The following is a 57,689-nucleotide window of genomic DNA, read 5'->3' as shown; positions in this document are numbered from 1 at the left end:
TGGGGCGCCTGCCTGCTGAGGGAGGACTGGGTTGCTTCCATGTAAACTGCCAGACAAGCCCGTGCGATAAAAATGTAAGTGCAGGCAGATCCCGCTGTCAGATGAGTTAGGATGAACAAGAAATCACATGAACACACCACATGGGGAGGGCTGGCCAGGGCAGCAGTGCTCTTGGTGTTGGGTCTCAGACTCCTGAAGACAACAGCAGAGCTGTGTTTGGGGCGAGAGGGTAGCCTCAACCGTATCTACTTACTCCAGTTCAGAAGCTCATGCTCTGCTACAGTAACCCACTTTCGCCCCCAGAGCTCCAGTTCTGCAAGCGATGCTAACAGCTGCGGTTTTTGGAGACAGTGGTAATGAAAACAGTATTTTAGGGTTAATTTTCAGTCTGTGGTGTGTCAGAACACTCACACCTCCACTCAGCTGGAATGTTCAGCACTGCCTTGCCTGGGACCCACATGCTACAGCCCCAAGTACTCTGTATCCCTCCACACCCACTGTCTGACTCTGATGGAAACCCCTGGGCCGAGTGAGTAGGTAAACACTCGTTTCTCATCCCAAGCTGTAGAGCCGTAGACTCTGCCATCTGGAAAGGGTGGACAGAGATCAGGTTGGCCCTGTGCCTCCCACACAGCATAAAAACTTAAGCTCCAACCCCCAGCATTTTATATGTAAAAATGCTGGGCAACAGTGGTGTGTGCGTATAACCCTAGTGCTGGGAAGCAGTATAAGCAGAATCCCAGAAGCCCACTGGCCAGCATTCCAGGTGAACCCATAAGAATCACCAGACCTCATCTCTAGAAATAATACGGTACATACACACAGTGGAATACTATTCAGCTGTAAATAATGAAATCATTAAATCTGCAGGTAAGGAATGGAACTAGAAAATATTATGCCGAGTGGGGTAACCCAGGCCCAGAAAAGTAACATCACCTTTTCCTCGTATTTGTGGATACTAGTTCTGAACCATTAGACACAAATATTCCTGGAAGATCACATACCAGGAAAGAGACAGTAAAACACAGTTGTTAAGAAGAGGAGAATGGGTAGAGACCTACCTGGAGGGGGAGAAGGGATAAATAACACTTCAGGATATCAAAAAAGCTGTAGAGATTATTTTATGATTACTCAAAACTACACGTGGAGCCAGGCATGGTAGCAGACATCTTATATTCCAGCGCTCAAGAGGCAGAGGCAGGTGTATCTCTGAGTTTGAGGCCAGCCTGGTCTGCACACTGAGTCTAGGACAGCCAAGGCTATAGAGCTAGTCACAAAACCACATACACACAAGTTCATATGTATTATATAAAGGAAGTTTTGCTATTTAAAGTGACAACACTTCCCCCAAAATACACAGAATGCCTAACAAAAACCCCAGTGCCAGGCATGAAGAACCTCCTTTTGAGATGTCGGTCAAGGAGTCCAAGAGATCCCCAAACAATACAGGCCTTGCTGTTGCCCTTGGCATCTCCCGCCTCACTGAGAACTAGCTCTTGATGGTTTGGGATGGAGACAGCAAGCTGCCAACAGGAAAGCTATCAACAGTCCCATCTAGCTAACACACCAATGAACCACAATAGTGACCACATGATAAAGTATTCCACAAGGTACAATAGTGCCACTTCCATCCTATGGGTAACCAACAGTTGCCTAGCTGGACTTGAGGCCCACCTAACAGAAAGTTCATGCCTAGCACTGCCAACTTAGCCAACTACCTATGCTTGGTGAGAACATGGACAGGGGGGAACCTACGATGGCCACTCTCCTAACCAGAGTCATTCTAAATACTATCCCTCCTACCTACAGACCATCAAAGGTGCTTCTCTTTGCTGTAGCTTACCGACAACCACAACTGGTCAAAATGCAGAGACCAACTGACTGTGGTGTTGGTTCCAATCAACACAACAACCTCCATTCCTAAGGCTCAGGGGCATCCTGGAGGGAAGTGCAAAGAGATTCTAAGAACCAGAGGGCCACGACATCTGCTATTACGATAGTTCTTCTTAAACCAAAACAGGACACAGAAAGAGGAGGGGTGAGTACAATCAAGGTATACATGACATCTCCCAAGGATAAAAGACTACTTTTGTGTTTTGAGATAAGGTCTCCCGCTGAACCCAGAGCTCACTGACTTGCCTAGACAACCAAACTTGGGGGTGGTCCTGTTCACACCTGTGCAGAGGTAGAATTACAGGTTCTCCCCAGCACTCCTGGCTGCTGATGTGGACACTAGGGTCTCCATGCTGCACATCAAACACTACTGACAGACTAAGCTACCTCCCCAACCCACACGCAGCTTTTCACGTGGGTCTTGAGGACTGAACTTAAGCACTGTACAAGCACTGTACCCTCCATGCTGTCTCTGGCCCACTGGAAACACCATTTCGCAGAGTCACATCTGCAGTGAAAAGCTGCCACTATGGAAGTTGTAGGTCCCTGCTTGGGAGTTGCTCTACATCTTCACCCCTCTTATGGGGTGTCTGGAACCTTCTGTAAACCAAGCCACCTACATAAATTCTGTAGTATAGTTTAACTATACAAAATAGAGAGTCCAGATATTTGTCATGCTTTAAATAATAGATTTTTGTTTTTTCAAGACAGAGTTTCTCTGTGTAACAGCTCTGGCTGTCTAGGAACTTGCTCTGTAGACCAGGCTGGCCTTGAACTCCCAAAGTGCTGAGAATTAAAGACATGCTCCGCCCCTGCCCATCCCTAGCACACGCTGACTGTCCCACGTCCTGATTTCACAGTTAAAATGCGAGCCTCTGTAACGCCAACAACCAGGACCAATATGGGCCTGGACCTGACCTGGAAGGCAAAGCTTGCTTTCCCACAGTGCCAGGAAACAGAGTTCAGGAGCTGCAGACTGGCTCTGTGGGCAAACAGTCGGTTGGCAGCAGGCATGGGTGAGAGCAAGGACGGAGACCAGGAGCGAACTACATGGTCTGCATAGTGAGGAACACAAGGTGAATGACTGTCTTGCCACGCCCACCTGAAACGCCTCTCTGCCTGTGCCAGCTGCTGGCACGCAATTATTTCAAAGAAGAAAATGTACAAGAAAAAGCTTTTTTTCTCAAATGGCTGTTGAATTTATTTCCTTGATCAGTAACAATCCTGGCAAAAGTTAGTTAACCAACATTGAGACATTTGTAATGAAATACTAATTTTAAAAACCCATGATACCTTGATAGAAATTAGAGTTTACACAAACAAAAAGAAGTCTTCAATATTGCCAGCAAATATAAAATGAATGTAGTATGTCTGGCAGGACACAGCAAGGCGTTTATACGTTTATATTTGACACTTGACCGTATTTCCAGTCACCATAATATCTTCTCTCCAGATTTAAAAAAATAGTATGCTGATTTCTATAACAAAGCTTTTTTTCCGTACAAAAATCAAATAATGGCCAACAAGTCACATCAGTGCAATAGGAAGAGGCTAAAAGAAAAAGAATCGCATCAGACAGGTGCTGAAATAAATACTAACTAGAAGGGGGAGAGACTAGAGCCCTCTCACTTCAGGTTGTGGGGTTTGTCTTCAGAGCCACAGGGGCCTTCCCCGGGCCACTCATCAGACAGCACAACCCAATCTGGCCAGCTGCCTCAGAGCCAGGCCTCCCTGTCACCTTGGAGCAGTCACCTGATCTAGGAGCAAAACCAGGCGGGATGGGCTGCAGCTGTCACTTTCCGGCTGCGCAGTTTTGTCAGAGGGAGCCCTTCGGCAGCTGCTGGAGATGAGCAGGGAGAGCATCTACATGGCTTATCCTGGCGGAGGTGTGCACACCCTAGCCCAAGCAAACAACTGAGACCATGGAGTTTTCCTGGAAGTTCAGTTGTGGAAAAGGTTCCTGGTTTGAGCATCCTTTGTGTTAGTGCCTCAGGGTCAAGGTGGCCACCTCTGACCACCTCAGTTAAAAGGCCTTTGCTGACCCGTGGCAGTGAGTGACTGGGCCCGCACTGCCGAGTCTGGTGACAGGCTGCACAGGTAGCCTCTGTCCACAACCAAACTAGGCCATCCTGATGGCTCGCACTGACCGTGAAGCCAAGTGTCAGGGCGGGTGGAGGAGCCCTGTCAGAGCCTGAGGCAGCTCCCACTGAGCAATCTGCACCAAAGGGCGTGGAAGGCACGAGCACAGTGGCCAGAGCCCCTTGGGCTGGCGAGACCACGAGTGTCCACAAGGCAGGTGCAGAGGTGGCCTGGTTTGGTTCCTACCCTTCCACAAGACATCCTGATTCTGCTGTGATTTAAAAAAAAAGCAAAGAAAGACGATTTTTGGTTTAAAAAGAAGCCACTCAAGGGTTAAAATAGTTACTTTTAACAAAGAAAATGAATTCTCCAATAAGCTGACACTATCTGGAAACGCGTGTGTTCCCCGTAAGCCCCGGTGTGAGCACGGCTTCACCCTCCCAGGACCTGAGCCTGCCGAGGAGGCGGACGTGTGCAAGAGGAGATGGGAGAGCCTCGGCAGCGTGGGCAGCAGCAGTCGGCTGAACGTTACAGTGAGGTGCACGGACCGCAGGCAGTTCAGATGGGCGTCTCCTTCCGGTCTTTGCTGGGGGAGGGCTTCACCTGCTCCTTAGCTGCTTTGACGTCGAGGACACCGTCACAGGGCAGCGGGCCTGTGCCCCCTCGCCTCTCGGGCTCCTCGTCCTCCTGGGGCTGCTGCTCAGATTTGGCTCTCTGCATCTGGAGCAGGCGGAGCTGCACGCGCAGCTCGATGATGGCCTCCCGCTCCTCGTGCACTGCCTGGTTCAGGTGGTTGTTCTTTATCTTGGGTGACAAAAAGGGCAGTTACCTCTTCTGCAGGGTCAGAAGGACAGGGAGCCACCCCAGAGAACACGAGCAAGTGACAGTATCAATACAGCTCTGAATGGGAGAGAATGTAAACTCGGCCTGGAGTTACAAAAGAGTAAACACATCTAGGAAACAAGGTATCGACAGAAACAGTTATTTTAGTAAGTACTGAGCGCTTAAATGGGCTTTTCTTACAGCCTTCAAGAAGAGTACAAAGATAATTTTAGCATCAATTAGGAGAGGGAATTGGAGCTGGGATAAAAGCCGAGATTGTTATCCATGTCAAAATCCCTATGACTACATCCGAAATGTGCTACTTAAAGTCTGTGAGAAAGCACAATCACTTCTAAACGATGACCGCTCATCCAGCAGAGTTTGGGTTCTCGGCAGCAACTTCCCGCATCCATCAGAGGCCTATCCTCGTCCTTCGTATTTCACAGCATCCTAAGCAGCTGGGTGTGCCATGTGACTAGACCTTTGTTCAAATGGGTAAGCACCAGGATAAGCCCTACTTGTACTCTATGACAGGAAAGCTGTGTGGATAAGGGGTCCACACAATCCGCACAATAAAACACTATGCTAAGTGTGCCATTCGTCTCCCTGTTCAGTAAGGAGAGATCAATATAAGGTGCCGATGTAGTCTAAACAACGGTCTCCAGCGACCTGCACCTCACCCCTGCTCCCTTCCCTTCTCTTTTCTTTTAAGCTAGGTCTCCCTCTGTAGACCACGCAGGCCTCAGTCTCAGAGCCACGACCTCTGCCTCCTGAGTGCTGGCATACTTAACAGGTACAGGTAGGTATACATGGAGGCCAGAGGGCAACCTGTCCTGGAGGAGGGAGCCGTCTTCTTCTAAGTCAGGTCTACTGCGGGGTCATGTCCATGGGTCCCTGTTCCTCTCCTGCAGGACAGATTCCTGCTGTAACAGGTGTGTTCTCCCCTAACACTGCCTACTCTCCACTAAGGATGGCCAGAGGTCCTGGGCAATTCTTAAATATCTTTTTTAAATTTTATTTTGTGTGCACTGGTGTTTTGCTTGCATGTATGTGTATGTGAAAGTGTCAGATCTCTTGGGACTGGAGTTACAGACAGCTGTGAGGTGCCATGTGGATGCTGGGAATTGAACCTAGGTCCTCTGGAAGAGCTGCCAGGACTCTTAACCACTGAGCAAACTCCCCGCTCTAAAATGATAGTTTTCATATCTTCTGTTGTTGTTTTTCGAGCCCAACTGTCCTAAAATTCAGTCTGTAGACAGGGTGGCTGCCAACTCAAATCCACGTGCCTCACTCATTACTGCTAGGATTATAGGCATGAGCCCCTAGGCCCAGCTTCTGAGCAAGTCTTGAGTCCCATGCGGGTATGGCTATGCTTTGCTTGCCAGTTCAGTGACCATGAATGAAACAAGCTGTCCCTTTACCACAAAAGACCACATTTCATTGGGGATAAGAAAGGAGATCACTTAGATCAGCTCTTCCCTTCCCAGCAAGCTGCTTTCTGTCACTCCTACTACAAGGTGTGACAAGGACTAAAGACAACTGTGCCTCGCTTTACCATCTCCATCTCATCTTCTCCAGTAGACCACGCAGGGCTGCTGGGAATCGTGGTCAGATACACCCACCTTTTAAAGACTCGAAAGAGAAAGGCCCCTTTGTACAGTACACCAAGATCAAGGCTACCACACTTCAAGCAGCCAAGAACACACATTTCAGGCTAGGCAAGAATGCCCTTCACCTCCTTTCCACAAGTCTGGCTGTTGCCCTCCCAAACTCACTTCCAGCTCTTCATTCTGCCTCTGCAAGTCTTCCAGAATGATCTGTAGCTCCTCCTCATCCTCGCTCTCGCTCTCGCTCTCAGAGGAGTACTCCTCGGTCTCACTCCGGCCATGCTGCTGGCGACTGGGAGGAGACAATAGGGGATGTTATCGTGGCTTGGCGGCCAGCTCTCTGAAATCCTCCCAATGCTGTTCTCAGACCCGATGAGAAGCTTGAGGCGATGGATTTCAGAAGTGTTTGCAGGAGGGTTTAAACACTCTGTCCCCATTTAGACAACACAGAAGGGACGTCCAGCCCCCAACCCCCCTTACCTCTGTATCTCCGCGATCTCAGCACGGAGGCGTTCAATCTCCTCCTTCTCCGAGGCGATCTGACGCCGCAGAAACTGCTCCATGGCCAGGAGCTCCTCCTGCTCAGTCAGGATCTCATTCTCCTGAAATGATTGCAGAACACCTTTTCCAAGCTCTGGTAGAGGAAATGCCACCTTTCCAGGGTCGCCCACTCAACCAAAGCCACACTGTTTCCTCAGAATCCGCAGTTACACGAAGCTGTTTTGAGAACATATAGACTCTCCCCTATGAGCCTACCACCCAAGACCAAGGGTCAAATGTCAACCTGCCTCAGCTTCCTGGGGGCTGAGCAGATTGCTCAGCGGCTAGGAGTACTTGCTCTTATTTCAGAGAACCCGGCTCAGCTCCCAGCACTACCACTGGAGTACTCACAACTACATGTAGCTCCAACTTCAGAAGATCCAACACCCTCTTCTGGCCTCAACAGGTACCTGAACATGGTGTGTGCAACACATTCAATGCACATAAATAAAGTAAACACAATCTAGCCGGGCGGTGGTGGCTCACGCCTTTAATCCCAGCACTCGGGAGGCAGAGGCAGGCGGATCTCTGTGAGTTCGAGGCCGGGCTGGACCGACAGCCTCCAAAACAATACAGAGAAACCCTGTCTCGTAAAACCAAAATAAATAAAGTAAACACTATCTAAAAACTGTCTGCTTTGGCTTCCTGTCTCTCAGGATTCAGTGTCACCAGGAACAGAAGAACCCAAGAGATTATGTGTGGCTGGTCCCATGTCAAGTATAAGCAGACCAGAGAGAAAGAAGGGCGGTTACATGTGTGGCTGGTCCCATGTCAAGTATAAGCAGACCAGAGAAGGGTGGTTACAGGTTTTACTTCCTCGCTGCACTCAGCCATGCCCACCAGATACAGAAGGAGCGAACTCCGCTCAACCCATAATCATACAGAGGCCCTGTCGGCTCGCATCCACCCTGCAAAGCAGTCAGCAGGAGTGAGGAGCTGGAGGGACAGCTTCTCAAGAGGGGTGGCCACCATGGCCATGCTCCAATAAGGAACGAAAGGCTATCAAGGAAGGTACTTCTCTTTTCTGTCTTTAAACATGGACATTTCTCCCATGCATGGAGGTAACACCTCAGACAGGAAACCTTCAAGACAGGAAACCGGAACTTTATTCTCTCCTGTAAATCAAGAAAAATGCCTACCACATGAACCTAAGAAACTAGACGAAGGCGGCTTCTCCTCCACACAACAATTCAACAAACACAGCACAGGGCACGGCCACAAAACAGAACAAGCCCTTGGGAGTCACTTTATAACTCAGGGTGAAAGTCTACAGTTGAGCTTCTCACTTTATAACTCAGGGTGAAAGTCTACAGTTGAGCTCCTCACTTTATAACTCAGGGTGAAAGTCTACAGTTGAGCTCCTCACTTTATAACTCAGGGTGAAAGTCTACAGTTGAGCTCCTCACTTTATAACTCTGGGTGAAAGTCTACAGTTGAGTTTCACACTTTATAACTCAGGGTGAAAGTCTACAGTTGAGCTTCTCACTTTATAACTCAGGGTGAAAGTCTACAGTTGAGCTTCTCACTTTATAACTCAGGGTGAAAGTCTACAGTTGAGCTCCTCACTTTATAACTCTGGGTGAAAGTCTACAGTTGAGCTCCTCACTTTATAACTCAGGGTGAAAGTCTACAGTTGAGCTCCTCACTTTATAACTCAGGGTGAAAGTCTACAGTTGAGCTTCTCACTTTATAACTCTGGGTGAAAGTCTACAGTTGAGCTCCTCACTTTATAACTCAGGGTGAAAGTCTACAGTTGAGCTCCTCACTTTATAACTCAGGGTGAAAGTCTACAGTTGAGCTCCTCACTTTATAACTCAGGGTGAAAGTCTACAGTTGAGCTTCTCACTTTATAACTCTGGGTGAAAGTCTACAGTTGAGTTTCACACTTTATAACTCTGGGTGAAAGTCTACAGTTGAGCTTCTCACTTTATAACTCAGGGTGAAAGTCTACAGTTGAGCTCCTCACTTTATAACTCAGGGTGAAAGTCTACAGTTGAGCTCCTCACTTTATAACTCTGGGTGAAAGTCTACAGTTGAGTTTCACACTTTATAACTCTGGGTGAAAGTCTACAGTTGAGCTTCTCACTTTATAACTCTGGGTGAAAGTATACAGTTGAGCTTCTCACTTTATAACTCTGGGTGAAAGTATACAGTTGAGCTTCTCACTTTATAACTCTGGGTGAAAGTCTACAGTTGAGCTTCTCACTTTATAACTCAGGGTGAAAGTCTACAGTTGAGCTTCTCACTTTATAACTCAGGGTGAAAGTCTACAGTTGAGCTTCTCACTTTATAACTCTGGGTGAAAGTCTACAGTTGAGCTTCTCACTTTATAACTCTGGGTGAAAGTCTACAGTTGAGCTTCTCACTTTATAACTCTGGGTGAAAGTATACAGTTGAGCTTCTCACTTTATAACTCTGGGTGAAAGTCTACAGTTGAGCTTCTCACTTTATAACTCTGGGTGAAAGTCTACAGTTGAGCTCCTCACTTTATAACTCAGGGTGAAAGTCTACAGTTGAGCTTCTCACTTTATAACTCAGGGTGAAAGTCTACAGTTGAGCTTCTCACTTTATAACTCTGGGTGAAAGTCTACAGTTGAGCTTCTCACTTTATAACTCTGGGTGAAAGTCTACAGTTGAGCTCCTCACTTTATAACTCAGGGTGAAAGTCTACAGTTGAGCTCCTCACTTTATAACTCAGGGTGAAAGTCTACAGTTGAGCTCCTCACTTTATAACTCAGGGTGAAAGTCTACAGTTGAGCTTCTCACTTTATAACTCTGGGTGAAAGTCTACAGTTGAGTTTCACACTTTATAACTCTGGGTGAAAGTCTACAGTTGAGCTTCTCACTTTATAACTCAGGGTGAAAGTCTACAGTTGAGCTCCTCACTTTATAACTCAGGGTGAAAGTCTACAGTTGAGCTCCTCACTTTATAACTCTGGGTGAAAGTCTACAGTTGAGTTTCACACTTTATAACTCTGGGTGAAAGTCTACAGTTGAGCTTCTCACTTTATAACTCTGGGTGAAAGTATACAGTTGAGCTTCTCACTTTATAACTCTGGGTGAAAGTATACAGTTGAGCTTCTCACTTTATAACTCTGGGTGAAAGTCTACAGTTGAGCTTCTCACTTTATAACTCAGGGTGAAAGTCTACAGTTGAGCTTCTCACTTTATAACTCAGGGTGAAAGTCTACAGTTGAGCTTCTCACTTTATAACTCTGGGTGAAAGTCTACAGTTGAGCTTCTCACTTTATAACTCTGGGTGAAAGTCTACAGTTGAGCTTCTCACTTTATAACTCTGGGTGAAAGTATACAGTTGAGCTTCTCACTTTATAACTCTGGGTGAAAGTCTACAGTTGAGCTTCTCACTTTATAACTCTGGGTGAAAGTCTACAGTTGAGCTCCTCACTTTATAACTCAGGGTGAAAGTCTACAGTTGAGCTCCTCACTTTATAACTCAGGGTGAAAGTCTACAGTTGAGCTCCTCACTTTATAACTCAGGGTGAAAGTCTACAGTTGAGCTTCTCACTTTATAACTCAGGGTGAAAGTCTACAGTTGAGCTCCTCACTTTATAACTCAGGGTGAAAGTCTACAGTTGAGCTTCTCACTTTATAACTCTGGGTGAAAGTCTACAGTTGAGCTCCTCACTTTATAACTCAGGGTGAAAGTCTACAGTTGAGCTTCTCACTTTATAACTCAGGGTGAAAGTCTACAGTTGAGCTCCTCACTTTATAACTCTGGGTGAAAGTCTACAGTTGAGCTCCTCACTTTATAACTCAGGGTGAAAGTCTACAGTTGAGCTTCTCACTTTATAACTCGGGGTGAAAGTCTACAGTTGAGCTTCTCACTTTATAACTCAGGGTGAAAGTCTACAGTTGAGCTTCTCACTTTATAACTCAGGGTGAAAGTCTACAGTTGAGCTTCTCACTTTATAACTCGGGGTGAAAGTCTACAGTTGAGTTTCACACTTTATAACTCAGGGTGAAAGTCTACAGTTGAGCTCCTCACTTTATAACTCAGGGTGAAAGTCTACAGTTGAGCTCCTCACTTTATAACTCTGGGTGAAAGTCTACAGCTGAGTTTCACACTTTATAACTCGGGGTGAAAGTCTACAGTTGAGCTCCTCACTTTATAACTCTGGGTGAAAGTCTACAGTTGAGCTCCTCACTTTATAACTCAGGGTGAAAGTCTACAGCTGAGTTTCACACTTTATAACTCAGGGTGAAAGTCTACAGTTGAGCTCCTCACTTTATAACTCAGGGTGAAAGTCTACAGTTGAGCTCCTCACTTTATAACTCAGGGTGAAAGTCTACAGTTGAGCTCCTCACTTTATAACTCGGGGTGAAAGTCTACAGTTGAGCTCCTCACTTTATAACTCAGGGTGAAAGTCTACAGCTGAGTTTCACACTTTATAACTCAGGGTGAAAGTCTACAGTTGAGCTCCTCACTTTATAACTCTGGGTGAAAGTCTACAGTTGAGCTCCTCACTTTATAACTCAGGGTGAAAGTCTACAGCTGAGTTTCACACTTTATAACTCAGGGTGAAAGTCTACAGTTGAGCTCCTCACTTTATAACTCAGGGTGAAAGTCTACAGTTGAGCTCCTCACTTTATAACTCTGGGTGAAAGTCTACAGCTGAGTTTCACACTTTATAACTCAGGGTGAAAGTCTACAGTTGAGCTCCTCACTTTATAACTCAGGGTGAAAGTCTACAGTTGAGCTCCTCACTTTATAACTCAGGGTGAAAGTCTACAGTTGAGCTTCTCACTTTATAACTCAGGGTGAAAGTCTACAGTTGAGCTTCTCACTTTATAACTCAGGGTGAAAGTCTACAGTTGAGCTCCTCACTTTATAACTCAGGGTGAAAGTCTACAGTTGAGCTTCTCACTTTATAACTCTGGGTGAAAGTCTACAGCTGAGTTTCACACTTTATAACTCAGGGTGAAAGTCTACAGTTGAGCTCCTCACTTTATAACTCAGGGTGAAAGTCTACAGTTGAGCTCCTCACTTTATAACTCAGGGTGAAAGTCTACAGTTGAGCTTCTCACTTTATAACTCAGGGTGAAAGTCTACAGTTGAGCTTCTCACTTTATAACTCAGGGTGAAAGTCTACAGTTGAGCTTCTCACTTTATAACTCAGGGTGAAAGTCTACAGTTGAGCTTCTATTTGAAAACGGCCAACAGGTGACCTCAATTGACAAGAGTTTGGCTTACCTGGGCAAGCAGGATGTTTATAACTTCCTCGTTTTCATTCATTTCTTCTTTGGAAACATCCTCTTTTGAAAGGCTGGCTATCTCCTGTGCAATCTTGGTCTCACACTCCTGTTAAAGACACAAATGATGAACTGTTCAGCCGGTGTGTGTGAAACATTCCCAAACCAAAATTAAAGAAAACCCCAGCAGCAGTCGGGTGCCCCATCTAACATAATGGAAGGACATTTGCTATCTGGGCTTAGAAATAATGTGGTTAGAACCAGGCATGGTGGTGCACGTTATTAACCACGGAGGATCTCAGTGAGTTTGAGGGCAGCCTGGTCTACAGAGTGAGTTCCAGGATGACACAGAAAGACCCTGTCACAAAACCAGAAACACAAAACAGAAGAGACTATAATGTGGAGAGAGATGGCCAGGTTGCTCAGTGGTAGACACTTGCAGTCAAGACTGACACCCTGAATCCATCTCTCCCTCCCCGGGACCCAGGTGATGGAGAGCACTGATCCCTCCAAGTTGTCCTTGGTTGTCCACACGAGTGCTGTGGCATGTCCATACCCATGTGCACACTCACACACACATAACAAATTAAAAAATTTAAAGTAAGAAAATAGCATGCAGGGTTCCCGTGGCCTGTGGCTGCACTATGAAAAATGCTCACTTCTGATGAATGTGCTCACCACTTCTGGACCACGTGTGATGCTGTGAACTGACTCAGTAGGGATCTAGCCCCCCAGCTTCACACTTGGCTTTAGGATGCTCCTGTCTCCTGTGCTGAGGGCAGTGTTGCTGAGTGGCGGCCAGGGCATGAGTGCTCCTCAGCTTCCTGATCCACTCAGGGTCCTCTGCTGCTCTTAGCTATTAGGAGCGCTTTACACATGTTCTGTGAAGGCTCATGGGTTATTGTTCTCTTAGAGGATAAATTTCTGGGTTATATGGTGAGTAATCATGTTTAATTTTATAAGAAAGTGCCAAGATGATATCGTGGTTTAAACTGATAACACATTTTTTTCTTATTTTTAGTCATTAATCCACTGAGTGATGTTACTTCTGTTTTTAAGTCATTTCTCCTTCAAAGGTGAAGTCGACATGATGAGACCTGGGTGTGCAGCAACAGTAAGTAAGTGATTTTGGTAAAAGGAAGGAAGGAAGGAAGGAAGGAACAAACAAACGAAGAAAGAGCCAGGCAGTGGTGGCGCACACCTTTAATCCCAGCACTCGGAAAGCAGAGGCAGGCAGATCTCTGTGAGTTCAAGACCAGCCTGGTCTACAAAGCTACACAGAGAAACCCTGTCTTGACCCCCCCCCCCAAAAAAAATCAAAAAGAGAGAATGGTTCGGGGCACACAAGCTGATAGAATGAAGACACCCATCCCCTTTTGATACTGCCTCCGGCTTCAATGCAAATTTCTGTGTGCGTGGCACCTGTACAAAGACGTGTGGGGGTACTTGGTGCATGTGTACAGAGGCTACAAGTCATTGGTTGGGTGTCATTCCCCAATCAGTTCTCTACCTCATTTTTTGAGCCAATGTCTCTGACTGAACCTGGAATTCACAGACTGCTCTAGAGTAGCTGGTCTCAAGTCTCCTGTCTCCACCTACCCAGAGCTGGGATTACAAGCATAAGTCATGGCATCTGGCTTTTATGTAGGTGCTGGGAACTGAATTCTGGTCCTTACTTTTGCAAAAGCCAAGGACTTTGCCAATTGAGCTATCTCTACACCCTTATACCATGGTTCCTTCATTCAAAACAGACGCATGACATGAGAAACAAAAGCCAAACCTCCACTAGTTGTGTTCTAAGTCATCACATGAAGGGTGCTGGACAATGCCATACAATCAAAAACTGCAATCTGCCCCATGACACTGAATTCAAAGCCAGGGAGGTGACCCATTGCTGTAACCCAGCACCCGGGAGGCAGAGGCAGCAGGGTCAAGGTCATCCTGGCTACAGAGCAAGTTTGAGAGTGTCATGGGCCACATGAGATCCTATTAAAAATAAAGGAGGACAGGAAACGAGAGGCAACCTAGTGAGCTGGGGAGGAAAGAAGTACCCAAAGGGCTCCTGCCCTGAACCTGGAGTGCACAGCCCAACTGTGCCCCCATGAAGCCCGTGGCCTGAACCTGGAGTGCACAGCCCAACCGTGCCCCCACGAAGCCCGTGGCCTGAAGCTCAGGACCTAGGTGACTATCTCTGCACGCAGCAATCCCCACACCACTCTCCAGGCCTGAGGGGTGCGAACTAGGATCTGTAGAGAGCCACTTAAATCCTGTTGTTGGATCTGCATGGAGACTGCAAGATCTTCAGGGATGTGGATTTCAGCTTTGGTGTGGCCAGGAAACTGAACCAAGCCTCACACATTAAACTAGTATGAAATCCAAAGACGGACTTGGGCACTCCATATGCAGCAGCGGCTGCACACAGTTCTTGCCCTGATGTGCAAAATCCTCCTGGGCCTTCATTCCTGAGTTCCTTTCAAAACTCACTCCAAAGGTCTCACACCCAGCCTGCTTTTCACCCTTAGAAAGCTGTTTACAGACACAAACCAGGCAGGAAATTTTAAAAAACCAACCAACCAACCAACCAAAAAAAAACCTTCTAAACTTAATGAAACATCTGATTTATACCAAGCTAAAATATGAATAACACAGAACACCACACACTTATGTGAATAAATTTCCCACCAGAGAGTTAACATCAACAAGGATGTTATCTATTACTTTTAAAAGAAATAACTTACTGTAGCATTCTGGAATATTACATTACTATGTAAAGGTGTGCTGTGTTGGCTTATGCTGAATTCATTTAACTAGGTAAAGATGTGTTGCTGTCACCTTGCCTGCCTAAGGCACCAGGTTGGTCTAAGAAGAGCTGACTGGCCAATAGCTAGGCAGTAGGGATAGGCGGGGCTGCCAGGGAAAGAGTAAGCAAGAGGAGTCTAGGGTGGAGAGACGAATGGGGGAGAAAGAAAGGGAGAGGCCCTGGGCCAGCCAGGCAGCTGCCAGACAGACAGACACATAGGAAGCAGGAAACTAGGACATACAGAATGAAAGAAAGGTAAACAGCCCCAAGGCCAAACAGGTGAAGAGAAAAATAGGTTAAATTAAGTTATAAGAGCTATTGGCAAGCCCAAGATAAGTATGAGCATTCGTAACTAATTAAATCTCCAGTCACAGTTTGGGGCTGGCAGGCCGAGGAAGCCTGCTCTGTGGAAGACGCTGCCACACCCTGCCCCTTGGTGGACACAGGACGGAGGACAGTGACTCACTTGTCTTTTAGCTTCCCTCAGCTTCCTCTTGAGAGCAGTTAGAATCCTTTGCACTTCCCATAGTCTTTCTTCTTTAGATAAGTCCTTTATCCCTCCCTGCAGATCTCGATGTAAACAATTCAAAAGAAACTCCTAGAAAACAAAAGGACATGTGGAGTGCCGTTCAGTGTCTGTCATCTCCAAGCAGCACACGCAGCTCCTATGAGGAAGATGGCTCTCGGCCTCCACACAGCAGCGCCGAGTCCTCTCTCCACCCATCCTCATTTGCTTTACCTGGGAATGAGACCCTCATCGTTTGTGACTAGTAATTCAACAGCAATTAATTCACATCCTTTATGTCTCCTCCTCACGGCAACCGCCAAGGAGAAGTCAACAGACAGAAAACAGGCAGTGATAGTGTTCATGGAGACACAATGTGTGCAAGCCTTTTATTCAGGCTCTCCACCCCCCCCCACACACACACGTTTACTGGGTTTCTTTTAGATAGCAAAGTAACGTAGAAGGTGGGAAAGCTCAGGTTCTGAGCTAAAACAGTCACATAGTCTAGAAATTATACCAGAGTAAATTACTAAACTTCCTTTCCACTATTCTAGCTGTAAAATTTGATGGTTAACAACTGCACCTTGTCTAGAAAATCAAACATTTTTGAGCTCCTGGTGGTGGGCTGAGTCCTCCCCATGCATTATCTCCCACATGAACTCCAGAGCTCATCTGTTTAAGGTGAGAATACCAAGACTCTAGAACACTGAACAATTGGCTGAAAGTTAGCATGACAGGCATCAGCCGAGCAGGCGCTTAAAACCAGTTCTTACAGTGCAAGATGCTACGCCATTGCTGTTTACTTACGTGATGTAAACTAGGACCAGCTGAAAATGCACCTCAGAGGGAGGCTTGCAGGGCTTGCGTAAGGCCCTGGGCTCCACCCCCAGGTCTGCAAGGAACTCAATGGACCACAACCTCTGCATCAGAAGGTGGAGGAAGGAGCACAGGAACCAACTCAGTAAACTAGAGCTCATCACCTCAAGCCCCTGTGGCCAGCACAGAAGCAGGCAGGGAGGGGTAAGGGGAGGGCAATGATGGGGAAAGTCCTTATCTTATTGGTTGTTGAATAAAGCACTGTTGGCCAATGGGGAAGCAAGACAGGTGGGACTAGGAGTCGAGAAGGATTCTGGGAAAGAGAGGCACAGGCAGCACAATGTAGGATGCCAGAGGAGTAAGAGGTCTGGACCCTGTTTTCTGGTAAGCGAAGACCACATGGAAATACTCAGATTAGCAATTATGGGTTAAATATTAAGTCAGAGCTAGCCGATAAGAAATCATAGCAAATGGCCAACAGCTTACAATGGATATAGCATCCTGTGTGTTACCTGGGGGGCTCAAACAGCTCAGCAGGGCCCAGGTGGGAAGACAACTCTACACAGGGCAAGGTCAGGGCTGGGTGGGACAAGGGCCAGGTACACACCTGTCTCCTGATCTCTTCCTTGATGCCTGCCTGGGTCTCTGGCAGTGTGGGCATCGTCGCCATGTTGGACCAACGCAGAGGTCTTGTCACTTGCTTTAGAACCACAGTGCCAAAGAGCTCTTGCACATGTGTGAAGAGCACATACAGGACACGGTTGCTGATCTGCAGAAAACAGACTCAGAGTTCAGAAAACCGCTGGAGCAGTCTTTCCTGTCTGCACCCATCATAGTGCAGCCTTTAATGCTGGACACAGAGAGGAGACTCCGCACGTGCAGCAAGGACAAAACAGGCTACTAACCAAGCATCAACTCAAGGAGAAAATATGAAAGCCTGGCTTGAACCATGTACTCAAGTACCATAAGGGAAGAAGCCTGTACAGGACAAATCATTACCATCACTTAGCATTTCCCGTCTGAAGTATCTACTGATCATTTCCATTCTATCCTGAGACCTTTCCGCACACAGGGGGGAGGTGCTGGCAGCCTCTTGGGAACACACGCACCAGTGTTCCATGACTTGCCAGGCTAGGAAGGCAGCTCTGCAGGACGACTGAACAACTACCAAAAGACACGTCTTCCTGGCTCAAACTCTCTTAAAATCCCCCTGGAGCTTCTGTGGTCCAAGCATCCACGTTATGACAATGATGACTAACAATGTAAGATTGAGCAAATTCTGAAACCCAGTTTAACAAAATATTTGAGAGATTTAAGAAACAGTTGTTTCAGCTGGGCGTTGGTGGCGCACGCCTTTAATCCCAGCACTCGGGAGGCAGAGGCAGGAGGATCTCTGTGAGTTCGAGGCCAGACTGGTCTACAGAGCGAGTTCCAGGACAGCCTCCAAAACAATACAGAGAAACCCTGTCTCGAAAAACCAAAAAAAAAAAAAGAAAGAAAGAAAGAAAGAAAGAAAGAAACAGTTGTTTCCCCTGGTGATGGTGGCGCACGCCTTTAATCCAGCACTCAGGAGACAGAGGCAGGTGGATCTCTGTGAGTTCCAGGGCAAGCAGAGCTAGAGTGAGTTCCGTGACAGCCAGGGTTACACAGAAAAACCCTGTCTCGAAAAACAAACAAAACAAGATTAGAGCTACTGTCTTTTTTCTTTTGGCACAGAAAAATATCATTTACTGTAAGGGCAAACACAGTCTTTGAAACCATCCCTGGGCAGCGATGAAGGGGCAGGAGGCCAGGAAGGTGGCTTAGTCACTAGAATACCTATAGTGCAGGCATGAAGTCCCAGGCTCAAGCTCCGTCATTCACACGGGCATGGCGGGACACACTTGTAATCCCAGGACTGGGAGGCAGGGACAAAAGATTCCTGCAGTTTACAGGCCAGCCATCTTAGCTTATCAGTTTAGAGCAGTGAAGAGACCTTGTCTAACGGAGAAAAATGGTTGGTGTTTAAGAACAACACTTGAGTTTGTCCTACGCCCTCCACATAAATATGCATACATCTACACGTGCAGCCACACACAGGCAAGTGTACATAGGAACCTGAATGCGTGCGCGCGCGCGTGCGCGCGCACACACACACACACACACACACACACACACACACACACACACACACACACACACACACACACACACAGAGAGAGAAACATGCATGTCAGCGTGTCCGGCATTCGCCTCCTTGGAGTCACTGCTTCCGCCTTGCAGAGTCAGTAGAGAGGGTGGGCAGGACTCATACCTGCACGGTTGGGCTGAGCACAATGGAGATGTTCTGGATGTTCATCTTTGTCTCCAGCTCCCTGGCAATCACATGGTCCATGTGCACAATGAGCCAGGAAAGCAGAAGCTGGTTGCACTCGGGCAGCTCCTTGAGCAAGCGCTGGAATTCCTGCACTTTCTCCGTCTCCGTGGCCCTCCCACAGGCCTCTTCAAAGCGCGGCATAAGCTCTTTGGTTAGCAAGTTCTCTGGGAGGTCTCGCAGATACTGCTTCAGCAGACTGGCTACAGTGTTGGGTTCATACTCTTCCAAGTTGGGAGACTCCTCCCGGTCATAGGCTGCTTTCAGCTCGTCTACCTTTGACTTGATTCCTTAAAACGTGAAATTTAGGAGACATCAGACATGGGTTCTGTACCACTACACACGCCTGCTGGGTGACGCAGGGACAGCCAGGAACCAGGTGTGGAGGCTGAGGCACGAGGGCTGCTGCCTGTTCAAGGCCAGCCTGGGCTACATAACAAGACCCCCCCCCGTGGGAATCAGTAATGCATATGGGTCACGGAGCTTCTTCACAAACACAAGAACTTAAAATCAGAACAGAAAAACTTAATACTCCCAGAAGCTACAGTGTATTAAAAAATATGCTTAATCCAGGAAATATTTGAATAATGGTACTTAGATAAACATTCCAGGGGAAATGAAGCTGTAATCCAAGCATACACACTGTACATAGAACGCCAACTTAACTCCCCGTCTAAAAGACAGTATGAAGCTCCCTCACACGCAGCTTCTCCCAGGGCAGAGGGTGAACTGCTTCTCTGGGAGTGAGTTACTCGTGATGTAACACAGTTTCCTAGCTTGGCCAATTCACTGGAGGCTGCTCTCCACTATGAGATAGCCACCTCCTTTCTATTTTAAAGTTTGAAATCTTCAAGAATTTTCTTAATCTGAAGCTGGGTGGTGCTGCCCATGCCTTTGATTCCAGCATTCGGGAGGCAGAGGCAGGAGAGATCTCTGTGAGTTCGAGGTCAGCCTGGTCTACAAAGCTACTGAGATAGACACACACAAAAATTTTTTTCTTAATGTCTTAATGTGAACCCAGTTAGAACAAGAAAGTAAGAGTCACGGGTTCTAAAGTACGACCACCTGGCCCTTGGCGTCGTACTGAAAAAACAGCGCATCAGGTGAGCTCTTTTCAAACACTCTGAGTGTCTTCAGTCCCATTGTCCCAAGTGACCTAATTCAGTGACAGTGACCATAACAGCTTTGTGGTTTTAAAATTCAAAACTGCAGACAGAACAATCTACAAGTTAGGGCTGACGGTGTCAAATGCAGATTGTCATCTAATCTGAACGTTTTGATTGGTGTGACACTTGCACTGGGGACTTGACTTCCCACCTGAAGCCCTCAATGGCATCATAACAAACGTGGCCCTTATCTAGAGTGACAGCATTAAGTCAATGGCACTAAACATGAAGACAGCAGTATGTCTCATTTTGATGGTCTTTATTCTGAGATAGAAAATAATTTCCACTTTTCTTATTTTGATGACAATCTGAATAAAACAAGATTTACAACAACTGTCACAGAGTCTTGTCAACAGGTACCTGTCACTCTTGGATGTCATGTCCCGGCCACAGTTTTTGGAGAGAATGTCTCACTGTTGGCCTTGACCAGCTCACACTCGTCCTGCCTCGAGCTCCTGAGTCCTGGGTCTATAAGCACTCTCCACCATACACCGTCATTTACTCCTCCCCAGAGACAACTGCGCTAACATGCTTGTCTTTTAAAATCTGGAAACTTCGCCGGGTGGTGGTGGCGCACGCCTTTAATCCCAGCACTCGGGAGGCAGAGGCAGGCGGATCTCTGTGAGTTCGAGGCCAGCCTGGTTTACAGAGTGAGTTCCAGCACAGCCTCCACAACAATACAGAGAAACCCTGTCTCATAAAAACAAAACAAAACAAAAAAATCTGGAAACTTCAAAACCAGGAATTCCAGTGAGAACTTGCTTAATCATTGTTGTAGAGTGTATGATTCCCCCCACCCCCCATGAAGAGTTGTGTGGTCAAAGGACATCACAAAAATAACCCTCTAAGGGATCAGAATGGCTGAGGCAGACACTGCCCGGCTTGGAACCTGAACCCCATGTCAGCACAAAACTCATGCTGCTTTTGAAGAAAGAAATCTTTGTACTTCTAAATAATTCACTCATTACTTGATTTTAGATATCCAATATGAAACACACTCTGACCAAGCATGAACTACAACGGAAGCTCTGTAGATGAACGGGTCATCAGTTTCATTGCCTGACACAGCATTCACATGTAGGGCCCAGCTACTTAGAAAACAGCACTTCTCGTCTTCAGGCAGGCTCAGGAAACTCATGACAAAGCTGTGTCATTAACTGTCTCTCTTGGCTGAGGCTTCCTTCAACAGACCTCAGCCTCCCCGCCGCTGGGCCCAGAAAGGAGGTAGGACAGGCTTGGCCCACCCCCTGGTAAGGACACAGCCCATATGCTTCACTCTGTCCAGCACTGCAAGCCGTGGACGACTCGGGGCAAATCCTAAAGGAAGGAGGCAGCATGGCAATCAAGCGTGGTGGGAGGTCACCAAACTGGAAGGGCCACGGAAGTAGTAAGGGCAGGACCCAGCCAAAATGTGGAGTTACTAACCCAGCAGCGGCACGCGCCCCATACCTGACACTCTGTAGACGCCCTCACACTTCATGCCGTGCCTCTCCATGTAGTCTATGCACTCGCGGAAGACAGCGGGCAACCGGACGCCATCGTACATCATGGTCCTCTCTACCGCGTCGGCCAGCGGGACGCCAAAAACGGGTCTGAGGCTCGGGACATCGACCTGAGGCGCCTCGGGCTCCTGAATGGGCTTCTTCTTTTTCTTCTTCTCCTTCCACTGTTTAACTACGTCAGCCGCTGTCAAGTCTTTAGATTTCTTCTCCTTATGCTTGTCCTCCTTGTGCTTTTCTTCTTTGGGCTTTTCTTTGATTTTAAAATCCTTCTCCTTCTTTTTAGAGAAGCTGGGTTTCTTGAACACATGGATTCCCTTGGATCTCTTCATCTTGGATGGACTTTCGGCTTCATCTCCAGAGCTATCTTCCTGGAAGGCAGCATAGCCTTCAGCTGCCAAAGAAATGCAGTAGGTATGTATAAATTACGTTTTTAATGTCAAACTGTCCCCACGCTTCCTAAAAAGAACAAAAAGGTACCGACTGGCAGCGGCTATGCAGCTTCCTGGGGCCTCCAGAAAACCATTCAAAAAAGAAAAAAGGTGTTGTGACCGCTCATGACCACAAGAGGGCAACAGACAGCAGCTAGCCTCTCAGCATCAATGGAGAAAGTAGTTTTATAGTTCACCGTGTAAGTGCAAGCAGAGCTCTGAGAAACCAAGTGTGAACACACGACGCACTACAGGACACGGCGCGTGCTGCTGCTGCTGAGCTGCTCTGCCTGCTCGTCCCGCTAACGGGAGGCATGCATGAAGCACGGACGCCTGAAGCAGCACCATTATTTCTGAGCTGCGGTATTCCTCGGCCACCTTCGCTCTCCCCCCATGACTCCCTCTCTGGGAAAACTGGGGCGGGGACCACAGACCCTTTAATGAAGGCTCAGTGCGATTTCTCCCTCACTTTGGCTGACACGTGAAAAGTAAGTTCTACACGCTCACACAGACACTGATTGCCTTCACGCCTGTTGCTTTTGTTTTGGTTTGTTTTTAGGATGGAGTCAGTCTCACTATGTTACCGAGGCTGGCTTACACTGGGCGCAGATAATGCCCCTGCATCAGTCTCCAGAATGGTCCAACTAGACGCTGTTGGGGAAGTCTTATGTCAATAAAGTACTGTTGAGCCTATAGGGAACCAAGATAGGAGGGATTAGGAGTCCAGGAGAACTCTGGGAGGAGAAACACAAGAGAGTCGAGATGTAACACCATTGGGGTAGGAAGCCCGGAAACCTCTCTGGTAAGAGACATACTTAGATTAACAATTATGGGGTAATTACTTAAGTCACAGCTAGCCAGTAAGAAACAAGCAAGGCCAACAGTTTCATAATTAATACAGCGTCCTGTGTGTTTATTTGGGGACTACAATGCGGCAGAGCCCAGGCAACTGGGGGGGGGGGGAATAAATCAAAGCGGCTAGCAAAGATAAAGCTTCCCTTAACAAGACGCACCACTGCGCCTGGCTGACTTTTACAGCCTCGTGTAGCCCTGGCTGTCCTGTAACTCACTCTGTAGACCAGACGGGCCTCCACTCACACAGATCCGCCTGCCTCTGCCTGAGTGCTGGGATAAAAGGCGTGCGCCACAGTGCCGGGCACATGTTTTCATACTATTATTTTATGTGTGTGTTCACATCAGTGGGTCACATGTGCCTGTGGACGCCAGCAGAGGGCATCGGGTCCCCCGGAGCTGGAGTCACGGTGGGTGCAGGTTCTGAAGAGCAGCACTGGGGAGGCAGAGGCAGGTGGATCTCTGAGGTGGAGGCGGTCCAGGACAGCCAGGACCACACACAGAAACCATACTGTGAAGAACCAAAGGCAAAACAATCTTAAGAGCAGACACTATGATGTAAAGTGAGTGAAGGGGCCAGCCCTGCTGACCCACAGCTGCAGGGTCCCCGGGACTCGGGGCAGGACAGCTGAGTCTCTATGCGGGTCCAGGACTGACACCGCAGCGGAAGCCAGAGGCTCTGACCTAGCCTAAGGACTCACTGCAATGAACATTCTCAACTTCCAACACCAGTGCCATGAAGAAATGATACGCGGTGGAGATGCGGGGAAGATCACGGTTGGCAGCCGGGGCAGGCCACGGCCCTGAGGGGCCCACAGGTGTTTTAGTTTAGTTTAGTTTTGTTTTTTTCTTTCTTTTCTACTTTTCACTTTAAAGATTTATTTATTATTATACAGTGTTCTGCCTGCACACCAGAAGAGGGCACCAGATCTCACCACAGATGGTTGTGAGCCACTATGTGGTTGCTGGGAATTGAACTCAGTACCTTGGGAAGAGCAGCCTGTGCTCTTAACCTCTGAACCATCTCTCCAGCCCCTACATTTTTTTTTTTTGGAGGGGAGACTACAAGGCTGGAAGGTGAACATGGAAGGACTGGGAAATGAGTGGCATTGAGTACATGATGTGAAATATCCAAAGATTAGTAAAAACTGTTATTATTTTTTAATAAACTGAAAACCAGTACTTACTCCTTTTTTCCTTTTTCTTAAATTTCCCCTTTTTCTTTCCATGATCTTTCTCATCATCCGACACTATGTCAGGAGGCTCGTGGAGGATGTCATGAGGAGGCGAGGGCTCACCCGTCCGGTACAATCCAGGAAATTTCGTAGGGCTGATCTCCTCAGAGCTGGGGGTCCGGGTCAGCCCGCTGCCATGCTCTGCCCTGCGGTGTTCACTGGGGCTGCTGGTGGGGGGCAGGAAGCACTCGGTCATGCTGACGCCTGACAAGAAAGGGAAGCCGTCTTCTCTGTTACCTACCCATCACACCTGCAGGGAAGAAGGCATCCGCAGTCAGCACACACTACCCAAGAATCAGAGCTGCCGTGGACACTCAGCCACGAACCCTGCATTCACTAACGAAAGCACCCCGGTCTTGTATCACAAGGTACATTCCAGGTGTCACATACTTCAGTTCTCAGAGCTCAAGCGCCTGTAATCCAAGCAGTCAGAAGCCAAGCTACACGTCTGAGGCCAACCTAACAACACCTCAAACTCCAGGCTATTCTGGGCTGCACAGGGAGACCCTGTCTAAACAGAGCAGTAACAATGAGTTCCTTTTAGAAAACAACTCATCTCTGGGTGTAGTGATGACGCACACTCTTGATTCAAGCACTCAGGCTGAGGCTGTGGATCCATGAGTTTGAGGGCAGCCTGGTCTCTACAGAGGGAGTTCCAGGACAGTCACAGGGCTAGGTAGAGAGACCCTGTCTTTCAAAAAAATTAAATAAATTTTAAAAAGAACTCATCAATGTAAAGGGCTTCATTTTAATAGATATTCAACATAAAACTTTAGTACTTTTAAACTGTGCTCCATCCAAGCAACCATCAATAACAAATTACAAACGCCATGCAACTACACAAGAACAATTGATATGTGTCTATCACTATTATTTACAATGGCAACAATGTTGTGTTCAAACTGATTGCTTCTCCTTTTTAGTCGGAGAACACACAAAGAACTAAGTTCAAAAGCTACTTGGACGCTGTGGTGCACACCTGTGACCCTAACCCTCAGAAGTCAGAGCCAAGTGGATTCCAAGGTTAAGGCCAGCCTGGGCTACAGAGAAACAAGTTCAACATCAGGCCAAGCTGTACAGTGACACTTGTCCTTAAAAACCAACAAAAACTTTGATTTTTTTTTTGATTTTTCCAGACAGGGTTTCCCTGTGTTAACAGTCCTGGAACTTGCTCTGTAGACCAGACTGGCCTCGAACTCACTGAGATCTGCTTGCCTCTGCCTCCCTACTGCTGTGATTACAGGTGTGCGCCACCAGACCTGGCTCTTGGTAATTTTTATGGTATGTATAATGGCCTTAATAAAGCTTAATTTAAAAAAAAAGGCAGGCATCAGCAGCCCTTCCCCAGGCTCTCCCTAGTCAGCCGCTCCATCCACTCCCCACAGACTCCAGTCACTTGAATGGACCTATCTGAGTTTTATATTTGTGTATCGATCTGCCTTGTTTGCTTAATACAACCCAAGGTACTCAAATACTCAATGTCTACTTAATAGACTATTATCTGTTCCCAACATGTGTACTGCTGTTAAAATGAAGACACCACAAACCTTGCCCTCAGCTTTCAATTCCAATTCAGAAAAAAAGAAAGAAAGAAAAAAGAAAAGGTGTGTGTGGAGGGGTCTTTCCTCAGGCTTTAGGAATTCACATAATTAATACACTTAGCAAAAGCTACAGGAAAATTCATGGCTTTCTATTTACAAACAGAAAAACTGAGAGTAACTTCCCCAAATCTCACAGCTAGATAAAGATGAAACACACATTCTTTCCACAACACTGAACTGATTGACCATGCTTAGAAAGTTTGGTATGAGAAGCAAGGACACAGACAGGGGCACACAGGACTTCAGAGAAGGCAGAGGACACTGTCCAAACACAGTGGCTTCTGAAGCAACAGGAGGGCAGGGGGTAGTGGGCCACACCCTAACCCCAAATTCAAGAAGCCAGGGCTGTCAGAGAGCAAGCTCCACACCAGCCAATGAATGTGAAAGCCAAGCACAGATGCACTTACTGAGCGCAGTCTAAGGGCAGGAGGGCCTGCAGAGAAAGCCCAGCTGTTTTAAGATGTATGTATTTGATGCGTGTCTGTGTGGGAAAGTGTACATCCACACGCATGAAATGCATGCAGGCCCCACGGAGGCAGAGGAGTCCTCTGGAGCCACGGCAACTATGAATTACCTGACGAGCTTGCTGGAGACCAAAGCCGGGTTGCCCGCAAGAGCAAGGAGTGCTCTTAACCACCGAGCCCTCCAGTCCCACACAGCACCAGATTTTGACATTCGAATCCTGCTCTCAAAGCATCTTAAAATTACACCTACATTTACATATAATCCTGGCTTCCTGTTATTTTTAATAAATTTCCATACTCAATTGACAAAAATAAGGATTTTGCTCATAACACAACAGCTATGTTGTAAAATATCCCAAAGAAGAATTTATTTATACTATGGACTGAATGTGTCTCCCCCAAAGTGGCAGTGTTAGGAGATGCAATGCTTATGTCATGAGGGCAATGGAAGCCTCAATCTTCAAGAAGGACTGCAGAGCTCAGAGTTCACCTTTCACTGCAGAACACAGCAAGCAGGCCCAAGACACTGAACCCGAGGCCAGTCTCTTCATTTTAGACTTCCCAGCCTCCACAGCAACGAGCAGTGCCAGTGTTGGCTTCTGTTATCGCGCTACGATGAGACATCCAGACTCCATAGCTGGGGAGGGCTGCAGACAGGAGCAGATATGAAGGACTGTGGGAGTCAGATATGCATGTCTGACCAGAAGAGAGCCACAGCAAACTGAACTTTATAGATGAGTACAAGAGGAAGAATTCAAGTGGTATGGATGCAGTAAATATCCAAAGGCAAGATAATAAGTAACAAACCCCAGAAATCTGGTATTTTTCTTAGTTGAATAAGGAGTTTATACATATTCCACCTAGTAAAACAACTAAAAACTCCAGATAGCAGATTTCTCAAAAGGAAGAGAAGATGGAAAGAAGACAGGTCAGTTAAGAACCTAAAGACAGATGAGACCTGGGGTGAGTTTCCCAAGCTCCTCCCCTTCTTCCATGCCCCCTTCCTCAGGCTCCTCCCCTTCTCTTCTCTCTATGGTGAGCACTCATGTGTGTGTGTGTGTGTGTGTGTGTGTGTGTGTGTGTGTGTGTGTACACGCACGCATGCATGTGTGATCCAATGAAAGAAGTCTTGAGAACTCTTTTAAAAGATCATCTGTGTTGGTCAGCTTTTCCGCGAAGATTAGAGTTTTCTGTCACTTGACACCAGCTAGAGTCTTCTGGGAAGAGGGACTCTCAATTGATGAAAAGCCTTCCTAAGACTTGCCCTATAGGCAAGCCTGCTGTGCATTTTCTTAATTAGTGACTGCTGTGAGAGAGCCCATGCCACTCGCATGGGTGGTCCTGGATGGCCTAAGACAGGAGGCAGAGCCAGACGTGGGGAGCAAGCCAGTCAGCATCGGTCCTCCATGGTCTCTGCATCAGCTGCTGCACTCACTCTGGTTCCTGTCTTAAGTTCCTGCCCCGACTTCCCTCAGTGATGGACTATCGCCTGGAGGTATGAACTGAATAAACTCTTTCCTCCCCAAGTTGCTTTGGCCATGGTGTTTTGCTGCAGCCAACAGAAACTCTAAGACATCACACTATAACAGTCCTGAGGTACGTCAACTTTTCAGACAAGTTCACTATGTCTCACGGTTGCGAGGGATTTGGTCCTGCTCCGTTAGGCCTGCCTTGAGGCAGTAAGTCGTGTTAGAGAATATGTACGGAGCAAAGACACTCAGCTACCCACGGCCAGAACAGGAGAAAGACAGGAGGGGCTGCAGTCCTACTCCCCCTGACTTCTCACCAAACCCATCTCTCAAGACTTACCACCTCCCAATAACGCCGACCTACAGACCAAGCCCTCAGAACATGGTTCTTGAGGAACCGTCCAAAATCTAAATTACTGCAAAGTGCAAACCAAAAATTTGCTAAATTGTACAGTTCACAAACCAGTGGACAATAAATTCACGGGGGGGGGATCTAAACATCCAAGAAATGCAAATTAAAGCATCTTAAGCTATCATAGTCATCATGCAGAATGGCTAAAATTAAAGGGAATGACAATTTCTAATACTGACATGGGTTTGGGGCACCCAGAAGTCTAAACACTGAATGATGGAATGTGAAGTTTGACCACTTTGGATAACTGCCAGTACCCGGGTCAACATACCTTCCCCACATAACCCAACAATTCCACTCATGAGCATCCACCCATGAGAATTAGAACACTGTTCTGACAGGCATGTAGGCTAGAGTACACAGGTGCTAAAAGTTATCAAATGTCATGTTTCACTGAATACAAACTGTAAAGAAATTTGATGAGTTGTTTAAAAAGATGGCTCTTCCCGTCCAAAGGTCCATATTCTACTCCACCCCACACTCACACTTACTACAGGTGTGTCCATTCCAGGGAGTCAAAGTGAAGTCAAGTGGCCAGTTCATGAGATGGGGAGGGGAGGGGAAGGGAGGGGAGGGGAAGGGAGGGGAGGGGAAGGGAGGGGAGGGGAAGGGAGGGGGAAAATCATAAATATTTTAAAGCAGGAGAAACTCGATCTAGAATATAAACACTATTTGTTAACCGTGAAGTGGGTCAGAAGTAATTCTCAGACAGAGGAGGGCTCTGGAGCCTCCCATGGTCACACGTGTAAGGCACATGTGGACACATTACGGGAATGATTCCTTATGGACGCCCCACAGGCCAATTACTATCTAACTGAGTTGCCACACAGTTCATTTTCCCAGGTCTGCTAACACCATTCGGGTGGTCCTTAACAGACACTGACTTGGTTTTTCCTTATAAGTCATCAGCCTTAATCTTTTACTTAGCTTTTCCCTGCCCCCAGGTGCTTATCTAAACTTTTAATTAGAGTTCCCTCATGTGACTCACAGAAATTCACTGAGCTACATAATGTTTCCCACACAGCTTCCTAGCATCCCAAGGCAGAGTAAAATAACATGCCTAAAGCAAGCCATGCAGGTAGAAATTATCCTATCAAATGTGACATTCTAAAATTACATTACAACACGTGTACTCTTCCTTATTAACAGCAACTACTAAAGGACTAACTAGCAGAAAACAGAAAGAGTAACAGTCACCTTAGAAAACTGCTACCACTGTAAAACTCAAGAAGCTAAAATCTAGCCATGTGTTGGTGGCGCATGCCTTTAATCCCAGCACTCAGGAGGCAGAGGCAGGCGGATCTCTGTGAGTTCGAGGCCAGCCTGGTGTACAAAGCTACAGAGAAAGAAGTTAAAATCTTCCCCCTTAGACATGGTGACACACTCCTGTATGCTAGCACTCAGGAGGCTAACAAGGGAGGACTACACACTGAGGCCAGCCTGGACAACACAGACAAACCCCTTGTAATAAATAGCTTTTTAAAGAGATGACAAGAGCCGGGCATTGGTGGTGCACGCCTTTAATCCCAGCACTCGGGAGGCAAAGGCAGGAGGATATCTGTGAGTTCGAGACCAGTCTGGTCTACAGAGCAAGTGCCAGGACAGCCTCCAAAACAATACAGAGAAACCCTGTCTCGAAAAACCAAAAAAAAAAAAAGAAAAAAAAGAAAGAAAAAGAAATACACACAAACGTAACCTAGAGTGTGAGAAACTAAACTACCTCTTGAATTTATACAATAAGTGGGTAATGGGTAACTCCATCAAAAAGACATAACAATTATACATGTTTATGCATCTGAAGATACAAAAATTGACAAATTTGAAAGGAGTAATATCCCAACAACTGGAGACTTCCATACCTCCCACCTAAGTAACAGTTCAGCTAGAGAGACCAACCAGAACACAGCCCACTTAAACCCTGTCGCCCTCCCAGACATCTCACAGAGCCTCCTGCCCAGCAACAGCACAGTACAGCACATGTCTACCACAGGTCACCAGAAACATTCTCCAGAGTCAGTCACAAGTGTCAATCAACGTTAAAAGAATGAAACCCAAAACAAAACTAAGTTTGCTCCTGCAACATCATTCAACGCCACACTAGGATTCTTGCTTGGAATTAGGAAAGAAAAAGACTGGATAAATAAAAATTATAAATAAAGGAAGTAGTAAAACTCCCTCTACTTGCAGAAGGGCCTAACCTTACAGAAAACTCAAAAATGAAGTTCAAAAATTTAGGAAGACAGAAACAAGCTGTATATCCATATACATTAGCAATGTATAGACATTTAACAATGAATGTCACGAAAATGAAATGGAACAATTTCATTTGCAATAACACACAAAAGAGTAAGTAGGAACAAATGTCACCAAGGAAGTAAAAGGCTTGCACAGTGCTAACTTTATAGCATTGCTGGAAGAAATTATATACAGCTTATGAAAAGACGCTTCCATTAATAAAAACTTTTTTTTAACTCTATGTGGGTTTACCCAGGAAGAATCACTGTAAAACGTCATGGCCTTTTTGCAGATACCTAACTGTCACAAGGGGCCATGGTAGCAACAACAACCAAAATCTGGAGAAAAAAAAGGAAAAGTTGAAGAACTTACACTTCCTGATTTTTAGAATTTACTAAAAGCTGAAATAGCCAGGCGGTGGTGGCACACACCTTTAATCCCAGCACTCGGGAGGCAGAGGCAGGCGGATCTCTGTGAGTTCGAGACCAGCCTGGACTACCAAGCGAATTCCAGGACAGCCTCCAAAGCCACAGAGAAACCCTGTCTCGAAAAACCAAAAAAAACAAACAAACAAAAAGAGCACTGACTGCTCTTCAGAGACCCCAGGCTCAGCTCCCAGCACCCGCATGGCAGCTCAGCCATCGTATCTGTGACTCCAGTTCCAGAGGATCCAACGCCCTCTCCAGCCTGGAAGGGCACCAAGCACATGTGTGGTGCACGGACACAGAGGCAGGCAAAGCACTCACATAAATACAGACATGTGAATCTCAAAAGGCAGTGCCGGCACCACGCAAGGGTAACAGGTTGACTGATGGGCTCAAGCTGAGAGTCTAGACATAAGTGTAGAGAGAAGCCTTTTCCTTGCCAGTTGCTATGGTTCCCCCCCACCCCACCCCCCGCCAGTCGCCTGGGCTCTGCCACGTTGTAGTCCCCAAATAACACACAAGACGCTGTATTAATTATGAAGTTGTTGGCCTTGTTTGTTTCTTACTGGCTAGCTCTGACTTAAGTATTTAACCCATCTAAGTATTTCTCTTACCGGACAGACATCTTACTTCTCTGGTGGGCTACATCGTGACTCCCTGTGTTTCTCCTACCCAGAGTCCTCCTGGACTCCTAGTCCCACCTATCTTGCTTCCCTATTGGCCAACAGTGCTTTATTGACATATACACAGGACTTCCCCATCACATAAGCCCACACATCTGTGGTCAAATGGTTCCCAATAAGGGTGTCATAACTATTCAGTCAGAACCAAAAAGGGAACAAGGCCAACTAAATTACTACATGCCAGAAAGAGACCTCTACTAAAACAATAAAATTATTAGAATAATCAATCTTCAAAACTTGAATTAAGCACAATTCCTAGATGACAACAGTTTAACAAATGACACGGGTAACTTATAAACCAAAATATTTGCGCATCAGAGGGCTCTATCAAGACAGTGAAGACACTGGAGAATGAGAAAACGCATGTAAATCATATAATTTATAAGGGTCTTGTATCCAAAATATACAAAGAACGCTTACCATTCAACAAGAGACAGACAAACCCAATGGACAAGGGATTTGAATAGCTGCTTCTCCAAAAATATACAAATGACCAACAAATACATGAAAAGACAGTCAAAATCATTGGCCACGAAGACCACGCAGAAAGGAAGGAAACAGCAAGGGTTAGCCATGGCGAGAGACACTGGAGGCCTGGGAGGAACTAGCTTGCAGTCTCCTAAGACCTAAGCATAAGGTACCATGCGAACTGGTTTCTGACTACCCTTCTGATACCAAATGTATTTCTCCTCAGCTCTCCAGAGACCAGGTGGATGCTCTGTAATTCATTTCCGTTCTCACAATATGGTCAAAAGTTAGTGTCGGACTGTAACTGTAAGCGCTCAGCCCCACAGTCCACCATCACTTCAGATGTCAGTCACAAGCCCCACACCACCCCCTGTAGGTCTGACTAAGCAGCTGTACAACGTCCATCTCAGGGGCACTTAAGCTATGCTAGAGGTCAGAGAACAAGCTCATCCTTCTACCCTGTAGGTTTCAGAAATCAAACTCAGGCCATCAATCCTGGCGAGAGAGAGACACCCATCTCACCAGCCTGGGTTCAGTTTTTTGTTGTTGTTTATTGTTTTTCAAGGTTTATTTCTTTGTTATGAATACAGGACTCTGTCTGCATGTAACCTGCAGGCCAGAAGAGGGCACCAGATCTCATCATAGATGGCTGTCAGCCACCACATGGTTCTGGGCACTGAACTCAAGATCTCTGTAAGAGCAGCCAGTGCTCTTAAGTGCTGAGCCATCTCTCCAGCCCAGGATTTTGTAAGAATACTTTCACACATTTGGAGAAAACACTTAACTCACATTCACCAATTTGTGGTAGCAGATGTCATAAACAAGCAGCCAGATGAAGACCCTTCAAGGCGAAGAAGGCCAGAACGGCCCCAATAGCTGAAGCCTCTGCCCTATGAGATGCAACACTCCCCTAGCACTAGGGTGCATTCACCTACCCAGAATCTCGCGGAACCTCTCCTGCCAAGGGGTTTTTAAAGGATTTTAATTATGTTTATCTCTGTGGGGAGGGGGAGTATGCGCACATGAGTGCAGTGCCCAAGGAGGCCAGAAGAGGGCGTCAGATCCTCAGAGCCAGAGTTACAGGAGGTTGTGAGCTGCTTGGTATGAGTGCTGGGAATTGAACTAGGGTCTTCTACAAGAGCAGTATGTGTTCTTACCGGCTGAGCCCTCTCTCCAGCTCGGCTGAAGGGCTTCTTCTAACAGAGGCCTCATTTCAAAGCTATGATCATCGGCCACTGGTAATCAAACATGGCCTGCAGCTTTCCCTTCTCATCCTACTCCCAACTAAGAAAATTCTAACAGCAAATCATGGAGTTGGTTCCCCTGGAAAACAGCACCCAGCCTCAAGTTATGCCGTATCCCCCCTGCGCAAACTATTACTTTATTCACAGAAACTCAGCCTCAGCATGGCTGAAAGTATTAAGTATGTTTAAAGGCTAAGACTCCCTCCCCCGTGAGTACCTAAAACAAAAAAGTTCCAAAGCCTACATCTACTGGGCTGTATTTACTATGCATACCTACAATAAAGTTTAATGAAGAGATTAATAAAACACAACAACATGACAAGATGCTGTGAAGGTGTGAAACCTCTTGAAGCGCTGCACTGTACTCTCCCGCCCGTATCTGCTGTGATGACGGGGCTGAGGTGAGGAACAGTGCGGCGGATGATGGAGGCACTGAGATGCAGTTACTGGAACACAAGCATCACCGCAGCAGTGGAGCCCATAGCTGAGAGGCTACTGTGGTAGTCTGAATGAGACATGTCCCCTTGTATCTGCCCCAACTGCTGGTGCTGAGGCAGTCAGACAGCTGGTTAGAAGAAGACATCTCACCGGGGCAGGCGTTGAGAGTTGACCCCCTGACCCCGCTGCAGTGTGCTCTCTCTGCTCCCTGTGTGTGGGTGGAAACGTGATCTCTCCATTTCCTGTTCCATCATTCCTGTCACTTCCTGCCACACCCCTCCCTGCCACGATGGAACTGTAAGCCACAAACTCTTGGTCCCACGAGTTGCTTTTGGTCATGATACTTAATCACAGCAACGAAAAGTAACTAAGGTAACAGCTAAATGAGTACCAGGCTGGCAGCATACTCAGCTGACACGCTGAGCAGAGGGAAATACCCCAGTGGACAGCCCTACGATGAAAAGCTGAAACCAGCCCCACATGCCCGAGAAGGGTGTCTTATGGGTGCAGGAATTATATCCCAGGAAAGGCACTGCTTTCTAAACTAGGTTCGAGTCTTCGCCTCGGCCTTCATCACCTTCTATCCACGCTCTCTACACTTCCCCTCACAGCTCACATGGGTGCCTGGGAAGACGGGAAAGTGAGGGCTGGGAGAGGTCTGCTTTCTCTACTCTGACCTCTTAATGAACATGGTTTCTTCCTCAGCCGTCCCACCAAACCGCTATGAGTTTAATCCAACAGACTGTTGGAATCTTTATCAAATTCAGTGACTTTCTACTTACCAAATGCAAAAGATTCTCATTCTGCTTATTCTGACCAACCACTCAGAGCACTGAAAGATTCATTTTTATTATGTACCCACACATGGTGGTGCACACTTTAATCCCAGCACTCGGGGGACAGAGGCAGGTGGATCTCTGTGAGTTCAAGACCAGCCTGGTCTTCACAGTGAGTTCCAGGACAGCCAGGACTACATAGAAAAAGACCCTGTCTGAAAAAAAAAAAAAAGAATAAAACTGTGTGGTTTAGTTTGGGTGCCCCTGGAGGCCACAGGTGTTGGTTCCCTCAGGAGCTGCAGTTACAGGCAACTATGAACCACCCACTAGGGGTGCTGGGAGCTGACCCTGCGTCCTCTGGAACAGCAGGGATGGCTCTTAGCTGCTGAGCCGTCTCTCTAGGCCTGACTTGAGAATTTCAAGTGAGGCTCGCATCTTTTTGTCAGGGTTGGTGTTTTATTTTGTATTTGAGACAGGCCTTGCTATCTGGTCTTACAGGCACTGACACCACACGTGGCCACGCTTTCCTCCTCTTTCTTTTCTGGAGTTAGACGTGAAGACAGTCGCCTTCTCTAAAAATGACCCTCTCAGCTAGACACAGTGAGTCATACCCGAAAGACAGCTGAGGCAAAGGGAATGATCCTTCTGAGGTCAAGGCTAGCCTGGACTATAGAATGAGACCCTATCTCAAAAAGGTTAAAAAACAAACAAACCCTATTTTGGTTTCTATGACAAGATTTCCTCATGGATGCCTTGACAAAATTGTTTTCTGAGACAGTAGTCCTGGCTGTCCTGGAACTCATTCTGTAGACCAGGCTGTCCTCAAACTCAAGAGATCCCCCTGCCTCTGCCTCCCGAGTGCTGGGATTAAAGGTGTGCGCCACCACCATCTGACCTACCAAACATTTTTGAATGTTACTGTCCAACACATCCTCTGGATTCAAATGCTCTGTGCCCTATTCCTAGAACTGCTTGCTGTCGGCAAACTCTTGCTGTATGGTGGTCTCTAAATCAAGGCTTCAGCTACCATATACAGTGTGCTTTACGGGATTAGAGAGACGGCTCAACTACTAGAGCTCACAACTAAAAAGATGACAGTGTGCTGACCACTCCTGCCTCCCTCCCTCCTTCCCTCCCTCCCCCTCTCTTTTTCTCTCTCTCTTCTGCTCGCTTGCAGGCACGCACAGAAAACTCTAAGGCAGATGGTTTTACCGGAAGTTTCACAAAGAGCATCCTCTCAATATGCCAGAAGCCAATGCTCTGTTCCTCCTCAAGTTCACTCCCCTTCCTGAATTCTCTGTCTCACTATATCTTATCACTCTTTTCTCAAGGACCCAGGATGAAATCCAGGTCACTGTATTGTTATTTCACCCTCACATTCCAATACCAAACTCTGCTAACCCTAGCCAGTGTATTCTCTAAGTATCTCTGCTATCTGTATCCCGAGACTGCGTCAGTTTTAGACCCTATTTCTCACCTCAGTTATTGACAAGAGCGAAGACTCTCTAAGCCTTTCCATACTCAGTTGTACATAGCCTCCCTGCTCTGACATCTACAATTCTAGAAAGACACTTCTAAAATGAAAACACTGTGACTTTAAAACCCTCACAGTGTATTATTACCTATGGGGGAGGCGCTAAAACCCTCAGCCTGGCACACAGGTTTTGAAGACCTATCTTACAGCCTCATCTTCCACTCCCGTGTCCACAACCAACCGTCGCCACAGCTACAGAAACACCTGTCCGCAATGCTCTGGAAATGGCTCATGCTTCCCACTCGTCTCTGTCCAACCTCTTCAGCCTTAAGTTCCTTTCCCAGTTTGTTTTGCCGGCTCTTTAAGGGTGCAAGCCGGGCTTGGTGGCGCAAGCCTTTAATCCCAGCACTCAGGAGGCAGAGGCAGGCGGATCACTGTGAGGTCTGCCGAGCAAGTTCCAGGACAGCCTCCAAAGCCACAGAGAAACCCTGTCTCGAAAAACCAAAAAAAAAAAAAAAAAAAAAAAAAAAAAAAGGGTGCAACAATTGTAACAGAGGAATAAACACCATTTGACTGGGAGGTGGGCCAGTTGAGGGGCCCATCCTCTTCCCTTCCCTGCTCTGTTCCAACCTCTACTTGCAGGACAAAGCTGAAATTGCTATGGTAGTCTACAGACTATCCCCCAGCTACAATGGAGGTACACACAAGCACACACAAACATACACACCCTTTGCAGATGCTACTGTATAGTGAGCCTTACATGCTTTTGCTTACATCATTCCCTATCTAACTGCCCATGATTTCTATAGCTGTCTGGTTGTATGTTATCTGTGTGTTATCTGTGTTAAGTCATCTTCCCCTGAGTATCCCCAGCCTGTGTTTTCCTCGATGTTTATCTATGGCCCTTTTCTAACTACTGCCCTGTTCCGTGGCTTCTCCCTTAGCAAACGGGAAATTACAGAATCCCCATATTTTCTACAAAGCAATCTTAAAAACATACTGTAGTTTGTGGGTTGAGCATTGTAGCACAGAGGTTAAGTGCTTTTCTAATGCATCCAAGACCCAGGTGTCAATCCTCAGCATGTATCTGTCTGTGTATAAAACAATGTATCTTATATGTACTGGTTATTACTTGTTGACAATTCAAGAGGTTCACTTGACCACCTGAAAGCAGGCGGTCTTAACCATCCTCAAGTCCTGTTCACTTGGCAGAGAACCTAAACAGAGTAACTTTTTATTCTAAATAATATGCATTTTCCCCCACGTTCAGTCTCACATATGCTAGCATAAGTTCTACCAGAACAGCTAGACATGGTGGCACATGCCTTTAATTCCAGCACTTAGAAGCCAGAAGCAGGAAGATCTCTGTGAGTTCAATGGTCTTAGGGAGGCTCTGGGACAGTCAGGATTACACAGTGAGATCCTGTACCTCCTCCCCCAATAAAGAAGAAAACAACAGAACACACTTTGGGCAGTGTTCTGGACTAATCTCTTCTTGTCAAGCAATCAAACTGTGCAAATTAACTGTACAAAATAAAGTTAATATTTGCTTCTTTATATTTTTATTGTTTTTGATCCCAGGAGAGGTGTACAATTACCTGTGGAGACCACAGCTGTTGAATTTCTCTGGGAACTTGACTTACAGGCAGTTGGGAACCCAACTTCCAGTAACCCTCATGAGCAGCAAGCCTCTAAGCCAGTAAACAATGTCTCTGGTCCCAATGCACACGTTTTGGGTTTTTTTGGTTTTTTTTGTTTGTTTGTCGAGACAGGGTTTCTCCGTGTAACCCCCGGCTGTCCTGGAACTCACAGAGACCCGCCTGCCTCTGCCTCCCGAGTACTGGGATTAAAGACGTGTGCCACCACCGCCCGGCCCAATGCACACTTTTTAAAATAGCACTTTCTAAATGATTAAGAAAATGGTCCCTGTAAACTCTAAGAAACCACCTTTCCTAAAGACAGCAAATTCTCTCACCTTGTGCCTAGACAGTTTGTTTAAAAAACTATTTAACAGCAGCTCCTACTCAGGTCTCCTTCAGATCTGCGAGGCACTCTGAAGAGAGGGGGCAAGGTAATTCCTACCACAGGAAGTGATGTGTCCTGTTTCTTCCTTTACAAGTGCTGCCAACCTGTTCCGCAAACCAAAAGTGGGCCCGTTCCTTACCATCACCTAAACATTTCGTGAATAAACTGCCCCGTACGGTGGAATGCTACCCTAAGCGCCACGGCGTTAGCCCACACGCATCGCACTGAAACCACTGAGGCCGGGCAGCTGGGCAGTGCCGCAGCTACCGTAGCCCTTGTGTCACCAGCACAGACCTCCAGCGGGAACGTCAACCAAACCCCGGGGTGCGCCAGCTGCTCTCTCCGGAAGAACGCCTGAAACCCTCTCCGAATTTGAACCGGCACTAACTAACTCAGAAGACTGCGGGGTGGAAAACAGTGTCCACCCCAACGACGTGATTTAAAGGCGAAAGCTAGCCTCGATTAAAAAACGCCGGGGCACAAAAAAATAACAAGAAAAAAAAACTTGCAAACGCGTTGAGCATGGAGTTCTGAACTCCAGGTCTGGCCGTCCATGGCCTCTGCAACCCTCTGCAACCAGGAGCTCCCCGTGGCCCTCGCCAGCCGCGTGCAGCAGCAGCAGCAGCAGGGGCCGCTCCCCGACTCCACCGGGCAAGCAGGCGGCCCAGGCGACCAGGCCAGGTGCGGCTCCCTAGCCGGAGGCCGGGGAAGGCCAGTCCCCCCGGGGCGGCGGCGGCCAGGTGCGGCCCGCGGAGACGCCCCGCGGCCTGGAAGCTACGGGAAACCGCAGGCTAGCTCCCCGGCTCGCCCAGGACACGCGCACCCGGGGAGGCCCCTCGGGAGGGCAGCGTGACCCACCCCAAGGTGCAAGCTATGGGGGTGGGCGAGCCTTCCCGGAGAGCATCGGGAGCGACAGCCACGCCCCCCACGCCCCCACCTCCAATCCCCAGCCCCGGCGCTCCCTCCCCAGCCCGGCACGCAGCCTTGACAGGCGCGGGCGCGAGGCCGGCCGCCAGACGGCTCGCCCGGGCCACGGCGCCGCAGCGCGGCGACCCCCCCCCCCACCCCCGCCGCCCGCCCCCGCCGCCCGCCCCCGCCGCCCGCCACTGACCGGCGCCTGCCGCCGAGCGACCGTCGGCTCCGCCGCTGCTCCCGCCGCCTGCTCGCACTCACTCACGCCGCCGCCTCCCGCGCTGCCCGCTCGGCCGGCCGCGGGCGCCCCATCCCCACCCCGCCCCAGCCTCCGCCTGTTTACAATGATTGGGACGGAGCCGGACGGAGCCGGCCCAGCGCGCACGCGCACTCCCTCCTCCCGCCTCAGCCGGCTTCCCGGGTCCTCGGATTCTCGGCTCTGACGGCCGGAGGCCGTCCGGGGCCAACGCCCCGTGGCCTCGCGCGGGGCGCGCCGGGAGTTGTAGTCCTCGGGCCCCCGCCGCCTGAGGCCCTCCGCCACGGACGTAAACCACAACCCCCAGAAAGCACCGCGCCTCCCGGGAAGGGGCTGGAAGGCGCTGGTGGGGTGGGGGGAGACCGGGAACCCGCGAGAGGACGTGTGCCCCGCGCTGGGGCTCTGCAGGCGCCTGCGCGGTGTCCTGGGGGCTCGAGGCGCGGGGCTCGCACGCCTACCGGAGCGGACGCCGGCGAGAGCGGAGATTGGGGGGCCCCCCGCAGAGCGCTTTGCTCCCCGAGCTCCGGGCCGTGTCCCCGGCTCCCGAGAGTGACACTTTCTTCTTCGGCGTACCTCGGTGGCTCCGACCGGTTAAACCAGCGGGGGCTGCGGGCCGGGCCCGCCTCTGGGCGGAGCACTTGCTGGCCTTCCCCGGGTCGGGCTGTGGTTGTGCGGCGGGGCCGGTCCGCGGCATCCCTGACCCTCCCACGCCCGAGCCGCAGCGTCGAGTGCAGCCGGAAGACCCGGGGGAGGCTGGGGAGGGCGCTCGCTGGTGCACAGCGAGCCCTGGAAAGCCGCGGCCCTTCGAAGTCCTTCTGGCCCGGCGACCGTGACCGAGAGCAGCGGGACGGGGGGGCTTTCTGGCGGACGACTCCGCGCGGCCGCCGCCGTTCTCGGGAGCCGCGTTCCAGAACCTCGCGGCCTGTTGAGGTTGAGCTCTGCTTCCCGAGCCCGTCTTTCCTGGAAAATATGACCAAAGAGCCCCTTCTCCGTGGCCTTCAGATAGCCCCCCGTGAGGAGGTGGCCCTGTGAGAGTGTGCGGATCAAAATAGTCCTTCCCCATCCCCCGGCCGCGCTGAACTGCCCCAGGGATCGGCACCCACCCCAGCGGAACTTCCATCTGGAGTCCTCTCCCGAGAGTGATAAATAGACTGGGGTGTGGAAGGGGCGTTTTTACCGGGTAGTTACCGGTGCTCACTTTTACTGTGGCACCCCCGTGGCCTGTCCTCATTCACTGTGGAAGTGAGGACACAGAAAAGGGAGAGAGCTGTGGGTGATAGCTGACACCCTTCCCTCCGAGCTGTGTAGTTCGTGCAGATACTTTTTTTTAAATTTATTTATTTATTATGAATACAATACCCTACCTCCATGTACACATCAGAAGAGGGCACTAGATCTCGTTACAGATGGTTGTGAGCCACCATGTGGTTGCTGGGAATTGAACTCATGACCTCTGGAAGAGCAGTCAGTGCTCTTAACCTCTGAGCCATCTCTCCAGCCCCCATGCGGATATTTTTTAAGTGCTGCGTTTGTGTGAGCCTGCGTGGGCGAGCCAATGCATGAATAAATCCATACACAACTGTCCGATCTGTGCTAACGGAGGTACAAATACAGAGCGCGTTTATCGGCTGTATCTCAGCGTCTTTTTTTCCCTCCCACTCAAGTGGCACCGCATAACCATTTCCTCTAGTAACTGTTTTAGAAATAGGCATCATGTCCAACCAGAAACAGTGAACCCACAGAGGCTTCAAGTAACCTGACGTTTCTCACTTCCGAGGAAGTACTTGAGGGCCTCAAATGCAGGAACCACTTTGCCTCCTACCATGGAAAAGCTAAACAGATGAGAATTCAGGGAATGAACCCAGTTTAGTGCCAAGCAAATACAATGTGTTCTAGGACATAATTAGGTGGGTTTGTTTGCAAAGCCCATTATAAAAAGATTGGCTTTGTTACTTTCTGCAATGCTACAGATTGAACCTGCGACCTTACACGAGGCAACCATCTGACCACTGAAGTCAGCACAAGACCAGAGTTTTCTAATCCAAACATTCCTCACCTATGATGCAAACCTTTGGCTTGTGCGACATCCATCTCAACTGACTTGTAACCACCACGGTTGCTCTACACCAGGGGTTCTCAACCCTCCTAATGCTGCTACCCTTTAGGACAGTTCCTCATGGTGACCAACCATAAAGTTATTTTACTACCGTTGTGAATTGTAATGTAAATATCTGTGTCTTCTGATGGTCTTGGCCCTTGCTCTACAAGGAAAAGTAGTTAGTCCTAACCCCAGAAGTCTCATAACCTCCATCAGCATCAGTGATCTGTGGCAGGCTACTGCATGACCACTTTAAAATCAAACTTCAGCTCCCTCTGGTTGTTGACACTTTTTGTCCATCAATTTAGTCACATGAAATACATAGGAAGCTTCCCTCCCTAACCCAACCCCTCCACGCCATCATACTCATCTCATGTACATGAAAATAAACTTTTTCTCTCCCCCAATACACCTATTTTAAGAATTTGGATCAAACACTGTTAGTTATTTACAGGACCAAGGCTATGAATGCTATTCACAAGCACAGGTGTGTGTGTGTGTGTGTGTGTGTGTGTGTGTGTGTGTGTGTGTGTGTGTGTGTGTGTGTTAGGAAAGAAAAGACACTCAAGTTTGACAGACTGCCCTGCCCATCTATCAGACTACACTATTAAAGGGTCCAGAAAAAAAAACTGCAGGGAATCTGTTATTTTTCTGATACTTTGTTTTGGTTCCTTAGGTTCTCCCATTTCCCCTTTCCTATACTTTAGTAATATTTTGACTTTATTTTCTAGTCTTTTTGGGGGGGGGATTCGAGGCAGGGTTTCTCTGTATTGCTTTGGAGGTTGTCCTGGAACTCGCTCCATAGGCTAAGTGTGTTCAGCTGCAACTTTCAGCCATTCCTGTTTCCAAACCCCGCCCTCTCAGAGAATCTCCAACAAAGGGAAGAAGGCTCCAAAAGCCCAGTCCCACTTTCTTGGCGGCCACAGCTGCTCCTCCCCTGAAGCTGCCAGCAGCCCAAGTCCCCGCCTAAAGTGTTCAGCTTTTGACTATGCTTGGGCACAAATCCAGCTGGCATAGGGCACATCACCACTCCTCGCCTACAGGGTATTTAAGCTCCCTGGCTTTAGTTCAGGAGCTGACTTCCCCTGCCTGGATCTCTGGGGCTGGAGGACTCACCTGGGAGTCGCTTTGTCCAAAAGAAACCTGTTCTTTTCCTTTTTCAATCTGCCTTACTTCATAGGCGGAGAAACCTATTATCACGCTACAGACAACCTACTGAAGAGCATGCATGCGGCTCTTCCAAAGGTGGAGGCTAGCTTGGTTTAGTTCCAGCACCCACAACAAACAGCTCACAAGTCCCTGACTCTAGCTCCAGGAGACCTGGTGCCAAAACACCCATGTACATAATTATTTTTAATGGCTGGAGAGGTCATAGGCCCTGGAGACAACCTACTACTGTTATTTTATTTATCCAATGTTGTTATATCCTGCATGGCTCCAGGGACGTAGGCCTGACTGGGGTAATAAAGGGATTAAGAAAACGCAGACAGACAGACACACACACACACACATACACACGAGGGGGAGGATGTTGGGATCAGGTGGACTGTACTTTCCGACGGAGAACCACAGCACCCTAGAAGCTTGGAATATTTATTATATACAGTTGGACAGAGGGGTGGGCTTATTGCGTACAGCTGAGCCAGGGGTCAGGGTTATTGCAAATAAACAAGACATTAAGGATAACGGTACGCAGCTGGCTCACAGAGGCAGGTTAACTACTCTAGGTAGGAGCAGCCTCTGTAGGGGAGCAGTCTTCAGGCCACAGACATCCAGGAGGAGAAAGCTACGTTGGATGTGTTTCGCACCCACACATAGACCAGAGGTAGGCTCTGCTATCCCTCTGAGCCTCATCTAGCGGTGGGGAGAGGAGTGACCATTTTCCCAGGGATCTGAGTCCTTGACATGGCCGTGTCATGTCACCAGGCCAAGCACACTCAGGACCTCACACTCACCCAGAGCTTTTTCCTCCCCCCACAGATTACGCTGTGACAGTGCCTTCTGAACATGTAAGCTTATGTCCCTAAATTAATGTTGCCCTCAGGCCTGGTCAAGGCAGCTTCTGTTTGCAGTGGGTGATGATAATTGCAGAGACGAGACAATGGCCAAAGTGCCGAAAACACCTGTTGAGCGTCCAATGAGACATTCACATTACCTCCTTCAAGACTCGTGGGGGGCGGGGCATCACGGAGGAGGGGACAGAGGACATAAGAGCCAGAGGGTGGGTAGAAGCGCTATGATGCGCTCGATGTCTTTTGGAAATGACCCGGTCATTGCACCCATGACCTGGAAACACCTGCCTAAGACAGGGTCATCAGCATTCCATCATGGGTGGGGAAAGGGTTCATGGAGGCAGCTTTGGAGTCCATGGTTGCTGGGGGGGCTATTTTCACCAGTGATGTAACTGCTAGTGAGCTGCCCTTGTGCCCTTGAGTAACCCCTCACCCATGTTCACCTAAGTAACTCTAGTTACATTCAGTGGGTCGCAAAACCAAACAAAGCCAAGACAGAAGGCATGAAAGAAGGAGGCAGTCTGTTACAAAGAAAGGAAGGTTTGGTGGCGGAGGGAGAGGGGGAGGGGGATGGGGAGGGAGGGAGGGGGATGGGGAGGAGGGAGGAAGGGGAGGGAGGGAGAGAGGTAAGGAAGGAGGGAGGGAGGGAGGGAGGAGGGAGGAGGGAGGAGAAAGGGTGTGACAGTGGCCAAAATACACCGTGCACACGTATGAGGTTGTCCAAAAGTTTTACAGAGTCAACACTCAAGAAAAAATAAACTGATCTAAGAGCCAGGCAGAGTGATTCATACCTGTAATGTCAATGCACAGATGGCTGGAGCAGGAGGATTGCTGTAAGTTTGAGGCCAGCCTGAGCTACATATATAGCAAGACCATTTCAGAAATAAGATTTCAGAAGGAAAAAAGAAAAAGAAGTTGGTCTATATACAGAAAGTAGGAGATACTATACCATCATAATTTTCCTTTTTATACTTTATCATTCTCCCAAAGTTGCTTAGTATTTTCTTGTCTTTTCTCTCTCTCTGGAGACAGGGTTTCTCTGTGTAGCCCTGTCTGTCCTAGAAGTTGCTTTGTAGACTAGGCTGGCCTCACACTCACAGAGATCCATCTGCCTCTTGCCTCCTGAGTGCTGGGATTAAAGGCGTGCAATACCATGTCCAGCTCTATTCCATTTATCTTGTTATCAAATAAAATTTAGCTCCTCATGAAACACATTTACACATTTTTGTCATGCTGGATAGCAAACCATGGACCTGTGAATACTAGAGAAGTTGGCATCACATGTAGAACTACTGAACCACGCCCCAGTCCTATTCCTGGTATCCAGCAGCTTCTGGGAACTTGCACACACTAATGAGCTTGTCACTTTACAGTCTTTAGAACCTGGGAGCTTGCAGACATAAGTCATGGCTTCCTGACTGCAAGGCCTGTAGTACACTAGGCTTGGCACTTTCTTTTTTCAGAGACCCTTCTGAAAATTGAATCAACTACCAAAATGTCTCTGCTACCATCTTGTAGCCCATGCCCAGTCTGAATGAGGGGTAGATTCCCAGTTTCTCAGAGTGCAAAAATGAACAACTAAGGATCCCCGTTTGCAAGAAAGAGGGAAGTGCTAAGGCCACAAACTGATTTTAGAGGTTAAATGAGGGTGCTGGCTTACACATTCAAAATGCTTTCAACTTAAAGCGCCTATTACAACCAAGCTGCGGGTTGAACGAGGAAGAAAAACAAAGGTATTTGAAGGTATTTGCACACAGGTAAGAACTCAGAGGAGCCAGGAAATGAATGGCTCATTCAGTGTTTGTCTTGACCGTGTGAAGAGCTGAGGCACTCGCAGAAAAGAGACAGATGCCACAGTGCACACCTGTAGTCCCAGTGCCAGGGACAGGAGGGCCTGTGGAGCTTGCTGGCTAGCAGGTCGGCCAGATCAGGATTAGTGAAGGTCACACCTCAAAGAATAAGGTGGGCCGGGCGGTGGTGGTGCACACCTTTAATCCCAGCACTCGGGAGGCAGAGGCAGGCCGATCTCTATGAGTTCGAGACCAGCCTGGTCTACCGAGCGAGTTTCAGGACAGAGTCCAAAACAATACAGACAAACCTGTCTCGAAACAACAACAACAACAACAAAAAAGAATAAGGTGGAAGGCCAAGGCCAAGAAGATGGCTCAGCAGGTAAAGGTGCTCGTCACCAAGCCTGATGGTCTGAGTTCAATCCCAGACCCATGTGGTGGAAAGAGAAAATCAAATCCAAAGGGTGTCCTCTGACCCTCAAGAGCACGCTATTGAACTCATTCACACACACTGCATATACACACACACACCAACACACACACAGTTATGCACACCACATAGACATATGCACACATAGACACACACACACACTCCACATATACATGCACATACACACATACACACACACCACATATACATAGACCCAATACACACACTACATATACACATGCACACATAGACACACACACACCACATACACACATATGCACAACACATATACACACACAACACACACAGACATACCACATACACACATCACATATATACACACACTACGTATACACATGCACACACACACACACCACATATACACCACACACATGCACACACATACCCTATATACACATGCACACATAGACACACAAAATAATTAAGTTAAAAAAAATAAAGTGAGGGGGCTGGGGAGATGGCTCAGAGGTTAAGAGCACTGACTGCTCTTCAGAGGTCCTGAGTTCAGTTCCCAGAAGCCGCATGGTGGCTCACAATGAATGAAATGCGATGCCTTCTGCTGGCGGCAGGCAGAAGACAGTATACACAACAACAAAGTGTAAAGCTACTGAAGATGATGTCCAGCATCAACCCCTGGCCTCCATACACAAGTACACACACAAATACACATGCACATACATGAACATATAGACACACATGAACACACACTAAACGTAGAAAGAATGTCCTCCACATCCCTTTTAGGACGATCTTTAAACTGCACATTTAGTGTAATGTGTGGTTCGAGGCAGCTAGGAGAAACAACATGAGATACTGAAGGTCCCGTGTGACCCCCAAGTCTACTGAGAGAAGGCACGCTGTCTGGCTGTCACAAGAAAGGCATCGAGAATCCAGGAAACAGACAGTTACACAGGCTGGTCATGGCTCACACGTGAAAAGATCTAGATAATCGACTGTGACCCTTTGATGCAGTTCCTCATGACCTGGTGACCCCCAGCCATAAAATTATTGTGTTGCCACTTGGTAACTGTGATTTTGGTACTGTTATGAATCAAAATGTAAATACCTGATATGCAGGGTTACGACCCACAGGTTGAGAACCGCTGACTCTGAATATAACATAATTAGCAATAGATTATGTATTAGAAAAGAGAATGGCAGGGTTTCTTTTATTTTTAGAATTTATTTTATTCATACCTCTAGCACTCCTTTCTATTGATAATGAAATGCTGATAATAATCATGTAAGAAAGGTAATAGAAGAAGAAATAGACAGCACAGCCAGTTATCCACAGAGAAATCCTGTCTCAAAAAAAAAAAGGAAGGAAGGAAGAAGAAAGAAAGAGGAAGAAAGGAATAGAATGTAGAGCTTGGGAGATGGTTGAGTGGGCATTTCTGATTCCAAGCCTTACAAACCTGAGTCCCTGGGACCTACATGGTGGAAAAGAGAATTTCTACAAGCTGTCCTGTGACTTCCACAGAAGCACCATGGTGTAAACACACATACACACACACACACGAAAAAATGTAAAAAAGACAAGAAAAATGAAACAGAATCTAAACATATTTTCAAAAATATTTTTGTGTTTCAAATTATAATAATATATGCACCACTGAAGAATTTTCAAAGCTAAAAATCATTCTATGGGTCTGGGAATGGTGGCACACGCCTTTAATCCCAGCTCTTGAGAGGGAGAGACAGGTAGATCTCTGTGAGTTCAAGGTCACCCTGGTCCACATAGAGAGTTCCAGACCAGGCAGAACTAAAGAATGAGATCCTGTGTTAAAAAAAGGAAACAAAAAACAATAAAATAGCCGGGCGTTGGTGGCACACGCGTTTAATCCCAGCACTCGGGAGGCAGAGGCAGGCGGATCTCTGTGAGTTCGAGGCCAGCCTGGTCTACCGATCGAGTTCCAGGACAGTCTCCAAAACAATACAGAGAAACCCTGTCTGGAAAAACAAAACAAACAAACAAACAAAAAACAATAAAATAAAACAAAATAAAAGTCATCGTGAACACAGTGGAATCTAAATGAAAGCTGAAGAATCTATACTGTAGAGTCAGAGTCAACGTGAATGAGTCATAGGCTGGACATCTGGGATCGAAGTGTTATTTCAAACCACACGCACACACACACACACACACACACACACACGAGCTAACCAAAGCTTTTTAAAAGAGGAAAAGGGCAATTGTGTGGGCTAAGCCATCTTTTACAGAGGTTTGGGGGGGGGAGAATAATTTGGGAGATAGTTTTTTCAGCAAAAATTCTGCTATACTTCTATTTTAAAAATAATTTATGAGGGGTTACATGGTGGGGGTTAGGGGGGGAGGAAAGGGAAAGGCAGAAATGACATAAATGTATTATAACCTCAAAAAATTATCTTAAAAATGCACATGTATAATATTGCCCAAAATTTCCTTATGTGAGAAAACATTAGATTGAAATGTATTTGTGCCAGGCTGTGGTGGTGCACACCTTTAATCCCAGCACTCGGGAGGCAGGGGCAGGCGGGTCTCTGCGTTCGAGGCCAGCCTGGTCCGCAGTGAGTTCCAGGACACCCAGGGCCACCTGGTGAGACCTGTGTGGAGAACCAAGAAAACTGAAGCGCTGATGAGCAGCTACACCTGACGTGGCATCTGTTCCCCCCCCCCCCATCCTGAAGATCACCTCTACAGATTGGCTTCTGGGAATTTCCTTCTTGGCGATACACAGAAAAGAATTGAATTGGGCGGAGTTGGCGGTCCTGACACATTCGAAGTTTTCCTTTGATTCCTTGCAAGTACAAGACATAAAAGGGGGGGAGGAAGAGAGTGGTTGACTCACTTATTTGGGGGCGTCAGGCCTCACACTACAGGCCCCGCTGGCCTACGGAGCCCGGATTGGCCCAGGATTTCTGGTGGTCCTCCCACCGACGGAAATCCCCAGGTGCGTTGGGATGGCAGGCATGAGCCACCACGCCCTGCCGAGGGACCGGTATTAACATGACTTAAAATGACTTTGAAGGCTTGGTGGGCTTGTGTTCTGTGACCCTGAAATGGCATGGGAGCCTTTGCAAAGTGATGGAATTTGGGGATTTCCCGCAGCAGCTCCCATTCCCCTTCCACAGAGATGAGAGGCTGGTGTCGGTTGATGGGAGCCACACCTCAGTAAGGGCGGTGAGCCCCAAAGGGGCTTTCAGAAGGCAGATGCCGACAAGTCCCTGCCAGTGCTGGCCTCTCTGCTGTCTTCCAGCCTCTTCCCGCTGTACGCTGGGGTCCTGGACCTACCCTACACCTCCTGCTTCTCACTGTGGAGATGCCGTGTGCATTTGGAAGGTCAAGACACACGCACCCGTGCAGGCATGAAAAACTGTAGTACATTAAGGAAAACCGCAAGTCACAGTGTAAAGTAAATCCAACTGAAAGAAATCCACTTGCACTTTCTGTTTTCAAGGGAGGGGATGAGATGGGGTCTTGCTCCATTGGCCCAGACTGGCCTCCCTCGCACAACCCTTCCCCGGCCATCGAGCTCCGGCAATACAGGTGTGCACCAGCACACCCTGACCCGTTTATGTTTTGTGAAATTGTACTCTGTGTACACAGCTTAAAGGTAAACAGAATCTCATCTCCCGAATACATAAAACGTGTATGCACACCTTTGTATGCACATGTATTCTTGCATTTGTACCACTGAGTATTAATTCATTTTTTCCCCTCCTTGCACCATGTAAAGCAGGGGCCGTTATAGTTAACTCCGGAATGCCCCCTGAAAGGCGGGGGTGGGGAGTGGAGGGGCTGGGGTGGGGATTGAAGGCTTAGTCTCCAGCCTGAGGTTCTACAGGCGGTAGAACTTTAGGAAGAGGGGCCTGGCCAGGAGACGTTAGGTCCTTGAAATACTGGAATTCAGGCCCCTTCCACTCTTACTTCCTGGACATTAAGCTACAGGCTCTCTGAGCACAACCCCCCAGCTTGGCCACTACTGCCAGAGCCGTTCGATGGGACTAAGCCCCGAGGATGGTCCTTAAAGTGCCCAGTAAACCTTGTCCTCCCCAAAACTGACCATCTGGGCTCTTTCATCACGTGATGGGAAGCTAACTGACACAGCCCGCTACAGTGAACCATAGACTTACCATGAGGTTTCGAACACTTCCTCTTCTTCCTTTCTGAGAACAGGCACAGGCTCTGCGGTAAAGCCTCGAGACAAAATACAGAGGGAGCAGTCCAAACCATCAGTGCTTCAAACTCGAGGCATCTCTGCCAAGCACGGTCAGCTTAGGGGCCCTCTGGCTCGTACCCACTTCAAACATACAGCGGGTGTGCCCGAAGCAACTTAACCTTGCGGGCTGTAAAGTTATGTAAAGCTCAGCAGTTGCTAGAAACTACGCAAGCACAAACAAAATCCGGCTAAAAGCAGACTCAAGTGACCGGAGAATAGATATGTCACATAGGAGGCACCTTCGCAAACCAGGTCCATTTTTCACAAGGTGGAATTATATTTGGATTAAAAAGAAATACACACACACACACACACACACACACACACACACACACACACACACCTCAGGGCAGGAGAGATGGCTTAGCAGTTAAGAGTACTGGCTAATTTTCCCGGAGGACCCGGGTTTGATCCCAGGACCTACATGGCTACCCGGCTGAGTTTAAGCAGTATGCTTTAAATAGTACAGGCAGAAAGCATAGATTTAAAAGTTCGGGCGCTGGATGACTGCTCCCCAGAGCTGCTGTTTACCCACCAGGAACAGTGCTTAGCTCAACGGCGACTGTACAGCCCAAGGGAGGCAGTGCCAAACCCCTGTGCCTGACACCATGCTCAAGAGGTACCAACCTGTCTGCCGTAGCTGGTATGATGTGCCTGTGCCACAGTACTTTATGCTATACTTTGGTATTACCCCTTTTTTTTTTTAATAGGCTGGCTCTCAGGCAAATGACATATAAATAGTTCGCCACTGCTTCCTCTCTGACACACTGATGGCATATCCGCCCCTTTCTCTGAGTCCAGTACATTTTGTTCTGAATATGACTCTGTGTTTTTTAATCCAAAATCTCTCTATAGTATCCTCTTTCATTATTTATATAGATTGGAAACAATCTTATTTTACATATCATCTCTGTAGTATTTACAGGACTAAAAAGAAAAGAGAAGTTAGGGCACTCCCTCATGGTAATGACTATAAGTAGTTCCTGACCAGTTCCTTCAACTAGCACCCTTAAATTCCACCAAAAAAAAAGTTTGTCCTGAGAAATCTAGACCTCTGCCCGGTGTTTGTCAGGGATGGCGCCTTTGGTAGGCGCTTCGCCTGGATGACACACAGGCGCAGGTAAGTCCGTCCATGGGTGGAGACGGGCTGGTTCTGGAACCACCTAGGCATGGGTGTCACTCCAGACCAGTGTGTAACGCACCCAGTTTTCAGTGCTCTTATCTTGACCTCAAACCGACTGCAAGAGCAGTAGACGCCTTATCCCGGAGCAGAATGAGCGAAGCAGGGAAGGTCAAGCGTGCGGCACAGACGTTCAAAGCCTTCTGACCACTGTCTCGCCATCTTCCCCAGCACGCGTCCACACTGGAGCATCCGCGCTGCATGGGACGCCTTGTCATCTCCATAACTGAGGCCGCCCACATGCCGCCTGTGTTCCCATTTGCCCTTAGAGAAGGAACCCTTGCGCTGTTCGATGGGGCAGCCAACAGTATGTTTTCCACGCCAGGCTGGCCCAGGAAACTCTTTCCAACATTTCAGACATCTTCAAATCGGAGCCATCCAACGAGCCTTTGCTGGGGGCCAGCCGTCCCCTGCGGTTCGTGTTCCCAGCGCGCATCCGCATCCGAGGGAGCCTTTCCAGCCAGCTACCTCACACACCCCTCCCGCTTCAAGGGAGATGTTTGTAACCTTCGGTTTGTGTAGCCAGACTCAGACACCACCTAAACAGCCCAAGTCCCTGCAGCCGTTAAAGAAAACACTGGGACTTCAGTAAAGGCTTCCCCACGGACCCGAGACAACGCTTCTCAGCCCGCTGACAGTTGAGAGTGGAGATGACAGGATGGCCTTTTTCTCTTGTCCTTTCTCTTTTTGTGTTGCCGGGGACACCAGGGCTTTGTGCATTCTTGGCAAATGCCAGCTTCTGGGCCACATGTCAGCTTGGGGACGACTGTGTTGGAAGCCCATGGCATGGTAGGTGTTGGACTTGGCGCCAGTTTGAGGCAGTCATTTAGAGAGGGCGTTTCAGGCACAGGGAACCAGAAGCAGCTCTCACCTCTGGAGTACGAGGTAGAGCTCGGGAAAGGGAGCCAGGGAGGAGAATGAAGAGGCAGCAATAGAGAGCCTTACGGGCTCTGGTAGGGTTTGCACTTTATCCTCTGAGAAGGAAAAGGACGTGAGGTGTGTGTGTTTATATGTGTGTGTGTGTTTGTGTAGTGTGTATGTGTGTCTCTGTGTGTGTGTGCGTGTGCATGTGTGTGTACGGTGGTTTGAAAGAAAATAGCCCCCATAGGGAGTAGCACCGTTAGGAGGTGTGGCTTGTTGGAGGAAGTGTGTCACTGTGGGCATGGGCTTTGAGAAGCTCAGATACGCTCAGGCCACGCCCATTGAGCGGCTCAGATACGCTCAGGCCACGCCCATTGAGATAGACCACTTCTGTTGCCTTCAGATGAAGACGTAGAATTCTCAGTTACTTCTTTAGCATCCTGTCATCATGTCATGCATGCCACCACACTCCTAGCCACCATGCTCCCTGCCATGATAATGAGCTAAACCTCTAAAACTGTAAGATGCCACCTCAATTAAATGTTTTCCTTTATAAGAGTTGCCTGTTGTCTCTTTATAGCAATAGAAACCCCAAGACAGTGTGTATCATCTATCTATCATCTATCTATCTATCCAGCCATCCATCTATCATCTATCTATGTTGCTGTCCTGGTTTGATTTCTTTTTTTTTGGGGGGGTGGCTTCTGAGACAGGGTCTCTCTGTGTAGCTCTAACTGTTCTGGAACTCACTTTGTAGACCAGGCTGGTCTCAAACTCAGAGACCACTTGCCTCTGCCTCCCAAGTGCTGGGATTAAAGGCTTGCCCACCACTGCCCCAGCTCCTAGTTTGATTTCTACTGATGTGATAAAAACCCTCTGACCAACAGTAACTAGGATAGGAAAGGGTTTGGGAACTCAAGGCATGAACGTGGGAAGCAGGAACCGTGGTGCCCCTGCTTTGTGGCTCACAGGCTGCTGATTAACTAGCTCTCTTAGATAGCCTAGGGCCACCTGCTCACACATGGTGCTGTCCACATAGGCTCTTCTGCATCAACTAACAATCACGGCACTCCCTCACCGAAATGGCCGAAGGCCAGTGTGACCTAGGCAATTCCTTTATTTTTTATTTTTTTTGGTTTTTCGAGACAGGGTTTCTCTGTGGCTTTGGATGCTGTCCTGGAACTCACTTTGTAGACCAGGCTGGCCACGAACTCACAGAGATCCGCCTGCCTCTGCCTCCCGAGTGTTGGGATTAAAGGCGTGCGCCAGCACCGCCCGGCGACCTAGGCAATTCCTTAACGAAGCGTTTCTTCTCAGATGAATCCAGACCGTGTCAGGTTGGCAGGTAATGCTAAATAGGACAGATGCCCAGGCTAGCCTCAAAGAGTCAACTGGGGAGTTGACTCTGTAGGTAAGGGGCTTGCATGGGGACCTGAGTCCAGATTCCTGTATAAAAGCTAGGCAAGTCTGCACACACCTGTAACTCCAGATCTGGAGAGTGGAGACAGGCAGGAGTTTATCGGGCAGCCAGTCAAGTCAATCAGGTGGTGAATGGCTGCTTCAGAAAAGAAAGTGAGAAGGTCATCGATGTGTACCTCTGACCTACAAAAGGCACACAAATGTGTGAGTGTGTGTGTGTGCACGGACACACACACATGCACGGACACACACACACACAGAGTGAATCAATGTAAAAGGCCTCAGAACAGAATCACAGCTTATGCTTCCTGTTTGACATGCGTGAGGTGCATGGTCACATATGTGCTCAAGTGTGTGTGTAGAGTCCAGAGGTCACCCTCGGCCGTCTATCTTCAGGAGCAGTCGGCCTTGCTTTTTGAGCAGTGTTTTAGGTGGTGGGTTGACTGTGTGCGTATATAGGTCAGAGCCGGTTCCCAGCTTCCATGCGGGATCTGCAGGCTCAGCAGCAAGCACCTTCACCTGCTGAGCCTGCTGTGGCCCCGCCCTGCTATCTGACATCTTTAAGGGAAGCTGGCCAGCTAGCCTCGGGGAGGGGATGTGTCTGCTCCCACTCCCTGTCCCGTCCCTGGGATGATGACTGGGCCCACCTTTTACATGACCGTTGGGGGATCAAACTCAGGTCTCCAGGCTTCTGCGAGCTTTTGTGGGGCGAGTATTTTACCGACTTAGCTTTTGTGACACTACGCTTCTATTATGGGGAAGGCAGGCGCGTGGCCTCCTTCCTAGTAGAAGCCACTAAGTGCTTGCTGCTGAGGGAACCCAGGCCAAAGGGTGAGGTCTGTCCAGGCTCCTGGAAGGCAGCCCGGCCTGGGAAGTGCCCGGCTCTGCTCCCTGCCCCCCCCCCACTCTGGAAGTCTGTTGCGGGTGATAGGTACATTTCAGCATGCCGGCATCCCGTTGGACTTCACTGTGGGGATAACATTGTTCACAGGCTTCGGCACCTTGCGCGGGTCCTATGACTCAGGGGGATGCTCACGTACAGTGCCATGCGAAGGTCACACTCAATCGTTTCAGTCCGATTCATCTTACATTTGTGCAGACACACAAAGTCTAGGAGTGCTTTTTTATCTCTTCGGGTTTGGGCTGTGAACTGAAACTGCTCAAGAACTAACGGGGATTGTGGCAAGGAAGTCCTAGTGCGTGCAGGCGCAGGCGCAGGCACAGGTACGCGCGCACTGGGGACTGAGGAGACTCTGGAGTCTCGAGGCGGGTCCGCACGGCTCAGTGAAAGCCAGGTGAAATGGCCGCGCCCTGTGTGTTTCTCACGCTCGCTTCGGCTTGTCCCCACAGCTTTGTCAGCCCCACCCGCCCCCAGCCCTGTGCAATTAGAATGGTTTAGCCCAGCGCTCACGCAGGGAGCTTATTGAGAGGCCATCCCTGACCTTCCCTTGTTTTTAACCCAGACTGGTAAACAGCCCAGCCCCTGGAGCTGGGTTCCAGCACCTCTCCTCCATGGCCGTTACTTTCCTAGCCCCCCGTGCCAGGAGTCAGAGGGGCTGGGGAGACCTGCTCTGGACTTACAGCCCAGGGCTTGCTCTGCATGAGGACTTGGTCTCTATCCCTAGAACCCGGAGTAAAGGGGGAAAACAAAGCCAGGCACCGTGTCACACAACTCAGCGTTGGGGAGGCAGAGATGGCCTCCTCCGAGGCTCACTGGCCAGTCGGCTTCCAGGCCAGTGAGACCTTTTCTCAAAAAACATGGGAGATAGCTTCTGAAGAATGATACCTGAGGTGCTTTTTGGCTACCACACACACACAGAGAAGAGAGGAAACAAAAGAAGCGTGTAGGTATCATCACCAAGAGGTATTTTAGGGTCACTGTTGCTGGGACAAAACACCACAGCCAAAAGCAAGTTTGAGAGGGAAGGGTTTATCTGGCTAACCCTTTAGCACAGCTGTTCTTCACTGAAGGGAGTCAGGACAGGAACTCAAACAGGACTGGAACCTGGAGGCAGGAGCTGACGCAGAGTCCCTGGAAGAGAGCTGCTTACTGGCCTGCTCCTCATGGCTTACAAAGCCTACTTTCTCATAGGGGATGACACCACCCACCATGGGCTGAGCCTCCCCATCAATCACTAAGAAAATGCTCTGCAGGCTTGTCCACAGCCCAGTCTTAGGGAAGCGTTTTCCCCGTTGAGGTTCCCGTTTCTCAGCTGACTCTAGTTTGTGTCCAGTTCACATAAAACCAGCCAGCACAAGAATGGAGACAATTCACACAGGACATGCCCCAAGTCACCGTGGGTGATGGGAGAGGTGTCCTCCCCGGGTGCAGCTGCTGTGGATGGTCTCTGAGATCCAGGACAGCTGCACTCCTTCAGCTCATGGGCTGGTGGCTCATGGCCCCTGTTGCAGACCTGGCCACTTACGGCTCCAGCAGGGAGATCTGCATTTGAAAACGACTGAAATTATGGGTGGTGGTGGTTTTTTTTTTTTAAAGTCCATCTATGTAACTCATTAGCATCACAAGACTCAAATATCGACTATAAACAATTACTCCCCTTCTCTCATGTTCCCGGATGTTCTGCTTTCTATTCAGAAATCAGACAGCAAGAGCAGAAGACTGTCTGACCAGGACACGGCTACAGGGGTCCCCTTGGCACAGCCCAAGAGCCAGCTGCTCTGCTGTTTGATTTTCACCAGAATCGCTGCTTTGCTTTTCTTATCTTCATCTGTCTCTGGGTTCCTAGTACTTGTGCTACACAGCCTGTACAATAAAGTCCAACTTCCTGAAAAATTAAATGAGTCAAAAGACGATCCTGGCCGGGCGGTGGTGGCGCACACCTTTAATCCCAGCACTCGGGAGGCAGAGGCAGGCGGATCTTTGTGATTTCGAGGCCGGGCTGGACCGATAGCCTCCGAAACAATACAGAGAAACCCTGTCTCGTAAAAACCAAAAAAAAAAAAAAAAAAAAAAAAAAGACGATCCTGGATACTGTGAGAGCCTGGTCGCAGACCTATCCTTGTCCTCTACAAAACAGAAAGAGAGCCTCCATCCATCAGGACAGTGGGTTTTGTAAATGAAAACAAGGAAATGACATAGAAAACAAAAAACAAAAAAACCCTGGCTGACTATGATCCGGTTGCATTTAGTTATTTGTTGGGTGAAAAGTAAAACAGACAGGCTTTCTTATGCTCAGGCAGCCTGGCGTCTGCTTTTTCAAGAAAAACTGGTCTGTCAGGGGACGTACCAGCGTCCTTACAGTTGGATTCTGAGTCTTTCTTGGGGTGTGAGAATATTTTGCTCTGCTTGTTGGTGCAGAGGCTTAGGCCAAAACAATGGCCTCATGTAATTTTCCACTAACATTGGGTAAAATCCACCTGCCTCTGCTGGGATTAAAGGCAAGTGCCACCACCACCTGGCTTGAACTTACTTTTTAATTGGGTAGGAAGCAATGGGAAGGTTGAAGACCCACAGTTGTCTAAGGACACCTCCCACTCCGTAACAGACACCAGGCTTTTTGGACAGAATGAGCACAGAAGAGCTCACATAGTCGGTGTGACTTAGCCACATCAGGAACTGTGTTCTGTAGTCCTGTGGGAACAAGGGAACATTAGGTCACGTGAGCTGGGCTCAGAAGACCAGCACTAAAGGCCATTCGGGAGCAGCCTCCCACTGGAGGCACAAGGTCAGAGGCAGGAGAGGTCTGACAATGTGTGCAGTGGCTGGGGGTGGGGGGTGGGGGAGCGGCTAACGTCTGGCAGTCATAGCTCAGCAGGGTAACTAAGGCTGGTGAGAACAGAACTTTTAAAAACAGCAGGAAGGGTTTTGTTTTTTCTTTAATGTTCCCGACACAAACAATGTCTGTGACGTGTGTGTGTTTGTGTGTGTGTGATCACTGCACATTGTATACAAGTCCTGAAGGGTCACACTGTGTCCCACAAATACATAGAATCACTATGTACCAATTAAAAAGATACATATGTTTTTTGAAGGATGATTCTGTCTATCATGGAGCTTGCTATGTAGACGGTGCTGGCCTCGAACTCTGACAGCAGAGGTCCTCTTGCCCGGGCAGTGCTGGGACTGAAGGTGTGCACCACCACCTCTGGTTTTAAAAGATACTTTCTAAATGTGCCTGTGTGGTCCTGGTCCTGCCATCGGATGCCTGAGTTTCAGGCTTGGGCGTGGTCTCCAGCTGTACATCTCAGCTCTAACCTCTGCATCGCCACCCCCCCCCCCACCAGAGCCACTTTCCTACAAACCTCCAGTGTCGCTTGTCTGTGACTTAGCACTGATTCACCGTGTGTGTGGAGTGAGGGAGAATGGCTTCCATAGGCTCCTGTATTTCAATGCTAGGTTCCCAGCTAGTGGGCCGCTTAGGGAGGACCAGGAGGTGTGGTCTTGTTGGAGGAGGCAAGTCACTGAGAGTGGGCTTTAAGGGCACTTGGCCCGAGTCTCCATCACTCTGCCTACTGCTGTTGTGAGGTAAGCCCAGCAGAGGCCGCCAGTGGACAGACTTAAAGTCAAATACAAAGTATTGTTGGCTTGCAGCTGCACAGGAAGTTTGTCACAAATATGTAGCCCTGAGCCTCACAGCTTAGCCTTTCATGCACAAAACCCATGCCCTGGCTGCCACATGTCAGTTAGCAAGAAGCGGAGCTACAGAAGCAGGCTGCAGGGTTAGCGGAGATACAGAGGCAGACAACAGGGTGAGGGGAGCTACAGAGGCAGACCGCAGGGTTAGCAGAGATACAGAAGCAGGCTGCAGGGTTAGCGGAGATACAGAGGCAGACCACAGGGTTAGCAGACTTTCCCCTGGGGACTTTTAAAGCCACATCCTGGAACCTTTGACTTAACTTTTGCTCTGGTTTCAGCACCGGTGCTGCCTGCATGCTGGACTTCAATAGTGAGTGTTTCTATCATGGCATCAGCTGTGCTAATTAGGGTCTGGGGGCCTGTTATACTTGCCTGCGGATCAACCGTGAGT

The 57,689-nt window shown here is 48.3% G+C and overlaps 1 protein-coding gene across 3 annotated transcripts; it reads right to left on the bottom strand.

Moving 5' to 3' along the window:
* Nucleotides 1-3,076: 3,076 nt before the first annotated feature.
* On the bottom strand, nt 3,077-39,242 carry Ralbp1 (ralA binding protein 1). 3 transcript variants are annotated; one of them, XM_040752932.1, is made up of 10 exons: nt 39,150-39,242; nt 23,762-24,059; nt 21,242-21,685; nt 18,567-18,916; nt 16,881-17,042; nt 15,419-15,550; nt 12,154-12,261; nt 6,882-7,003; nt 6,570-6,693; nt 3,077-4,776 (listed from the first exon to the last, which is right to left on the bottom strand). In XM_040752932.1, exons 2-10 carry the CDS (start codon nt 24,003-24,005, stop codon nt 4,531-4,533), a joined length of 1,932 nt encoding a protein of 643 aa, XP_040608866.1. In that variant the 5' UTR covers nt 24,006-24,059; nt 39,150-39,242; the 3' UTR covers nt 3,077-4,530. The 3 variants fall into 3 exon arrangements, with proteins under 3 accessions (XP_040608866.1, XP_040608865.1, XP_005077222.1); XM_040752931.1 differs by lacking the exon at nt 39,150-39,242 and adding an exon at nt 38,635-38,766; XM_005077165.4 differs by lacking the exon at nt 39,150-39,242 and adding an exon at nt 37,818-37,839.
* Between the last annotated feature and the right edge of the window lie 18,447 nt (nt 39,243-57,689).

The sequence above is a fragment of the Mesocricetus auratus genome, unplaced genomic scaffold, assembly GCF_017639785.1.
Source record: "Mesocricetus auratus isolate SY011 unplaced genomic scaffold, BCM_Maur_2.0 Super-Scaffold_100010, whole genome shotgun sequence".
NCBI classification, from domain to species: Eukaryota; Metazoa; Chordata; class Mammalia; order Rodentia; family Cricetidae; genus Mesocricetus; species Mesocricetus auratus.
Note: the sequence above shows the minus strand (reverse complement) of the source record. Positions and strands in the feature narration are given on the sequence as shown.

Bases quoted from the DNA above. Each gene is read 5' to 3' on its own strand.
- Ralbp1 (XM_040752932.1), bottom strand. From the start codon at position 24,005: ATGACCGAGTGCTTCCTGCCCCCCACCAGCAGCCCCAGTGAACACCGC. The intron at 17,043-18,566 runs GTATGAGTCCTG...TGTTTTCTGCAG, and splicing joins TGCTCAGCCCAACCGTGCAG to ATCAGCAACCGTGTCCTGTA. The intron at 6,694-6,881 runs GTAAGGGGGGTT...GTCTCCTCCCAG, and splicing joins GAGATCGCGGAGATACAGAG to TCGCCAGCAGCATGGCCGGA.